The 72,089-nt window shown below is 39.1% G+C and overlaps 1 protein-coding gene and 1 long non-coding RNA gene across 2 annotated transcripts; one reads left to right on the forward strand and one right to left on the reverse strand.

The window, feature by feature from the left end:
- Nucleotides 1–7,567: 7,567 nt before the first annotated feature.
- Nucleotides 7,568–34,989, reverse strand: LOC140738299 (uncharacterized). The gene is made up of 4 exons (XR_012101348.1): nt 34,718–34,989; nt 32,474–32,582; nt 10,186–10,286; nt 7,568–7,771 (listed from the first exon to the last, which is right to left on the reverse strand). It is a non-coding gene; the product is annotated as an uncharacterized lncRNA (long non-coding RNA).
- An 850-nt stretch (nt 34,990–35,839) lies between these two features.
- tbx3a (T-box transcription factor 3a) lies at nt 35,840–44,249 on the forward strand. Its single transcript, XM_073065475.1, has 7 exons — nt 35,840–36,550; nt 37,694–37,961; nt 39,035–39,181; nt 40,659–40,735; nt 41,036–41,199; nt 41,733–42,394; nt 43,008–44,249. The coding sequence occupies exons 1-7, from the start codon at nt 36,159–36,161 to the stop codon at nt 43,467–43,469; spliced, it is 2,172 nt and encodes a 723-aa protein (XP_072921576.1). The 5' UTR covers nt 35,840–36,158; the 3' UTR covers nt 43,470–44,249.
- Nucleotides 44,250–72,089: the final 27,840 nt, after the last annotated feature.

Raw genomic sequence — 72,089 nt, forward strand, 5'->3', positions numbered from 1 at the left:
ATTCCACAGCAAATTATTAGAGACTCATCAGAGGCGGTGGAAGGAAGCAGTCACTGATTTTGGATCAAGCAAAAAGACCTCTCCTGGGTTCCAAACTGACATCAAGAGAGTGGGAGGACACAATGGGGGATGACTTTGGTACACCAGAAGTCATCGTCGAGCCCTCTGGAGATGTAGTGGGCTAAGATGAAACAGCGAGGAAGGAGGGTGCCCACCTGAAAACCCCTGCGTGTCAACCCTGTGCCACTCCCAACATCAAGGCAGCCTCGAACAAGTGCTCACGGCCCATTTGCACGAGGGATGTTAACATCTTATCCTGTGTTTTATTTTATTTTATTTGTTTTGTAGCTGCCTGTAAGGAGACAAATCTCAAGGTTATATTAGTATACGTACTTCAACATTAAATGTACTTTGAACTTTGAAAACTTAATTACTCATGAAAACTGGACACCGAGATACTGTATTGAACTCTTTTACTTTTATTTACAAATATTGATAATGAAGATTGGTGACTTTAATAGAAATTCTTCCGAATCTACAAACTTAACATACCAGGTCCCATCTGCAGGTGGGATTACAAATTTTCTCTCTGACGGAGGCAGTATGTGAAATAAGGCAAGCACATCTCTGCTCCCCGCTCAGTCAGCACGGGTGCACCACAGGGGAATGCTCTCTCCGCTCTCCCAATTTTTCTTTCTACACACCAATGACTGCATCTCAGGGATTCATCAGTTAAACCAATTAAGTTTGCAGACAACGCCACTGCCACTTATCACCAGAAGCGCCGAATTCAAGACCCACCAGAAAGTAAACAAGCTAGTGTTCTGGTGCAATCATAACAACTTGGAGCCGAATGCCCTCAGAACCTTGGAGATGCATATCAACTTCAGGAGAAATATGTCTCTTCTCCATCCACTCATCACCAACAACTCTACCGTCAGCACCATTTCAATATTCAGGTTCCTGGGCATCACTATTTCACAGGACCCCGTGTGGGAGAAATGTATCTCCCTCATTAACAAAAAGGCTCATTAGAGGATGAACTTCTTGCAGCAGTTGGTAAAATTCCATTTTCCCCAGAGCATACTGGTGCATTTCTACACTGCTATCACAGACAGCACCCTCACGTCAGTCATGACTGTGTGGCTTGACGCAGCATCTTTTCACACTATACGAAAACCACAGTGAACTGTCTGGCCAGCAGAAAAGAGAATGGCCTGCAGTCTGCCATCGCTTCAGGACTTGTATGTGAGCTGGAAATGTTATTGCAGACCCTATCCACCATGCAAGCTGGCTTTTCCCGAAGCTCCCCTCTGGAAACCACTACAGGTCTATTAAAGCAAAAACTTCATGCTATCTTAAAAGCTTTTTGCCACCAAGCAGGTAATCTGATCGACCATTCCCAGTAGCTACCCCCATCTATCTATTACTCTCATCACCTCTCTGCACTAGAAACCACTTTTTTATATAATGCTGTTTACATTGTAAATACATGCTGGTATTTAAGCATTTATACACATTTTTTCCATAACTGTACATTAATCTCTAACTTCATTTTTATATAATTCTTTATTCTTCATATTACATATAAATGTATATGACAAATAACATTGATCCATGATCCTTGATCTTTGATCCAGGATATGCTCTCTACTCACTACCACCATCAATGAAGAGATACAGGAGCCTGAAGATGCACACTCAATGTTTGTCCTCTGCCATCAGATTACTGAACAGTCCATAAATTGTGCTCTCTTTTTACTATTATTTTTATATACTCTTACTGTAATTTACAGTAATTTTTATGTATTGTCCTGTACTGCTGCCACAAAACAACAAATTCCATGACATATGTCAATGATAATAAAACAGTTTCTATGCTGATTCTGCTGATAACTTTTCTTCATGAGCAATAGAGTAGATTCTCCTGTTGTGTTCCAATCAACAATTCTAGCCTAAATGGTCCCGCAATTTGCACCTTCTTGGTAAAGTGTTGCATCCCATGTTTTCACTCACAAGAATTTACGCATTTACACAAGAGGGAAAATTGAGCAGAAACTCCAAACTGATGTCAGCCAAAACCAGGGAATGAACAAGCGATCCATGAAAAATATGACTAGAGAAAAGCCCATCTGCTCCTTATATTTATATCCTTAGTCCCACAGAGACTTTTGTAACATTATTATGATCTGTTTTCAGTCCTACTGCCAAACATTATTTTGTATTCATAAAACTGAACACTTCAGCTAAAGGCTTTAGAGAAAACATCAGAATGTCAAGTCAGATGAGAGTCTTGGCAATTTAATTAATATTGACATTTACGCTTAAGCATTTTGTTGCATTTAACTGCTGAAGCATGTATTTCAATTTTACTTTCTCCCAGAAGACCACACAAAGTTAATTCTGGTTTAGGAATTTTCACCATTGTGTTAAGTGTTACATTAACTTTCTTAATTTTTATTAGAAAATATTTATGATTTTTTTCTCCTTCTAAAAATAAATTTCTAAAGTTGAAGTTTGTCATGCTGCAGTTTCAAAAATATTGAAATAATAGAAAAAGTGAAATTAAATTATAATTACTACAACTAGTAGAAATTTCAAGATAAATTATAGATTTAGCATTTAATACAATAGCCATATGCAGTATTAAACACAAAAGACTAAAAGATGAATTGAGTTATCAATTGTAATGATGCACAAGACAAAAAACTTAATGGCCCACATGTTAATGTGGAACAGAGACAAATTCCTTAATTTACTTCCTGCATACTTTTCATATGCCGCTCAGTCGACGGAACGGTGGAGTTATTGTGGCATGGCTCTGAGTATAATCTGATTTATGCATCACTGCAAATTAAAACATCGAAGAAAGCTTCTATTCTGATGAACTAATTGCCGATATGGAACATTAACTCTGTTACATTCTCCACAGACCCTAACCCTAACCCTCACTCTAATGCAAACCTGTTCAGGATTTCCAGCATACCTGGTTTTCATTTCAGATTTACAGCATCTGGAATTTTTTTTTTGCTTGTTTGTTTTTAACAAAGTTTATATATTTGGTACTAAGAATATCATCTTAAAAGAAATGCATTTGTGGAGCATGGACGTCACTTGTAAAGCTAACATTACTTTCCAGTCATTGTGCAGCTTTCTTTAACTGGTAGAATCCATGCAGTAATGGTGCTACTGTAATGGTGTTGGGTAGAGATTTCTAGGAATCTGATTCAGTGTTGATAGAATAGCAATGTATTTTTAAAATTGGATAGTGTTTAACTTGCACCCAGGCTTGGAAGTGTTGGGGGACCTATGCACCTACCATTTTTCTTCTTCTAAGAGCTTGAGCGGTTGCCAAACATTGGACAAATTGCTGCATTCGACTTGAAGTCGACTGTACTTCCTAAGAAGGTTGGCATCATTCAATGTCTGTAGTGAGATGCTGAAGATGTTCTATAGGTCAGTTGTGGAGAGCGCCCTCTTCTTTGTGGTGGCGTGTTGGGGAGGAAGCATTAAGAAGAGGGACGCCTCACGTCTTAATAAGCTGGTAAGGAAGGCGGGCTCTGTCGTGGGCAAAGTACTGGAGAGTTTAACATTGGTAGCTGAGCGAAGGGCGCTGAGTAGGCTACGGTCAATTATGGATAACTCTGAACATCCTCTACATAGCACCATCCAGAGACAGAGAAGCAGTTTCAGCGACAGGTTACTATCGATACAATGCTCCTCAGACAGGATGAAGAGGTCAATACTCCCCAATGCCATTAGGCTTTACAATTCTACCGCCAGGACTTAAGAACTTTTTTTTAAAAGCTATTATTAATGCTTTTTGAGATAGTGATTTAGATGCATATCATATTTTTTACTGAGTTAAGTATTGTATGTAATTAGTTTTGCTACAACAAGTGTATGGGACATTGGAAAAAAAGTTGAATTTCCCCATGGGGATGAATAAAGTATCTATCTATCTATCTATCTATCTATCTATCTATCTATCTATCTATCTATCATTGAGTCACATTGTTGCGCGTGACAGCCATTGGGGTGGAGCACAAATAGTTAAGGAGGTAAACAGGTGTCAAATAAAAGGACTGTTCTATACAAAATAGGTTAAGTAATAAATTCAAGAGATTCAAGATTGTTTGAAGTCTTTTCCTGTACACAGGTGGAAGGAGAACAAAATACTTGTTACTCCGTATCTAATGCAGAACTAAAAAAGCACTAAAGATAAAGAACACAATAATATTACTAAAAAAATGCAATAAATATAAATACATGATAGTTTATATACATAAATTGATTGTATGGCCATAAAGTGATGCTAGGCTGTACGTAAGCTGGCTGATGGGAATAATAAAGTAGTGGTGGAGTTAATGATTGGAGATGTTGATCAGTCTTACTGCATGGGAAAAGTAACTGTTTTTGAGTCTGATGGTCCTGGTGTGGATGCTACGTAGCCTCCTCCCTGATGGGAGTGGGAGAAACAGTTCATCAGGATGTTACTGGCCCTTTTCTGGCACCTTTCAGTACATATGTCCTTGAAATGGTGACAAATAGTAGCAATCATCAAGGTTATCCCCAAACACACTGTTCTTCTGCTCTAAGTGGAAAGAATTTGGAGGTCATGAAGCAAATACCTTACCTCAGAATAACTAGCTTTAAGGTTATACTTTGAACTTTGAAATCTTACGGCTGAAGAATTATTCTGGTTAGCTATACTAAGACTTCTCAGATATTGACAATGAGAAATTTCATGATGTGAAGTCTGGTTATCTCCCAGTAATGGGAGATGGCTGTTCTTCCCCATTGCTGGTAGTCATTTTGTGACAAGTGTATCATATGAATATTAACCAAAAACTGGTCCATGCAGGCATGAGCTGCTGCATTGTTTGTGCAGATCCAGTGAGATGTAAGCAGGGCACAATCCTGAAGAAAGATCCTGCTTCTGATTTTATGATGGAAGTAAGTTCAAAAATATTCCTGCAGGTTTGAGATAAATTGCCTCCAACAATCAGAACCACTTCCTTCTGCTAATTATTATTCCAGACAACGAAGCATTTTCCATTTACTTTAATTTTACTAGAGTTCCATGATGCTATACATACACACTTAGCTCAGCTCTGGAGTTCAGTTCTTCTATTCATGTTTGGTCCAGAACTGTAATGATGTCTGGGGCTGATTATGCTTAGTAAATCCCAAACTGTACATCAGTGAGCAGTTTATTGATGAGTAAGTATTGCCATAATGCAGCTGTCAATGACACACTCCATCATTCCGCTGAAGGATTAAGAACAGACTGATGTTTACCCGTCAACGTCTGATCCTTGATACTTGATTCTGAGTTCCACCAGCAGCATTTTCTTCAAACCCCATTGATGTTCTTTTTCACATCATGTCATCTAGAATATGTAATTCTGACAATATGTTAGCAATGTTGGCCTGCAAAATTTCTATGTAATTAGGAAGCATTTTGTTACACTACTTTTTAGTCCATTACAAGGAGATGACAGAATTCTGGACGTATGCATGCGCAAAATTATCAGTCAAAAAGCAGATGCTACAATTCTGGAATGAAAATAATTCAGATGTTGTCCCATCATCAGAACTGGAACAGATTTTCAAGAGAAGGATCTACTCCTAAGATATCAATTTGTTCTTTCTTGTCTAATGTTTAGTGTCTCCATCATTTCAGACTTTGGTATGTCTTCTATAATAACAATTATTTCAGAAAAAATACACTATAGAGATTGTTTTATTTCAAGCCAGTACAAAAGAACAGCATCTCCTGCTCTGCGAAATGTTTTTGCAGAGCTTGAAACCCAGAAGACTTACATTGCATCAGCCATTCAACTAGAAAGAAGACTTGGTTAAAAAGGAATCACTATCTGTCAACACACACAAAATGCTGGTGGAACGCAGCAGGCCAGGCAGCATCTGTAGGAAGAAGTACAGTCGACATTTTGGGCCGAGACCCTTCGTCAGGACTAACTGAAAGAAAAGATAGTAAGGGATTTGAAGGTGGGAGGGGGAGATCCGAAATGATAGGAGAAGACCAGAGGGGGTGGGGTGAAGCTGAGAGCTGGAAAGTTGATTGGCAAAAGGGACACACAGCTGGAGAAGGGAAAGGATTATGGGACAGGAGAAAGAAAGGCGGAGGGGAGCACCAGAGGGAGATGGATTGCAGGCAAGTAGAGAGACAGAAAGAGAAAAAAGAGAGAGAAAAGAAAAAAAAGGAAAAAAAAACAAACAAACAAATAAATAAATAAGGGATGGGGTAAGAAGGGAAGGGGGGCATTAATGGCAGTTAGAGAAATCAATGTTCATGCCATCAGGTTGGAGGTTACCCAGACAGAATATAAGGTGTTGTTCTATCTGGCACTATCTGGCAATATTTTAACAGTGCATTGCAATCACTCCAGTTTAATAGCACATTTGTAAATGTATAAATAAATATTATACCTATAAGAACCCCTTTAAGGCTGTGAACACCTACACAACTAATTTTCTTACGGGAAGTCAACATGGACTGTTGAGCCAAAGGGCCTGTTTCCAGGCTCTGTGACTCTGAATTTCAAGCTGATTAACCTCTGGAATAAACTCTATAGTAAACCAGGCTCTAAGTCTTTAACAAATTCTTTCTTCTAATCAAACAGCACTGTTTCGCTTCCTTCTCTGTAACTCCAGGAATAATTATATTTAGTGGTTGCTCAAAAATATTATTTCTTAAGCTTCACTTCTACATAGCAAACAAGAAGCAAAAATTGACTGGAAAATAGACCATATTTTATTGGTCATGTTGTTTTATTGGTCAGTACTGGAGAAAGGTACTGGTAGATATGAAGCAGCTTCTTTATTTGACAAAACAAGGTACACCAGACATCATATGGAGGTGCTTTCAGTCGAAAGGTCTGGCTGGCCCAATGTGAGGTTCGATATTTTATGTGCTAAACATCAAAGGACAATTCATATTTACAGTGTATCTACATTGCTTTCTTTGAAACTACACGTGAACTTCATATCACCCAATTCACACCCATACCACACACATCCAAATGAATTTTAATCAGCATTGTCTGGTCTAGGATTCATGGCTTTTAGGGAACCATTGTTCAGAGCTGCACTCCAAATTAAATCCACAATTTATACTCAGATCCAAAGACTGGTGGCTAAAGTTATTTGCTAAATATAAATGCGCTAAATCCATAAATCACTCTAACAGGTCCAGACAACATTTGTGATGTTATAAGATTTCAAATCAATGATATTTCATCAAAACATTCTGATGAAAGATCACAATATTCATCTTTAATTTTGTTTCACTCTCCATGCATGTAGCCAGAGCAGTTGAAGATTTCAAGTTTTCTGTTTATGTTTATGATGTAGTATTCACAGAACTTTGCTTTTGTATTATAATTTTGCTGTGGTCTGTGATATTTCAGGTCAGGGCAAAAACCATACTTATTACAAGTGTATTAAATAATGCATTGTATGTTTGGCTGCGAACACAAACCTCAACAAAAGTTTACCATGCTCATGTCATATAAAGAGTCAATCATATTTAAGTTCTCTGTGATATATTATTTAACACTTAATATTTATTTTTGAAACAAGCTCATTTTACAAATGATTCATGATATATAGCAATAACTAGTAATAACAGACATTGACATTTAATAACTGGTCGAAATACATTGTATTACAATGTTCTTATTGCTCCAGGTACATCTTTCATGGCAGTACTTCAAGTTCCACTTTTGTAATCAAAGTCATAATGTTCCTAAAAAGACAAACTTATGATGAGTGCAAATTGCAAAATAATTCTCAACACTCAAACTGTTGACCTTACAAACAGATCGTAACCCAGAAATTGTGATTTTGAGTTTTCTTTGAGAATGAGTTAGTGATAGAATAGTAGTTAAGTTACAGGACGTGCATCCAGACGCTGGGACTATTGATCCAGGAAGAAGCGTTTGAATACCACCTGCACACTGGGGAATTTAAATTCAAGTCATTAAACCTAAAAACAAGATAGTTTTGTGAATCTAAGGGGAGAAGTAAGAGTATTCTGCAAACCATCTGGTTCATTAAGTTCCTTCAAAGGATGAAATCAACACATTTTGATGTTGACACCTTTGTAAATATTAGAGAATAGTGTTATCCAGTCTAGCACCAAATTACTAAATATAAGATGTATGCCTTATGAGCTGAAGTTTACAAATATATTAATAACTTGCAACAAACAGCCTGCTGGAGGAACTCTGTGGGTCACCTTTGACCCTTCAGTTAAATTCGAAGAAACTTGGAGACCATTTATTCAAAACATTCATATGATGTAACTTGACCTTTTCCTTGTTATTATCCTTAAATATTTGGATAGAGGAGATAAATTACTGACATTATTGATTGTATCCATTGTAATATAATAGCCCAGCTTTGTTTAGTTTTGTTTAGTTAATTTTTGATTTCGAATTTGGGTTTTTTAATATGTTTTTTTCTATCATGTTAAATACATCAAGAGTTTGGGAGGCTTAGTACATTTGTGTTATCTATAGTTTATACTCGTACATACTGTTTACCAACTATGTATTCCCAATCTCTCTGGATTACTATTGTTATGCCTATGTATTGGAAAATTAATAAAAAGATTTAAAAGAGAACAGGCTGTGGTACTGAAACTTTAATTTGCTTAAAATTATGAACTGAAGTTTGCAAATATGTTAATAACTTGCAACAAACTGCTTGCTAGAGGAACTCTGCGGGTCAAGCCGCATCTTTGGGAGGAGAGGAACTGTTAATGTCTTGGGCCAAAAACCTTTCATCGGGACCTAGTAGACTCCATCTACTACCACCCACTGCCTTCTGATTCCACACAGCCAAGTTTCCCTCGAACCCACGCCTCCTCAGCTTTCAGCCTACCACAGGAAACCTTGTCAAATGCCTTAGTGAAATCCATATACACCACAGCTCTACTTTTGTCAGTCCATTTTGTCACTTCCTGATATATAATTACAGTTGATTATGTCGTTGGTCTACTGTTTTAAGTTGGCAAATATATATGTTCTTTATAAAGGAGACGTAATTCAAGCTGAGATATTAATTCTGCTCTATTTTTTAAAACTTTTACTCTCTATATATGAAGCATAGCTAGAACTACCACAAGCCAAAAGTAAGTCATAACATTTCATGAAAACACTCATGAAATATTAGAAAATAAAAGGAAGAAAGCAATGATTTGTAAACACATAAAATGAAGAGGATAAGGATTTACTTGCATTCAGAAACTGGGGCATTTACCATGATCACTAAGAAGCAAATTTCCCTCACTGCAAGCATGAATTTTAGTTTTGCCTCTGTACTCAGATGCACATACTACCTCTATGATAGTTCAATTTAGATTGTACACGCATGAAGTTGGATATACATATAATTACTGAAGTAATACAGATTTAATAATCCATCTGTTGCAGTAGTAATACATAACAAGGCAAGCGTTTACAATTACTTCTTGGACTGATTCATTGAAATATTCCTCTTGGCTTTGTGAGCAGTAGGTGCACAGCTTTGCTTGGCATAGGACTGGTGTGATATTAATCAGATTATTTTCTCAGATTTTGGAAAAAAATCCTTATGCATTTAAACAACTCAGATCTTGCAAAATACAATGGACTATGTGGCATTCCCAATAGCTAACCTATTAAAATAAGGTTTACCCTGCAAAGATTTAGGTAGTCACTGCAGCAGAGTAAATACCTCCTGATCCTAGCACATGCAGGCCATTTATACTAATTCAAATGCCATGTCACCTTTTCAGCTTATTTAAAATGACAGTTCTTTGGATTGCTCCTGCTTGATACTGGGAATAAATATTTAAGCTTCACACTGTTCCTATTTTTTTCAGCCAAGTTCCATACAACAAACTCTAGTAGTGCATGTGGGGTCAATTTGTTTAAAACTGCATTAAAATTTGCTATGTTACACTGATGATTTGTTTAACTTATAGTGAAAATTAGGAACCTTAAATAGTCTTTACTTTATACCAGCATACACATATTTCTACTTCTATCATAAACATAAATTTTCACTTTCTAGCTTCAGCAGATAGAATGATATTTCATGCTGTTAATTTATTTTTAAAGACATTGGACATGCCAATGTACAACTATTCTATCCCACTTTCTATTTTCCTCTTACTTTTCATGTTTGTTCATGCTTCTCCATACAGTTCTCATACATTTTCTGCCTGTTATTTCCACATTCCTGTTTCTGACTTTCTCCACCTTTTTTTCCTGTTTCTGTAAAACAGAGGAGACAATCCTTTGTAACGAGTATAAAATCATATAACTGTGATCCAGTTAAGAGTCACAAAGGCACTAGTGACATGTTCGGTGAAGTCCTTTTTGTAATGAAATCTTCACATAAATCTTAAGGTGGTGCATTACTTAGTTGCTTTCTACAGTATTGACGGGGGGGGGGGGGGGGGCATCAAGTGAAATATCCCTGAGGCTGTACTGTGTGAAACTAATGTCCTGCAGCATCTGTGGTTGAGCTATGCATCTATATACAGTTTCACTACAACCAATATTTCAATGCTTGGCATTTCTCCATCATTTGTCAAACTGTAGATTTGTTATCTGCTTGCTGCTACCAACACTATTATTTTTTGTTTATGTTTTCCATTTCTAAGACATACCAACATATTTAAATTAGTTCCCAGGAGCACTAAGTTCTGCTTTCCGTTCAAGGCATTCCGCTGCCTCTATTATTGTGTGTAGCACAGCAGCATAAATATAACGTTGCTGTGATTTGACAATGGCAAATAAAAGATAGTCTTCCATAAAAGGGATATTGTCTCTCAAAAATATACTTCACTAAACATGTGGGGGGTCAAGAAGGAAGGAAATTGATTTTTTCTAAACTGAAAAAGTAATGGTGTGCTGCTGGATTAAATTAACTTAACGAACATCATTAGAAAATAAGGTATGTCAAAATTTGCTCAAGGAAAATAAATGAAATCAATTTAATGTTGAGTACCAGTTTTTACCTCAACTACCATCAGGCACTGTTAAGTTTTGTGTAACTGCTTGGGACACCATTACTTATCATGTTTTGGGGATTAAGCTACCTGCACCTCAGAAATATTTATTCACCATCTAACATAAGCTCAAATGTTCATACCATTGCTGTTTGTTTCAAGAATTTGATTTATTTTTACCTTGCATTAATATTCTGAAGAAAATAGCTTATGTTAATTTGGCAAACTGTATAGTTACTTTAATGTATAATTTCTGTAATTGTGATTATCTTTTTAATTACATCATAATTATTTTCATGAACAAAGTTTTTCCCCACAAATTTTATTAATTCAAAAGTCATTTTGATATTTTGAATTGAGTACAGGCAAATTGTAATGGCCAATCCCTGGTCAGTGACACACAAAAAAAGGCACAAATTACACGTAGGCAGTACATTCCAGAGGAAGAATGTAGTGTTTATGTTTTAGGTTTGGAAACGTTTTGCTTGTGTATTTGCTTAATCAGAAGGCTTTGATTAAACCAACTCATACCAGGCATGTAGTATCATGTGCTATTAATTCTGATTAAACGATTATTGTTCGTGATTTCTTTGTGAGATTCGTGAACTGTTAATTGGTTCTGACCTGAAAGGTTATCGTCCCTTGAATATACAGTGCTCACACAAGCCTGTATTTGGACTCCAGCCAGAGAGAAGTATATAGTTATAGATTCGGTACATGTCCTCACTGTTCGTTTATTATAGGATTTTTTTTAGATGTGCGAGTCCGAGTTGATTATATAGCCTTAGGAAGTCTGGTAATGTGTTTCAACTGATTCAGTCTGGAAAGAGCATGAAATCTTAGAGTTGATATCCAATTGTCAGGAACGGTAGGTGCCTTTAAATTCTACAGCGTTGGCTGATATAAATGGTCTGCCAAAACAGGTAACGCTATGAAAACTAGAGTTTGGAGTGACAGGTCCTTATGGACCCGGTAACACAGGTTTGAACAGCATTATGTTGTGCGATGAGATGCTACCTCAGGAAATGTTCAAATACCCAACAAAAGTAATCTTGTCGGTGCACTTGGGAAACCAGAATTTACGATCAGCACACATTTCTAAACCTTGACTGAGATCGCATAGGCTGGGTTCAGGCCAAATTAGGTTGCAGTATTTCATTAATAGATTCGCGTCAGAGACCAAAAGTCTAGTTTGTGTTGCCGGCGGCATTAATAACACTGGTACCTGAAACTGGGCAAAGATGTGAAGCTGACCGTACGGGGATGCGGAATCGGCGTTCTACAGAAGTTCAATTTAATAAATAAAAGCCGTGCTGCAGGAATTAGATACGGAAGGTATAGCCGAATGGTGGATTCTAAAGAATGGATTGGAGTAAGGTAGATATAGCGGGGTTTAGAAATGAGTTCCTAACTGAGGGTAATCTGGCGGCTAAAAGTATGTTAATCCTTCAACGATAGCGTAGTCTGAGCAACAAGAGGTAGTGAGTGGGTTAGAGCAGAGTTTATAGAGTAGGCAGCCTAATATAAGGTGTTTTCTTTTACAATTAATGCCTTCGTTCACAAATAACCACCGCCGCATTAAAACGACTTTTGATATTGTTTTCTATTGATTCAACAAAGCCGTAATTTCTTAATTTCATCCTTTGTAGATTGGTATTAAAATTCGATTTAAAGCAGGACAGCCACACCTGTTCAGGAAATTGATCCTTTTAACGCGATATCTGTGGTCAGTATAAATTGCAAATGCGTTGCACCGCGATTAAACAGGGGAGCTTCAGATGCTTATCCTGTTTTAAAATAAATACCTGAAGTCTGACGCGTTACCTTCAGACCGGCCTGGTGCCCATCTCCAGCCCAGGGGGAGAAAGAGTGGATTTTCAGTTTGAGTGACCTTATTGAAAGTTTATTGATGACACTTAAATGAGCTCCAAAAGTCTGCATTTTTTTAAACTGTCAGACCCGGGTACAGATATGCTCACGATCAAAGGCTGAACTCTGTCGTGTAAATTTATAGCAGTCGGGAGGAACAATACCCGACATTATCCCCGAGGAAATGTGTGTCGGAGGGAGAAAAGGGGCGTCAGAAAACTATTTCTTGCTTGAAGAATATTATTTTATCAAATTACCCACCCCCCCAACACACACACAAAAAAAGTCAGAGGACAAAAACATCTTTGCTAACGACGAAATGTGTCAAACCCGAATTAAACTCTGCTGGACCAGAACAAAAAGACCTCTTTTACGAATCGGACGGAATGTATTTCTATTTAATACAGGAGGGTGAATCATTACCACAGATAAGAGCCAATGAAAAGTTATATTAAAGTAGGCAGTGGCTTATGCTCACGAGTGGCAGTGTGCACTGAACGACCCTGTAATAATGACAGCGCGACAATGACGCAAAATAATATTTACAAAGGTACGGATTATAAATTAAATGTGCAAATCATCCATTCATTTGCACCCGCAGCCCGATACTTGATAAAGTTGATAGCCATCAGCTAACAAAACCGTTTTTATTAACTTTAGCAGTTCCAGTATCAAGATTGGCTTAAAAATACTCCTAAATCACTATAAAATAAAATCTATTCCAAACACCGTCGCGGAAAGCTCCAATTTATTCCTGCACCCCCCCCCCCGCTGAATTTATTAATATTTTCTGCCAATAAAAACTTCCCCTTCTTTTCCCTCTCCGTTTCAGGTTCACCGAAGAAGATGAGGTGAAGCAAAATTTACCCAGCAGTATCCATGAAACAGCAAGCAGCTTGCAGACCTCGGAAACAGAATACCAGGGTTTATGATTTCAAATCAAACAAGTAAATAAATAACGCAAATCAAGTGCGGGACCTAACAAGTTGCAGAGGCTCCATTAGGTCACAGGTTGGAAGAATGGTGTATTTAACAGGCCAGTAATGAGGCCTTCCCTTGCTATTGAGTAAATTGCCACTCAAAACAGAACTACGGCCTTTCTCTTTCAGATACCGGACGGCCCACTGTAAAATTGGGGTTGTTATCCATTCGATCCCAGTCATTTGTTTCCATTTAACCACGAGTGTTATTCACCTCCTCCTCAGTGGTTTAGTTTGTTTCTAAACTATCTTGGAAGGATGGCGGTACGTTTTCTGGGTTTCAAATGAACGCGATCACGCTTTAATTTTGCACAAAATTCGCCTTATCTTTCCTTTACAACCACTCAGTTATTGCGGAGATTGTGAAAATGGAAGACATTTTTAAGTCAATTTTCCAATATATTGACATTCGGTAAAGTTAAAGTACTTATTGGTTAAGACTTTCCTGGTGTTCTTGTTTTCCAGTGAGATGGCGTCTTGAAATTATTTAGGAAAGTTGAAATAAAGTGTACTTCAAACAAACAAGAAAATTCGAGTTCCACAGTGTCTGCCGTTTGACATTTCTTTAGTAATGCTATACCATGGCATAAACCATGCGTCGCAGGACGTGTGACAGACGTTCCTCTCCACATTCGTTCGCAGGCACGGGTTGTCAGAATCAGATTGAGAGTAGCAGTCAAGGAATTCGCCCCTTGATAGAGACCTGACCTAAACGCAAGTGTGTGAGATCAAGGCAATATCGCTGGGGCAAATGTCCCCTCTTGTCCTCTACCCGGCATCTCTTGTATTGACAGCTGAAGCACTTCCTCCCTACGTTGAAAAACTTGGCAGGGTTGGGAGAATGAGGAGGCAGTTGCAGATTCGAGAGAAACAAAGAACAATGGTGTGCTGACATACAACCGGTCACTTCCAACATTTCCAAATAACTTTTATATAGTGTATTTAAAAAAAAACTCTCTGCGTTCAGGGTGAAAGGCCCCAGGGCACCAATCTGACCAGCGGAGTGTGCTGGCCAATATTTATCCCTTCAAAGAGTACAGCCTGCCTTGTCATGGTTACATGGGAGTTTGCTGAATGGAAAATGGCTAACGTGTTTCTCATAGTTGCAATGCTGAACGCTGCTTATTTGACAACAGAACCCTTTGAAACAACGTATACCTGTGAAAGGCGTATCTCAACAGTAATCTAATACCGTATAAACCAAAATTGTTAATTATTCCACTTTAAGATATTGACAATAGGCTCGAAAATATTACTCATTATCTCGTTTACTCTCTTTCCTTCTTATATCCACCTTCCGCCATGTGGCATTATTCGAAGCACCACTGAAATCTGGCCAACGCCAAACCTCGTGGCCCGACTATAAGCAAGTAAGAAAGCGACTATAATCGCCTCAGCACGGTCCAAACCGTGTCTGCGGCCAATTAAATAAAGTTTAGCCCCAGCGATGATGGAGGGCAATACAAATGAACTATTGCAATTCTTAATTGCACCCGCTAGATGTTGCTCCTCGTTCCTGGCTGATGAGGGCAGGACAGGGCAACAAGACTCACAGTTCAACTATATCGAACTGTCGGGTATAAACATCGTGAAAGCAGAATCCGAGCGCAATTAAGGCATAACAAAATATTTTATGGCATGCAGAAAAAAATAAAAATACAAAGAGGCCGAAAGAAACTGACAAGGAATATCAGAGATTATAGTTACAATATAAAATACAAGGACTTATTTGGATTACTTAGCTTAAAAAAAAGTATAGAATTTGGAAGTAGGTGGTGTGAATGCGTTGCTAAGATCGGGAAAATAAAGTAATTGGGGCGTGGTAGGTAAGAACAGTGCCCTTCAGCGAAAGAACCCGAGGAACTGTAACATTTATCCACAATAAAAAGTCGCAAAACACAAATATGAAGGGAAATAAAATATTCATCGATCTTACTTTATCATATTCTAAACAAATTAACTGTAATATATTTAGAGGTTTTACAAACAAAATTCACTCCATATTTTCCAATTATAGAAGTCATTGCCGCACGAGAAACTACTTGCTTTATAAAGCAATGCATATTTTGCCAAATAATAATCTATCTATATTTAGGAACTTTAAGAGAGATATGAAAACTTACGTAATGATGAAGAGTCTGTTTCGAATCTTACTATTCGATACAATGATCAACTCTGGATTTTGTTGTAACTAAATCCATTCGACACAACTTGCTACAGAAAAGTGAAAATACTGGGACGATTTATGCTAAAGGGAACTATTTCAGTATTGTTTACCGATATGACCTCGTAGCATTTACTTAAACAATTGAAGTTCTTGCTAGTTTTGCTGGAACGTCTTAATAAATTACATGACATACTAGTAACCACTGGGAAATGGGTACATCCACTTATATATCGTTTTTACTGTATCAATTTACAACATCTGTAGTCTCTCACAATATTTTTGAATATATCTCTCATTCTAAATTCGCCTCCTACGGTACTATGCAGATTTATATATCTGGCTCCTTTGTATAACATGCACTCCGCAACTCATTTGCAACAACTGCAAATATCAGTCACCTGTCGTACAAATTTGAAAAAAAAGTCCAGTCAAGGATTTAATAACACGATTAATTAGTTTTGTTGGAAGTTTATTTTCTTCCCAAATAAATGTGTGGGTTGATTAAACTTACCAACCAAACGGTCTAACATGACTGCCGATTGCGCAATATCGGAATTCAAGAATTCTTTACTTTATTGCGCAAGCTAAAATATGATAATTCCTGCCCGCATTCTTGAGTAAATGTTGGTGAATTTGATTCAGGTTTAAGAAAGACTAGTCTAATATGTTCAATCACACCACAGACTAACGACTTCAGATGTGTTTTGAGGCTGACAATTTTCCCCAGGATATATAGAAAACGATGAGTTTATCCAGAAGCAGGGGCGCATGACAAACTTGCTTACAGCACTTCCCAGGTGCGCCCATTAAAACCTGCCGTTTCTAGTCCCTTATTTCGCCTCTGTGTTTCTTGTCATTTCTAAAGATTTATAAAATTCACACCACGTTACGCATTCTAGGGCATTGCTTTGTATCAGACGTTCAGACTGACGAATCTGAGATATAGGCAAAATTTCAAGTTCAAAGATAAGTACAGAAAAACGTGCTTTATCCCTTGCTCGTTTGAACAAACAGCTGCAGTGAGTGATGTGCTTCACGGAGAGAAAAGAATAACATTATCGAAGTATTTTTGTACCCTTCGCGAGACATTTTTATTTCTTATTAAAACAATCCCGAAGAGAAAACGTGGAAACTTTTGCGTGTTTAGGCAAGACTCCCATATACCCGGGTAAACTAATAACCCAACCCCCTTCTCCCAAGTATCAAATTCAACTCCTGACGCTAATGTTACTCCAGAAAGTGAACTTTTGGACCCACTTCACATACATACACCCAAAATATTTAATTTTTCGCGCTTAGTGATCTTTTACTTGCTCGTTAGGGTAAACATACTACAGAGTTGCTTTCAGAAGTGCTTTTCGGGAAAATGTAAATCGCCCCCCCTTTAACAAATATGAGTTTAGAGGTCATGTGAGACAATTACTTTTGAAGTTGCTTTGTGTGTAGATCCCGGGAAAACCTTCCTGGAAAATATTCCTCTTTCCGGCAAAGCAATGTAGCACAATTAGCAATTAAAATTTGCTAGAAATTTCGGGAAAAGGAATACCATGCCAATGCATATTTTCATATGCTACACATAATACCAATGGAACCCTGTCCCTTTAACTGGTCAGCCTTCACTTGCATGACAAGATAAGCACGTGCTAACACTTCACGTCAAGATTTCTATATTAATTTCTATAATCGGCAGCAGTAAATCAATAGTCCAAGACAATTTAATTGCTATATTAAGACATAATTCATTGTATGATGGGAACTAGATTCTGTCATTAACTTTGTATGACTACAGGAAAGCAATAATTGTTGGAACTGTATGCGAAGTTCAAGCTGCAAGGAAGGGTTTTCTTGGTGTGTTAATATTTTAAAACTAATTGTTGAGATTTTAGGTTACAGCAGTCCGAAATGCAATCTTCGACAGGAAATAGCACATGTACGAAGATCCAAATGGGAACGGCTTCCCAATGACATGATTGCGCCTCGTGCTGTAACAAGCTAAGGAACGGAGGCCTTATCATCTCTTACGTCACGACTTACTACAGTATTAAAAAATAGCCATTCGCAGAGGTGCTCCTTGTAACAAAATCATCCAATACCATATCACAAAGCGACTCCCTAGTGTAGTGACTGTGAACAAGGCGATTTGTTTAAGGAGTAGACAGCATCGTGTTACACGGCAATATTCATCAGTCATATTACCAAAGCATGACATAGACAGGGGGACCTGACGTGGCACGGAAGAACGTGGGAGGACAGAAGAAAGGTATTGCATGTCTCGGAAACTCCAACAGTTGCTGTGTTGACTACAACTCATTCGATATGCGAATGTGTGACCTCTGTTTCACATCCCGGGTGTGGACGATCAAACAAGCCTGACGTGACCTGAGTCCACGTTTTCCGCACTCTTCCAATGTTACCCTTACTCTTGAACACAAAACTGCTTGGGGCAATTGGGTTAATATGAACAGACGACGGTCTTGGCGCACGGCAGCCAACTTTCTGCTTTACTGCGTCCAGCTTAAAAAGTTAAAAAGGATGATAGATCTTGGAGTGATAGAAACAAGGTTGCCAAAGCAAATTCGAAAAAGCCGCGCGTGTCTATGATAGTTCACAGAAACGCCATTCAAAACAAATTACATCTCAGAGGTGAAAAACGAGCGTGATCTCGAAAATATGCAAAATTGATTTTGGGGTATCGGTGCTCTAATATACGCGCCTATTAAACCATGCAGTCTTACTGACTGGATGGCATAATTAATTTAATAGTTTGGCTCAGTGAAATAAAATAGATGTAAGCCAATAACTCAACGCAATCAGGCCATCTTTCTGGACAGGAATAGATAGGAAAGTGTGTGTGTGTGTGTGTGGGGGGGGGGGGGGGGGATCGTCCTTCGGTTTTGTGGCTCTCGTCCGCGATGCCTAGAAGGTCATTAATCCAAGTCAGAGGGTCTCATTTTTTATGCGACATCGCCAGTTGTTAGAGAAACAAATCATAAAATTGCGACTCGGAGATCAATTTGCAGGAACGCATATAAACTTTTCCTAAGCGGGTTTGCTAGACGGGCAACGTAATCAACAACTGGTCAAGATATCGGTGATGTAACGTGATCCGGCCTTGCACTGGTCACCCTCGGAATGCTTGCATGAAAAGACAGCGAATGCCAAAGTCAAATCCCTGAGCGCAAAACCCATGGCAAGCACGTTTCCATCTTTCAACCGTGCTTATTGCAATAATAATATCTAATTCGGCCGTTCTTGAATTACACCCAACGACGGCATCTAATAGCTTGAACAAAAATTGTGGTGTCATGAAGTTTAACCAATCTGGGGTGAATGTGTAACCTCTTAATAAAATACAGCTTACATTCTCAATGGGTAGTATTTTATATTGGATTGAGGAATATATGGCTGCTTCTGTGACTGCGAATGTAATGTTACTGTGGCCCCAAGACCAGTGATAATAAAATCTATGGAGTCAGTTTGCCAGTTAATAATTTGATTGGACAGTATATTAGTTCGGAGCCAGGAAATGCTGCATATAGACATGTTCACTACGTTCAAACTGATCAAAACTACTTCTTCCTCCGTGTCTCTGTTTATCCCTCTGTCTGACACCCTGTCTCCGTCTGCCCCACTCTCTTTATCTCCATGTCTTATAAGTGGGAAGGGGGGGGGGGGGCAACAGCGGGAGAGTCCCAAAGGTCAGTCAAATTATATTTTCTCCACTGAGACCATTAAATCTGTGTATGGTTTAATAATGATTTGAACGTTAGCCGAGCCCTTAAGTGGCAGTTCGAATATTCGATTACTTGAACGAAGCATCTAAAATACCACAGCTTGCATCAGGGTCACTAGGAGGGTATTTTTTACTTATATTATTTTACATATTTGACACCTTTCTGCGTAAAGTTATTTTCTCATGAAACCTTTACAAGCTTGGCGTGATATTTTTTCTCCTCCACCCTCCCCCCTCAAAAATCCCCGCCTCACAACTAACTGCACGTTAAGGTTGAAGTAACTATTTCCATGAATTTGATAGAAATTCGTGAAGTGAGATTTGTAAATTCAGTCGGCTCCAACATGGCCACGAGCCTCCGTGGTATCCAGGGCATCTTCACTGAGCGACGATGCCTCAAAAAGGCGGCGTCCGTCATTAAGGATCCCCATCACCCAGGACATGCCTTGTTCTCATTGCTACCATCAGGAAGGAGGTACAGAAGCCGTTCAACGATTCGGAACAGCTTCTCCCCCCCCCCCCCCCCCCCCCCCCCGCCATCCGATTTCTGAATGGACATTGAACACTACGTCACTGCGTTTTTTATTTGTTTTGCACTACTTTTTAAATTTAGCTATTTAAATGTATGCTTACTGTAATCACTATTTTTCTATTATTATGCATTGCATTGTACTGCAGCCGCAAATACAACAAGTTTCACGACTTATGCCGGTGATATTAAACCTGATTCTGATTCTTCTGTTCCATCTAGTTTGAATGTGTAATATGCCAGTTAGGAGTTATGATTTTCATGTTTTTTTCCAGTAACTTGTTACTGAGAGATTCCTGGCTGCGGCCTTGAATACAAGAAATTAGGCCTGAAATTGCAAAATGTTAAAGTAAACATGGCGAGACAGGCGATAGCAATGTGTCCCAAAAGCCAACTGCGAATTACAGCGCAGGTCACTGCCACCAATGCACTGCGGGGCACACCGGGACCAAAGCCAACTGCTACTTACATTGCATGCCAAAGCTGTGCATTTTATATCAATTCACGATATGATGCTAAGTGTGGTATCCACGCCGTGATTTTGCTAAGTTTTAGTTGGAAGCAATGGGACTTAACTCTGCAAATCTCAGAGTTGCGCCTTCGTATTCAGGGGCTTCCCTCAAGATTCCTCGAAACTGTGGTAGACCACGTGCGTTGGAGAGGCTTGTCTCCGAATAGGGATAATCTAACACGGTTTTATTGCTGGCCAAATCCACTTCAAATCAAATTTCGCTTTTCTGCTGGACCAGAATCAGCTCTCACGTTCAGGAAAGAACTTCACGGCCTCTTGTTTTTCATTCAGTCGCATTTCGTAAAGTATTTTTACTCTTGAAAGTTTTAGATCCTGTCATAATTTACCAATATTTATTTGCATCCGACGCTGGTCGTGACGTTGATTGTTGTCATCTGTATAGATGAAAAGCTATAGTTGTGACCGCCGCTCGCAGGCTCTCCCGAAGCAGTGTCCAATATGCACATTTAGCCAGTAAACTCCAAACTGGCGTACAAAACAATGGTTATTGCACTTAAATTGTTAAGTACTTTCAAAACTGGAAGCCCTAAATACAAACAAAAACTCATTTATTAATTAAAATTTGAGTTTTCTCACATGCTTCCCTCAGATTTTGGTGAATGTTTAAACTTTAGTGAAAACTAGATAACCGTTGTATTTTCGTGTTAAAAAAAAAAGCGCCACGAAACAGATGTATAAAGGCTTAATAATGCCAATATTTTGAAAATGTTTGTCCATGCTTCAAATTTCAAAGGCTTACCTCAACAATTCCACTCACAATTATTCATTTCTTGCGTTTCTTTATACATTTGAGTTTATTTATGAACAAAAATAGAACTGCGGCCCTAGCTCTTGGTTTTCAAGTAATGGATTGAAATCATTATGCTAGCTAATAAGTCTTTGATTAAACGGTGGGACTTTAATTTGTTCTGTTGGAATTGCCTTATCAGGTTCCAAACTGCCGAAGCTTGTGTCCTGGTTGATCCCTCCCACATGTCAAAGTCACTTATCTAGTGGGACAGTGTGAAGCGTGTGTTAACTTGTATATGCACTTCTCTTATCTTCGCGACAAGTGTCTCTCTTCAGCTCCCCGCGGTGGAGAAGGGGGAAAGATGTGGGGTTGGCGTTGGGAGGCGGGATAGTGGAAGTAAGGTGCGGGGATAGTGGAAGTAAGGTGCGGGGTGCGTTTGATTGGACTCTCTAGCGGCGGGCTCGGCTGCTACAAGTAGTAGCTCAAAAGTTGTGATTTAGTGTAATAACACAATGGAATTGTCCACTTCAGTAAAAAAGATTGTCGATATAAAATTCCGAGTAACCCTAAATCAACTATTGTGCTATCGCTTCTCAAACCCCATTTATGATCCTTGAATACTAAATAGAAAATCATAGTAAATACTTACGGCATAAAGATAGTGTCCTAATGTTATTTTGGAGTCAAATAATTGAGCAAAAGGCATAACTTGACGTAAAAATGTTAACTAATGGCGCTTGCAAGGGATTTGGGTAGTTTCACATGAAAGAAACATGATTTAAATAGAGCTGCAAAAGTACTCATTCCATTTCAGCAAGGACCTAAACAAGGGAAGAAGTATTTCTAAATTATCTGAAGAAAATTCAGCCAATCGTTTTTGATGGTTATCCACACGCGAATTACAGTAATTTATTGAAAGTATATTCACGAATTGCGAGCGCAGCCAGCCGAAACAGCTTCAGGCAAACTAGGCAACTTCTGCATATTTGTTGTGCAGATATGCATATTTATATCTGGTATAATTTAGCCCAAGAACTACATTTGAATGTTACTTTAGTCGCGGCTGTAATCTTCTCTGTAAGAGGGGAACTGCATCAAAAAGTCATTTAGGAAATTGGGCATGTACTTGTATTTTTGTGTTTTTTTTTTAAACGCAGTGTGCAAAATGACAAATGATATTGAAAGAGCTGGCCAGTTACATAACTCCTGCGATCAAAGAATAAAGTAGCAGATTAGTAATAGACTGCATAACTTTGAAGAAGCCATGAATGTGACATCTTCCCGTGTGTGTGTGTGTGTGTGTGTGTGTGTGTGTGTGTGTGTGTGTGTGTGTGTGTGTGTGTGTGTGTGTGTGCGCGCGCGCGCGTGCGCGTGTATGTGTGCGCGCGCGCGCGTAGATCTTGATTGCGAGGACGAAGCAATTGAATCCATTATTTTTAGAGGAGTTTATAGAACTGCAACGGCAGTTTTCCCCTTTAAAGACCTCCCTTAATGCATTTTCATTAAGAATTCCAGAAATCCAAAGTTTAGAAGTCAGCAATGGCGCTAAAGTATTGATACCAATTAATTGCCGCTGCAGCTGACTGCGAGTTGAAAAAAAATCATCCCCTTGAAACCAAAGCAACATCCAGAAAGATTTGAGTTTCCTTGGATCGGTTAACAACAGTAGAAAATTGTTATTGGATTTTTTCTTAACTCTATTACATATACGTTTGTAGCACTTTGCTTAAAATTCCACAAGTTTGAAAACTGGGGATACTCGTTTTTATTTGCCAAGGTTTGTAAACATACGAGGATTGAGTAACAACCTAAACCTCTCCCATCAATATTTTGCCTTTTTTAATACACTCAATCTTGGCAGAAGAGTGATCTCTATTATTTATTTCAGACGTCCATGGTTGCTGAGTTTACAAGCACATTCTATCGTCATGGTGAGATCGATAGTTATTCAATCGATATGTAATATACAGAAAATATTTCCTCTCTTTTGAAACAAAATTCATATTTCAACCAGAGCCAAACTAAACGCTGAGAGTTATGCTTTCTATTGGAGAGACACAAATAAGAAATAAAACCATCGAAATTGCCGGTCAAAATGTCTATAAATTATAGAGAACAACATTTTTCCTCCGGTGGTTTATCTAAATCTTTTACTGTACTTCTTATAGGCATGTTTGGTATCATGGGTATTTGTCACAAAAATATATCTGTCTGGCTAGTTTTGTAGAAGTAGCCTTTCTCCCCCCTCGCGCTGTCGAGAGAGAGAGGGAGGGAGGGGGGAGAGAGAGAGAGAGAGAGAGGAGAGAGAGAGAGAGAGAGAGAGAGAGAGAGAGAGAGAGGAGAGAGAGAGAGAGAGAGAGAGAGAGAGAGAGAGAGAGAGAGAGAGAGAGAGAGAGAGAGACTTGCTGATTATTCAACAGGCGAAATTTAGAATTGGCATCACCAATTATTAATAAGCATTTCTGAATTCGTATCACTGTTCACGTCTATAAGGGCATACTTTCTAAAATACAGTTTAAGTTGAAATTGTCATTAACAAATAAATATAATGAAAACCATAATTGAACCAATGATTTTGTCCGTTAAAATACGTGTTTGTTTTTTACCGAATTATCTTTAAAAACTAATTATTTTTAATTTATTGGGCTACCACAACAATAGCTTCTGTTATGTTTAAGATGGACTGAACTTAATAATAAAGCAATAAAATCGTTTGAGCATAAATATAAATTATAACGAAAGAACAGGTGGATCCACAAGAGACATTACAAGAAAAGTAGCCTTCCCAAGTACTGCAGGGCATAAATTTTCATTGCTGCAAAACAACAGAACAGCTTTCTTTAGTGATCGCGTTAGTTTGATTCGAGTGTGAAAGGCGGTAGAAAATCCTTGGAAATGAGTTGCGGGGAGCATATTTTTCAAATGATCGGTTCAAATATTTATGAGATAGAATGAGGTTACCTGATTAATTGGAAAAAACAACCATTTAGTTTATGGAAAAGCAAACTGTCTTCGAATTTGAGTGAGTACATTGGTAAATATTTGAAGGGACAGATTGTTAGATAAATATAAGGCGTTTTATGAGATTAAGGCTACAATGGCTGGTCAAAAGAATATTTGTTAAAGACTATATGGTACAATGTCGTGTGGTGTTTTCTTGAATTTCTTAAATGACGGGTGACAGTAGCACATTAGTTTTTTCTGGCCCCTCGTGCGCTTACTGATCCGGAACGGTTTGATCTAGCCTAATAGAACCATTAGGCTACCTGTGTGTGAATATGGTGGCTGAGTGGCCTGTCTCCACTTTGACCAATATGATGAATGTTTTCACCAGCCTCGCGGGATGGTAATAGCCCTTGCGAAATAGGAATGTATACACCGCGCACAACAGACGCGACCCCTTAGATCTGTAGTTGAACAGGATTCCATTGGCGTCTGCTTAATATCTGTCACCGAACTGTCCAATTGGGTTGAGCTTTAGGTGATTTTGTACGGGTTATTTGTTTGAGTCAGCTTTAACATAGATCACTATTGATGCTGTGGAGACAAACTCCCTCTTACTAGTAATAATGGTTTAGCTACATCCCTTTAGTAATCTTGATCCATGCCAAAATAACACAACAACAATTATAACACGCATTTAAACATAAACATTTGTCTATCTTTCGCTGCTGTAGTTTCTGGTGATAAACCGATACGCGTGTCGTTAGGCTGTTTTGATCATCTCGTCCATTTAAACTTACAAAGTAAGGCTGATGAGTCCCAGACAGACTGGCACCAGTGGTCATCTCTGTAGGCAATAGCTCTGTCAATTTAAGCCATAGGACAGGTGTAAATCTCGCTGACATTCCACATTTCCACCCTATGTCTTTACCTGAAGCCAATCTCATTTATTACTGGTAGCACAACGACTACATTTTTAACACGTTGATCACGTGGAAGACCCCGAACAGTGATAATGAAGCTGTTTCCCATGTATTAAAGGCAAAATTTTAGAGTGTTGCCCGCCCAAACGTAAATTGCCCAACAAGTCACGCTTTAAACCTGGAATGACATATTAATGACCACTAGTAAAACTCATTGTATTCCTCCTTGCAAATGTAACGCTGGTTACACTTTTGCTACTTTTCTATATAGGCCCTGAATCTATTAAGCCAAGTAAAAGAGAAACTATACTCCGGACTCCGGCTTTCCAGGTCGCAAGTGTTAAGGAATAATGGTCTTTCGGGGCTACCATCCAACAGGTCAATAATGTCTTGTTTTTAACTGGGCACCCATTTTACAAATAAAAGGGATTAGTGTATTCACTGATTTCTGTTGCATTTCATTTGATTGTTTACACAGTTGAGTTCCGACTTGATGACAGAAGTAGAATCTAAGAAAGTAGCTTCAAACGTCATAATTTTCCAAAAGAAACGATGTTTTAATTTCTTTCTTTTGCTTCTTCCACATTTGAGATAGTTCAGTATTAGGGCACAGTTAGGTATAGGAAATGATCATAATAAATGCTGGAGACTAAGCTATTTTACCAAAGACACCTTTCATTTATCTAAGGGTGTTCCTTAATATTTACAATTCTCGTTATTACAGACTCTCTGTTAGATGACTATTGTTATTATCTTATGTAAAGGTTGGATATTATGTACATAACTTCCCGTGGGTTATTACTTGTACCTTACTAATTTCTAGATTACATATTCATTAATTTAAGGTTTAACCCGTGTGAATCATGCTCCCGACTTAGCGTCCATTTGGGTGACCGGGTATTTCCCTCTTCCCTGCTTCCAACTCTGTCCCGATCCACCCAATGCCCAACCCTTCCTCCAGTGCCTGCTGTACTTACATATTACCACCCTCTCCAAACACTCCCACCCATTTCGTGGGCACATATGCACGGGTGGAATTGGCCCTCCCACGTGCATTTATCTGAAACTTCTCACACCATAAACACACGTTGTGATGAAGCCTCAGAGCTTTTCCAGTGCTGCATTACCAAGTCTAATTACAACTCCGACAGAAACATTGTACATCTCTGGGAGGGGGGGGGGGGCGCAAAACGTCCCTAACTTCGCTAAAAGTCCGCCATATAAAATCGTCCAGAATATCTTCTGGAGCTCCAGGCATAGGTAGTTGGCTAATTACGGGAAATACAACATCTCTACTGCACTGGAACTGCAATAATACTTTAATAAGTTTGATTCGCGCTGAAAGAAAACCATAACTACGAGTGCAGCGCGGTGGAGTGCCGATGCTGATTATGTATCCTTCTCAAAGATGTGCTCAGACATGAGATAATGAGCGCCGTGATCGCCCAGATCCCTTTACCTTTTCCCAGGATTGAAGCTGTCGCCAGTGTACAAAACGACAGTGTAACAGTGCACCACGCTACTCACATTCAATTTGTCCTGTACAAAAGCTGATCTCTAAATCCGCACTAACAAAGCGGTACTCGGAGACAAATCATATAATGTTCAATTTTATTCATTTTCTACTAATTAACTGGAATCCCACCTTCCCTCATATAGTCTCCAATTAATTTGCAATGTATGTCAGAGGTCGTTAGACTTCCAGTAAACCTTTGTGAAGATTTTGTCTTTCTCTATATATTGATCTTATTAAGGCATTTCTTCTTCGCGCTACAAGCTGTAAAGAGTTTTTTTTAAAAACTGGCTTGGTCCTTAACTTGAAGCGTTGATAATAGGATTCGTGTCTGGGCTCAAAGTTTAAAGCAATGTCGTGGTTATTTGTTGGGTAGGTCAAAATACAACGCTGCAAAGTAATTTGCCATTTGGATAATATCCGGTCCAGGCAAGCAATTTACATTTGAAGTAAATCTAATTAACACTAAGATAATTTAGATATGATCACGCAAGTATAAAGTATAACCGATGTTACATGTGCCTTATGAACCACGATACTAATGCATTTAATTAGCATAAAGGTACAGTCGAACACACGCTTTTAAGTCAGCTCCGTCTTGAATATCGTATATTCTTCTAATTAACAAGGGGCCGGTAGCTAATCTGCCTGCACTGTATCTGGGAGGAATGAAACTACAGAATTTGCTTCAGAAGGCAATTTCACGCTTGCTACAATTATAGAAATGCGCAGCTGGGAAAAATGAGGAAATATGTTTTTTTTAACCCGTTCACCAATCAAGTCAGTGTAAGGTTATAAAATGAATTTTCCGGAGTACACATAGACGACCTTTGAATGGATTGAGGCTAACCTGATGAAACCGACATCATGGAGACGATTCTATCCGTTCTGCTTGTTATGCTTAAGAACAGATCCACACGAAAAAAGCTAAGCACGTCAGCAGTAAAGAAGTGCAGTGTATCACTCAGCGGGCAGAACCTAATAGCCGTATTCAAGACCTGACTTTGAAGCTGCTGCCGGACAGAATTCCAAACTTGAAAACAATAGAAGGATTAATTATAATGCTATAATTTCAGGTGTTGTGGCCGCCAGCCTCCACTTTAAACATTTCAATCGAAACGGTTAGAAACATAATTAATCAGGTTGATTGACGCTCATATACCTTCAGCGCAACTAAATAGCTCCATGGAAATTATTGTCACACTGGCGAAAGACGAACCTACAACAGAGAAAGTGAACTTCGGGTGAACTTTTTGGTATAAAACGAGTCCTTGCTTTAAGGTGAAATACGTACGTAAAGCTTTGCTTGACACCAATACTGCACATAGGACAGTAGCTAGATGAGTGGGCTGATTTATGTTTTCTAACGATTGACAATTGATTATAAAGGAACTTAAAAACTTTTAAAGACTTTTTAAAAAAATCATTAAGTTGTTCGCCATTTCGCTGATTAGGATTTCTTTTTACAGAAATAGCACGTATGGTTGTTTAATGGAAGAATTAAATCTACCTCTCGCCTGTCAAATCCAGGGTTGGAAAAACAGGAAACCTAAGGACAGCGCCATCAAGCGATAGATGGCTGTTATTTCTCAGGGGAGCAATTTGGCCTACAGTGGCTAGAAAGTTACCACAGCACGTTTTTAACACTGTTATTTGCAGCAGGAGACCTAAATCAGCAGCATCCCCCCCCCCCCACTTATCCAAGCGTATTTCTGTTTTTTTTAACCCTTTTTACCAAGAGTTTACACGAAAATCTGTTGACATTATTTAAAACAAATAGGTAGAAATATTTGAAATACGACATTTTAGGATATCCCGGTTAATTTTACAATCTTTGCAACCAAAAAAAACTTTCCTTAATATTTTAAGGGTGTGTTTTGTTCTCACTGGCTGCAACAATTTCGATGGTGCATACCTGATTCGAGGTACTTTTCAACAATACATCTCGACCTTGTACACTTAAGAAGCTTGCAGTTCTATATGTCACACATCTAAACGACCCATATTTACACCTGCGGAGTGATGATGGACCTAAGTGCATTGCAATTATGTGAACTGTAAATCTTTTCCGTATGCTTAAAAAAATCCCGAGGATCATCTGTGTTTAATAAATTCTAACAACAGGCCCTGGTGCAAAAACTGTGGCAGGCACCAATCTGCTTATTCTACACAAGTTGCGCAAAGAAAGGCATTTATTGCCTGTGCTGCAAAGGGAAGCAAAGTGAGAATCGACCCATATTCCGAATCTGTTTTGTGGTGTAACGATCGGAATTGGCAATCCCGCATACCTCTCAGAAATAGGACCATTCTTCCGGGTTTCACAAAGTTTTCCATCTTTGATTGGGGTTAGTTCAGTCGTAACTTAATCAGCAAACTCGCCCCTCCCCCACCTTTCCTCCAATGCATTCTACATTCATAGAGATGCTTAAATAGATCTCTACTGAAGTTAGCACCACCTTTAAATACATTCAGCGCGAAAGCTAATTTGTTCTAGGAATTAGTGGCTAATGGTCACTAAAAGTATGTCACCGATTCCTTCACCTGCCTACACGAAGCAACCTTTTGCTTACTTTTGTTTTGTGAATGCGTGGTCGTCCTTCATCTCAAGTTTCCTATATATCACATTCGCGCTTTTTTAAGGTAAATGTTTCCAATACTACGTGAATTGCCACCTTATTTACGATCTGTCATTCTGCGGGACGCGCATTGTGAGGATTCAAATCATTCTAATGGTATATTTCAATTCGGTTTGTGGTAACTGACAAACAGTATTTACATCAGCAGCTGATAATGCTATGATGCACTTTACTCATGGTCCGTGCAGGAGCTGCGATATACTTGGAGCATCTGTACTTATGATGTGAACAGAGATATGCCGTGTCAAAAGGTAAACAATCAGCAATGAATTGTACTGGTTCTGACTGGTTTCACTGATTTTCCTAGAATTCTTTTCATCTTTACTACCATCAGCTGGTATTATTGAAGCTGGCCAACAGAGGCTTAATGTTGCCTGGCAAAATCGTCCAAATCCAAGCAAATATCTATCAGGTGCATAGAAAAATTATACCAAACAGCCAGGTATCACCTTTGGTTACAGCCGTTTACAACACACATTAAGGTCTCTTGATATATTCTTAAACCTCTGCGCAAAATAGTTTAACTTACTTCAGAATTGATCAAACATTACCAAACTATTCTTTATTAAACAACCTACATGAATGTTGAACAATATTATGTGCCTTTCTGAAAATGTATGTTATTTCCCTACCTACTACTATGACTTAAAGGCACTATAATTGTCTCACATAATTCACATTTAAATGCTTATTTCTAATGAAAGGAATGATCAAAATATTCACATGGGAAAATCACTGGTTTATCTGACCATTCAAATGTGCTGAGGCAAGAAACCAAAGACTGGGTAATGTTTATCTAAACAAATAAAACACAGCCAGTGGTATTAGACATAATTCAATTATTTAGACTTTTTAAATGATTAGAGACAAGAGAAAATCCATATTTATCCAATCTCACTTAACTCAGCTGTTCTGAAATAATTTATTCAGCATATTTTTTTACCTTCAAATAGTTTTGTGATACAAGCTGTATATTTTTAACCATTGTCCATATCATAAACACAGGAATTATTGTTAGTTGATCATAGACATGCAGAGGATTTAAGAGGAATGTGCCAGACATTCACTTCTTAAACAAAACATATCTTAAGGAATTTTTCTTAGTATGTTGTTTTTGTCATTGATTAATCATAGTTTAATTCCACCTCAGCTACACAAATGGGAATTGCATCAATTACAACAATGCCAAATGATATCACACTGGTGGCTGTAGTTTATTCCCTTATGGGTTAGACTACGGAGATGGCCTAACCATATAAAAACATTTCAAACAGACAGAAACTTAGAGGAAGAGACAGAGAAGACAGAAAGATAAACTTTTGGTTGTTTATACAGTATGATCCAACCAAATAAAGTTCAAAAACTGCCTTAAATATGGTCAAGTAAATACATGATTTCAATGTCATTGCCAAGTCTATACATTTCTTAAATAAATGTCACTCCATATGCAGAGATTCCTTTCTCAGAAGAATACCAGTGCTATGACAGTTTTATGACAGGTGTCAAAATACCATCAGTCTTGTGCAACCATTTAGGTGGTACATATAATCAAACCATTTCATCACTGGATAGGGATGCCCAGAAACATTGTAGTATCATTGCTCAACTTGGGGTTGATTTTTTTTTTCAAAATGATATGATATTTGCATTATTTATTGGAAAGTAAGACAGACTTCATTTCTTGAAGAATAGCATTAATACTGGAGGGGGCAATGGTTAATTCTGCAATAAGCATACATTATATTTGTATAAAAAGTTACACACAGATTCAAAACACTGAAAAGTTGAGCATGCCTCAGCAACTTTTCTTGAACTATATTTCCTTATGTTTAGGGTAAATAATATTTTTACAGTAGATATGTTACTAATTCTTCACCAATTAGAGTACAGATGACTAGTTTAATTTAGATGTCATACATAGTTGTTTATCTTCAGCCCCTCTTGCTTAAATATCATAATCTTGATTGATAGATCTGTCAAGGGACCATATGATTACTTGAACTTATTTAAGGTTGAAATAAAATAGTTTGGATTTTTTTTTCCAAGTTCAAGATCAACTGCACACACTATGGGTGTAGGGCTGTTTGCTTTTACTTAAACTCGAGTAGATCGGTTGCTTACATTTCCAGACATACAACAGACAGAAGGAGATTAACAATGCAGCACTCGCAGTGTTTAACTGCGGACGCTTTTGAGCAAACTTACAAAAAACATTGCAAGTGTCGTTTATGGAGTTTCACTGAAACAAGCTAAACTTTAAACGGCTTGGCAATTGGCAGAATGGAAATCAGAGGTGAAGTCCACAGAGTAATGTGCAGGTGAAAAGCGTTCCTATCGAAAAAAACTACCATTTCGTGAAGCGTTGTATTCGCTCTTTCCGGATATAAAATGAAGAAAGAGTTAGCTACTCTAAGAAGCGTGTAAATTATTGGTAAAAAAAAACACTGCAGCAACTCATAGTCACTTTACCAACACTTATTACGCTCTCTCGTTAAAGATGACTCTAGACATGCCCGTCAAAAAAAAATCCATTGATTCTTAAAGCCTGTAAAACATCTGCTTAAAATTTGCTTAGTTAAAAACAATCACCAATAATTGTTGTCAGGTCTAAACGACCAAATGTCTACAAGGTCATGTCTACTTCTGAGCTTCCCCGTGCAAGTAACTGTATACTGTACCGAAACACGTTATCATACAAGGTCTTTTTAATCCTCCCATCGCATCACGAAAATACTGCGAAGGATTACGTTATGAGTTAACTACTTAATATGTGCTTGTTTGAGTTCTGTCACCACTTACCTTCAAAAACCAATCTAAGAATTTCAGCACAAGCTGATTGGTGCGACAAACAAAAATACAAGATGATGGTAAAATTAGATAAATTTAAGTCACCTTGACGTTTAATGTAGTAGGTCTTGTCATACTGGATCTGCGAGAAACGCATCAGCAATAATGTTGCCGGCAGTTCTTAATGTATCAGCCCTTTCTTTGCACTGTGTTTCTGTAGCAAAAAGCACACAAAGAAAGCATTGATACAGTAGTCAGTTACCCAGAATAAGTTACGCACGGAAACTCCAATTAGTTTAATTTCCACAAGAAAAAATATTTTCGACTGACATCTCATCGCAATGTCCAAATCATTATTTGGTTTAGATGTAATTAGGACTGTTATGCTTAGATAAAAGGGCTTTAGTCATTAACCAAAGGCTACTTAGCTATTTTGCCAGAAACAAGTTCCAAAATGAAAATTGACAAACGGATGATCACACGTAACGTGCGGTAGTTTGAGAAAGGCTTAAAGCAGCTGGCGCCAACATTGGTCTAAAGCCCAAAAATAATGCAGCCTAGAACGAGACAACTTTTGACGATAGGTACGAAATTCGTGCTCTGCCACTAAATTAGGTGATCGATAATTTGAAGTGGCTGTAAGCTCTGTTTGGCTGTTTTGTGTGTATTTTTTAATGATGAACTCGAGCTGAAATCTACATGCCAGAAGTTCATGAACTTTATCATATATTTACAACGCTGGGAAGAAATCAGGAAGCAATTGCAGTATATTCATCAGAAAAGGACCCGAATTAGACAATTAGAGGGAGCGATATAGAAGCAGGGAAGCGATCACTTTCGCAATAAATGCAGCTTTTTGATAAGGGGAAGTAAATGGCAAGAGGTAGTGAGAAGGGCGGTGGAGTATGAAAAAGAAAACAGGATGAATGGACGAAAGACAAAAAGTTGCACCGTGGGTCTGCAACAATAAAGATGTTCAAAGATGAAGGCCAATTCCGAGTTGCAAGCAAACTGCCTTTTGTTATGCAAGATGGCAGATGCCGTTCCAATAACCTGTACAATAACTACTACCACTGTCTTTAGTAAAAAACAGACTATAACATGCATGCTTAAAATACTGTCCTTTCAATGGACAACCAGAAGAGAATTTCCACAATAGATGGTTATTGACAGTTGCCCCAATGTAGTATAAACACGTGTGCTGAGTGTATTTTTTGCTGCCCTGATATCCGTACATAGCGCATACACATATTGATTACATATATCTATCAAATAGGTAGAACATCCGTTTATTACGAACTTTGCAATTACTCAATAAGTAATTTCATTCGCGTGAATTCGCTCGTATTTTAATATTTGGACCACCTCCATACTATAGAGAATTCTAACACCTGCATTGATATAGGATTACAATAGCGGTTGGTTCATTACAACTGGTCGTCATCAGCATAACAAGCGTACCCCGCAGTGCAAATTTATTTAGTAACACGTTCGTTAAATTGGAATATCTCGCAAATGGGCTGAAAAATTTCGGAAGGAATAAGCATGTAATCGGCACTAGCTGGACCTCACACATGCTAACAGAATATTTACAAGAAACTTGCCAATGTAAACGTGACCGTTTTCTCAGATAAACAATAATCAACAAACCTCTGTATCATTTCGGGCTAAAGCTCTGTCTGCTTATAATATAGTTAATGAAGTGAGGTGTCTGGTTGCACAGCCCCTTCAGAGGGACTCGGTGCTGGCGTAAATGCTTTCAAAGCCATTTTAATTTTCACATCAGTGCACTTACTAGGTTTAAGGCTCTGACGGCTAACAAGTAGCTTGCGGTATTGGCGAATGTTTAACTAAGATGGCTAGCCATCAATTCCCTTTTGTTTGCTTGCAAATTAATCATCCTATACGTAGTTGGCGCCAGTGTAGATTTATCACACACAGGAGGGTGAATGAGTCGGGCGAGGAGAGACAAAGAGAGTTCGCACCTTCCTGCTTTTGATCCTAGATTAGTCCACCCTAACGCTTCATAATACGAGTCTCTAGGGTGCTTAGCCTGGGAGGTCACTCATAATTGGCGGAAGTTAGTGCAAACATTTTAAAACGCTACATTTTAACGCATATTTCATAAATATTTATAACTCCAACTAATTCATTTCCAACACAATATTAAAGAAATCGTTATTTTTTGTAAAGACTACATTTGAACACAATCCAGCTCTCCTATGAATACTGTTATAAGGAATGCTTAAAACGGTGGTTATAAGTTAAAGAAAACTAAGATCCGAGTAGGGTCTTCCTTTGTCAAGATGTCAAACAAAAATGTACACACATAGATTCAGGGGAACTCGCCTTGAAGAGAATCTGACGGGTTCCAAATCTCCACACAGGTCAGACAAGTGTTGTGCTTTAGGCAGCCGCGTCTTAAGGAAAGAGCCAAGGGCTCGTAACACAACAGGAGCAGAGAGAGAGAGTGAGAGAGAGAGGAGAGGAAGAGAATGAAAGAGGAGAGAGAGAGGAGAGGAAGAGAGAGAAAGAAAGAGAGAGAGGGAGGGAGGGGGGGGCGGAGAGAGGGAGAGAGAAACAAAAACCGGGAAGCAAATGAAACGTCGTTAGATCACTGGTTAAAACCGCGGAGGTTGGTGGTGGCTAGAGGAGCTTTTCCTCGCGATATACTCACAGATCAGGGAGGCGATATTTTGGTTTTTTTTAAAAAAATGAAAAGTGATACGCGACGGTAGTTACAACCCGACGTCAGCAGGCTGGCGCCAAGCGCCCTTAAACATGTGCGACCAAAATGCAATGTTACAAGAGCTAATCACTTTAGATGTTCCGCTCCTATCTCCGTGCATTTAGCCGATGTGATTGCTTTGCAGTTACAAATCTTTTTGCGCCAGCTCAGAGAGAGAGAGAGAGAGAGAGAGAGAGAAAGTGTCCTTAGTCTTTAAGCTGCAGCAGCCCATCAGGCGCCATGTCCTGATAATTAAATCAACTCGTTAAATGAGGCTTTTTGTTGTTGTTGTTGAAAGCTTGGCCAATAAATAAATACAATTATAGCACTGGGCACAACACGGCCTTGCCCGCTTTTGTTACAGCGCATTAAATGCAGCGCTCGCTCTTTGCGGCGCGGCCCGGGGAAGAGGAAGAAGGAACACGAAATCGCCATGAATAAAGATAAAAGGCAATTGGCCAGGTCTGGCATGTTAAGATGTTGGCGGCGACGGCGGCAGATTAGTGTGAAGGGAGAAGTGATGTTTCAGAGACAGCGCGTAACGGCAAGAATGGGGCGGTCTGGCGCAGACCCCGGCTTGCTTGTGGACAGACAGATGATTTCTTGCCGATTTCCTGGTAGTTGATGGTGGGTGAAGCCACCTGAGGCGGCCCTGTGTGCTCCCATTGGCTGTTGCCCATTCTACTCCCCCCTCCCCGTAATGATGTTGACATATTCACACGGCTGAAGTAGTGATGCTCGCTGTACGTTACAGTTTCCGACACCTTCTTTTTATAACTCATCTATCCCCGGCTTTAGTTGTCAAAACCACGCCTATGGAGCCATACAATTGGTCCGAAAGCGTCAAATAGCCAATCAACAGGGCTCAGCTATTCGCAACACGCACACATACACACACACACATACAGAAAGATCAGAGTTGACTGTTTGGGGAGATGCGTCTCGTCTCTGCCACCGCCAACCAGTCTTACTTTCTGTTAATGTGAAGAAAAGAAACAATAATATTATCAGTAATAATGCCATGCTTATAAAGTGGCCGTGCGACTGAGAACTGGGGAGTGAATGAATTTACCGATGAGAGAGCCAGTCATTCCGGGGACAAGTATGGCTTATCATCCGTTCTTACCTCACCGGGCACCGGACTTTTCCATGACTGCTGCGTTGGGACATCAGCCTCCGTTCTTCCCCGCGCTCGCCCTGCCGCCGAGCGGCGCGGCCTCACTAACACTCCCGGGCGCACTTAACAAGCCCATTGTGGATCAGCTTGTCGGCGCAGCTGAGGCTGGAATCGCTATATCGGCAATGGGCCACCAGCCTTCGCATCTGAGGCCTCTTAAGACTCTGGAGCCCGAGGAAGAAGTGGAAGACGACCCAAAAGTTATACTCGAAGCTAAAGATTTGTGGGATCAGTTTCACAAGCGTGGCACTGAAATGGTTATCACCAAATCGGGAAGGTAGAGCGCTTTTTATCCATCCAGGAGACGAATGCTAGCCTTTCTGACTGGAAAATCATACGATGTTTTTCTTATATTAAGTCGCGTTTAATTGTGGCACAAGATAATACATGTATCTTACTCCGTTGTAGGTTTTAAGCCCACAAGATTGATTTAATTGAGAAAAGTAGCCAGTGTCCTTAATGTGTAGTCTGACAAGAGGTTTTCTCACAGTTGGAAAAAAACGCTTCCTGAATAATGATCCGCTTTGGTGACACAGTTTGACTCGGCTGTTAGCTTCTCGCTATCTGGAGTCACTTATTCATTGGAGAAGTGTAGCAAGGGTGTCCATACCTTTTCAATACGTCTTTGTTTTTCTGAGATGCGACAATCTTAGATCGTCCGACTAAGAAGGAAATAACCTCTGCCAAATATTTAACTTTCGTAAATAGTAGCGAATTTAATTTAAATAGATTCTTCCTTGTGATGGGAAGGTCACATGTTGTCTGAAGGGAGCCTATTGAGGAATTTGACTTAGGAGTTTTATTTATCCATTCATTTGATCTGAGCAAACGCAGTATAGGAATAAGCAGCTGCATCCTAAATGGCATGCACCGGTTGCACGATCAACATCCCAAACTAATACGTAGGTTCCAAAAGAGGAATTGTAATTTATCTCTAGGGAAAGCGTATGGTAGATTGTTTCCACGACACCTGTGAGAGTAACATTTTAACTCACGCAGTTTTTTATGACACCAATTGGTGATTATAAAACCATAAATGTTACTTGTGGCCTTATACAGGTACCAGACATGCATATACTTTGGACAGAGTTCTTAATCTTTTTTTTTCTTCTTATATACTATATATTGAAAATTAAAGTGAAATATCTCCAGTTAAATCTTACTGCTTCGACAGCTTGGCATGCAAATTTAAAAAATATAAGTATTTCTAAATGTTTCACAAGACTTCCAAATATCTATTTTGCAGTATTGTTATACTTTATATAATAAAGTAACTCTACTGAGATTTGTTAAGCCAAATATTTCATAAAGATTGTCTGACAATCTAAACTCCAGCAACAAAATACATTGCTTGTGAAGTAGAGCATATAATAACTGACAATTTATTACTAAAGAAAGCCAATTTAACGATTTCTTACAGGAGAATGTTCCCGCCATTTAAAGTTAGGTGCACGGGACTGGATAAGAAAGCCAAGTATATTTTGTTAATGGATATTGTGGCGGCAGATGACTGTAGATACAAATTCCACAACTCACGCTGGATGGTAGCTGGAAAAGCTGACCCTGAAATGCCAAAGCGAATGTACATTCACCCAGATAGCCCAGCTACTGGTGAGCAATGGATGTCTAAAGTCGTCACTTTTCACAAGCTGAAGCTGACAAACAACATTTCCGATAAACATGGATTTGTAAGTTTCATATTTTATTATGAATTAATCTCATTAGATCGAGTAGTTAAAAAAATCGCATGAGTGGTATATTTATTTAGTAACCTGAGCTTGAAGTGATAAGCTAAAAATATTCAATTTTTACAAAGCGCACAAAAAGCCTGTCGGCATGAGGACTATGCCTGGTTTTGCTTTTGATATTTTTCGGCGTTTTATGATTGTTCTCTTAACCTGGGGTATTGTGTCGATCGGCCATTTTGGGTATCTGAGATTCAAAATATTTGACCATTAAGGGACACGTTTGACAATTTGTTTTATAGAACAGAAAAGTAACAAGACCTAGGTCAACTCTTTAAATTCTCTGATAAATAAATCTGGAAGTAATGGACAGTGTCTTACAAAGGAAATATGTTTTTAAATTGTTTTTTTTGCCAAATCTGTCATGAATTATGCCTTGTGCTTGCTGAAGGAGGAACAAGAAACCAGCCACTGTAATAACAATGACGATAGTTGGACCTCCGTAATCAACACATATAAAGTGACATTCACAACGCAATGCAGTGGATATGTCAACATTGCCTAGGCTTGTTTAAAAATCGCTATTTAAAAAAATTGTAGCATTGATTATTAAATTATCTTCTGGCTTTGTTAATTATGATGCGGATTATTTATACGTTTATGTTTATATATACCAATGCATATTAAAAAACAGATTATTTAAGTAAATCCGTTTGTGACTGACTGTATAGGTATATTCAAAAATATATAAATCAAATCGCATAATTTTTGTTAGCACTTAACTGCGGTGGGGACTGGAGGTTACCTCGCCGTCAGCTGTTTACGCAGATGGCCAGATCTACATTTCTGCTGAAATCTGTCTTTAACTCGTAAAAGAAATGACTGCCCATTAGTTTATGTTGTTGCTGAACAACATTAATAAGTGGTGTACATTTAAAGAGTAAAATGATATTATGCTAAAATTAGTAGCTGCAAACCAAGGGTCAGTCTGGCAGTAAGTACCCAGAGCACTGGGACAATGTGTAGAGCTGTGTTCGCTTTGAGAGAATTATAATTGTTTAATTCATTCTCCTCAGACTATTTTGAATTCCATGCACAAGTACCAACCTAGGTTTCACATTGTTCGTGCGAACGACATTTTGAAACTTCCTTACAGTACTTTTCGGACATACGTTTTCCCTGAGACAGAATTTATAGCCGTAACTGCATATCAAAATGATAAGGTGAGCAAAATATATGAAAGTTCGCAACTTGTTATAAATATAGTTTATTAGATTATATTGAATATGCACAGTAATTTAAGACATCACGTACAAAAGGATAGAAGGCCAAGTTTTTTTTTGCCTGTATAATTATTTAGTACGTTCTGGTCAGTAACGAGTTTTAGAACAGACGAAGTATTGCAATTACATTTAAACTATTGCTTGTTGAATATTCCACCTATTGCGGCGCACTTAGTTTCAGGTTTTGCAGTGTGGGTTAAATTATATGCCAGTAAACACTGCTCCTTCTGAATGTGTATGTGTGCATGTGTCGTTCAGCACTGCAAAGCAGTAGGGTTCAACAGAGTTCTAAACTGTTGTGAAATTGCAATAATTTAAAAAACAAGTGGCACATTTCGCGCCGTGTTTAGAAAGTGTGCGAATTGGGGTGAACCGCGTCGTCTGTAGGTCAGAGTTCCCTTTGCACAGGCATCAAGTCCATTACGATGATCAATAAATTTTAATTACTGCTGGTCATTTCGCACTAATAGTTTTGAAGAAACATCAGATTCTTGTGTTAGTATCTAAATCAACATTGCACTTCTAATTGATCATGCAATGTTTTTTGTTTTAAAAAAAGCTTCAAATAAGTGAATATTGCAATGACTTGACAATTTCGCATCGTTGATTAAGAGAGTTTCATTTCGGACTCTTAGTACATAAACAGATAACGAAAAGGTTATTAATTTGACACGAGCAAAGCTTAAAATCCATGCTTTGACTTTTTCAGTTTGTTTGCATACCGAGCCCATTATTAAAACGACTCTGATCGCAATCTCATTAAATTCTCTACCCCTTTCAAATGAAAATGACAAAGTTACTGTTGACTTTGTAGTCAAGGTGGGGGGGGGGGGGGGAGGCAAGTTGTGATGGTGACGCCAGGCCAACTTCACCCCTCTCCCTGATAAAGAGCGTGCTTATCTTGTACCAACTCACCCGGGATTATCATGAAAGGAGCATTTTTTATTTGAGGGCAGATATGTGATTTGTACCGAGGACCTTCGCATTTAATAGTTACAAATACTCCGCACTGAAAACCATGGAGCTAAGCTCGGATCACTGTACAAGAACCAACAATTAGGGCCATCTCTGTTTATACGGTGACTTCTTACCGTCCGTTAGTGTTCAGTGGATCTATCTCAAAGTCCAAACGTAGAATTAAAATGCAGATAAATGTAGCAACATAGCGCACTAAGGCAAAGTAGAGTAAATTATTGGTACAGCATTACCATTGGCATATAGAATGTGGCAAAAGGTTTAACTAAATTCAACATTTTAAGTTTAACATCTCGGTATTAATACTGTGTCTGGTCACTATTCTTCATTTGTAACTTTCCTGCGTAATGCTTTGAGCCTGTCAAGGTTTAATAAACATTGTTGGTACTATGTCGCATTTCCCAGCACAGGGAAGAATAAAACATGTTATTTTTACATATAGATAACCCAGTTGAAAATCGACAACAACCCATTTGCCAAAGGCTTCCGTGACACGGGGAATGGGAGGAGAGAGAAAAGGTGAGTTTTGTTCAGTCTGGGTCTATTTCTCCCTCATTATATTCTTGATGTCTAATGTGGTGGCGTTACTTTTTTTTGGCGATACAGAGGATTATTACTTCTTTGCTTGTTATATTCTGAAACAGTCACGACGTTTGATGAAGTTTTTTTTTATAGATCATGAGAAGGAGTTATCTAATATACAGCATTGCCACGGACTTCAAAATAACTCTATTAATTCTAAAATGTTCGAGCTCTAGAACGAAACAGCAGCAGTTATTTGATGACTGAAATTGTTATTGTTTATTTGTTTTTAAAAAGGAAACAGTTGGCAATCCAGTCACTGCGAGTTTACGAAGAACAGCAGAAAGGCTCCAAAGAGAACGGGACATCGGATGATTCCTCCAACGAGCAGTCCACCTTCAAATGCTTCGCTCAGTCCGCATCTCCCGCTGTTTCCACTCCGGGGACTGCCAACTTAAAAGGTTATTATTTTGTTGGCTACACAAGGGGCCTGTTTGTTCTTTTTACAAGGCGCGACAGAGTTTGTGTTTTTTTCTCTCTCGCCCATTATTTGGGGACATGTGTGGATTAAAGATCCTAATCACCTCATGCCATAACTAAGTCCGGACACCATGCAGTTCAGACTTCTGACGTTTCCCTGGAATAGTGATACTTGGGTGAAACACCAATATTCCTTTTTGACTCAATGTAGGAATTTTTAAGAAACCTTCAGCAATTCATCCATGTATACATCAAATGAGTATTTAACATTACAAACAAAAATCAGGAATTCCGTTTTATTTAAACAAAGATGCAGAAATAAACGAGAAAATGTTGGATCTATCTCTCTGTGCCGAAATGCTATTGCAAATGGCATTGGTGTTTGCCCCAGCTTAACAAATGGGTAACTCCTGAAGTATGCAAGATGACTGTGGTGGACTTGTTAAGAAAAAGTGCCAGCACCATAGTTAAGTTGGTTAGTCTACATTATTTATTATTTTTCTCTGTTTTCCAGGCGCTCTGCAGAGTGATGGGGAAGAAAGCGATATAGATACTAAAGATGATCCCATTCATGGGGAGACAGATTCTGAGAAACTGTCCACGACCTCCGAACAGCGAAAAGATGAGCGCAGTGCTATCAAATCGCATCAACGCCCCTCGGACACTATGAGCAGAATTAGAGAACATGAAAGCGCTAGGACTGATAAGAGTTTGGCGGATTTGCAGCCGAGCCCGACAAACACTTCCTCCAGCACTATAGTGGTTAATGGCGAAGGATCGGAGATCAAAAGCCCAGTCAGGAACCATCAGAAAGGAGAGGAATCCGGTGCGTTGAGAAAAGAGGCTTTTTCACCCCTAACCGTGCATACGGACAGCATCTCGCACCTGAACCACGGACCTTTACAAAACTTCGCCTTTTCTCACAATTTATCTGGTCAGCACTTCTTTACCCCATTGGGCGCAGGACATCCCCTTCTCTTGCACCCTAGCCATTTTGCTATGGGTGGGGCCTTCCCAAATATGGCAGCAGGTATGGGCCACCTTCTGGCCTCCATGTCAGCCTCCGCGGGCGGGATCGGCAGCTTGGACCCCCTAGCTTCTTCACAGCAGGGATTACCTGGAGGATCCGCGGCCGCTCTACCCTATCATCTCCAGCAGCACGTTCTGGCCTCTCAGGTATGCCTATATCTTGCTTGTCTCTCTCTTAACTATGACGATTCTCTCTCTGCATGCTGAAATGGATTTAAAATTCATTTAGATAAGGAACTACTCGCTAGAAGTAAACTTACATGACAGATATAATATAATCTATTTAAGATAGCAGAGTCACGTAACAACAAAATAATGCAAGTGCATGATCTTTAAAAAAATAATTTACAAAGGCATTGGTACGGTTTCAATGCGCCCAGTGGCTTCATACTGTGATTTTTCTACCATTATTTGGAATATTCAGTTAGAACATCTCGCTTCAAACATATGCGCCCTAATGCTTGCTCTGTGCAGTCGGGGTACATCGCATTTTATATTCGTCAACAGAAATGATACCCTGACTGCGAGGAGAATATTGGTAAAGCCACGCACGGGGTAAACCTTCCCAAGGTGTGTCTTTACACCTCGGCTGCCAGCTTTTACGGTGTGCGGGATTTCGTCAATTAACGGCGCAGATCACTGCATGAAGTGTAATTGTCTTTCCGCTCTGGAAGGTCAGCTTATCAGTAAACGCGGGCTACATCTGATGCATTCAGTGTTAGCGGTAATTATAAACTACCTTTTCTTATTACATTGACAGGGTCTTGCGATGTCTCCTTTTGGTAGTCTTTTCCCTTATCCCTACACCTACATGGCGGCTGCGGCCGCTGCGTCCATGCCCGCTGGAGCTCCTACATCAGTTGCGTCGTCCATACATCGCCACCCGTTCCTCAGCGCCGTCCGTCCTCGCTTGAGGTATAGCCCTTACACCTTCCCCGTCCCCGGAATGGACAGCAGCAGTTTGCTGACTACCACCGTGCCATCAATGTCCACCCCAGGCGAGGCTAAAGTCAACAGCATGGCAACCAGTCCTGTGTCAGCGGGCCTCGACTCGGGCTCGGAGCTGAACAGCAGGTCCTCGACTCTCTCCTCGGGATCCGTCTCCCTGTCTCCGAAGCAGTGTTCAGAGAAAGAAACGTCCAGCGAGCTGCAGAACATCCAGCGTCTGGTCAGTGGACTGGAAACCAAACAGGATCGGTCGACCAGGAGCGGTTCCCCCTGATAGGACGGCGAGAGCCGAGAGCCAGCGAGGCTTTGCATGTCATACGCGTATTATCTGGTTTCTTTTTTAATGCTAGTGTAGAGCCTTGATCATATCGAGTTTCCCAGATTAGCAACAAAAAGTAGCCGAAAAGTGGAAGATGGGGATTTCCAGACACCATCCGTAGTTGGGTTGTAGATGTCAATCTGCTTTTCATATATATGCAATAACAGAAGGAAACGGAGACTATTATAAAGTATTTAAATAATTATTTGATAACGTGTAAATATACTGAAATTAGAATACACGAAATTATTCTTTAATTTATTGTTGTTGTACATACATCTGTATATAAGGCTCCAAGCCTTTATTCGCTAGTCATACCCATTTCAATTCAACTCCTTATTAATCAGAGTGCCGGCATTGTTACCACTATTTTACCTAGTAATGTACCTTCCTACATTAAAACAAAACCTTTGTAGAGTACAAGATGTGCCATTTTTAGCTTTTACCATTGTTTCAGTGTTAAAGTGCTACTGTCTTTACAGTTCGGAGTAACAAAAAAATGGGCTCACATGTTGCTTAAAAAGTAATGAGGACGCTGTTGGGGGGAGGGTGGGCTTCTTGGTGTGTCCAGACGAATAGAAATTTTATGCTTACAGCTTGAAAGTGCCGAGAGTTTAAAAAAAACTAAATGAAGGTATATTTTGTGTTATAAAATACTGAATTTTCTTGGTTTCCTTGTACTATTGGTTTCACTTTGAAGTTCTCATAAAATGTTTCAATAAATTTTTATCCAAGTCTCTTGTACTTGTTATTCCTATCAACTGCTCAGAGTAATCTGTAGAAGATGAGTTTGGTGGGGTGATTGTATTACTTGATAATTGGCTTTAAAAATGTTCACTTACTGTTAGGTGTGAAATTTCTTGCAAGCAGTTCTATCAATTTTCAAGGTATTGTCATGGGTCCTCCTACATTGTTATACCTGCCTTCTACACTGTGATGGATTTCTTTATTTACCTCACGTGCTGTCGATTATCTCTCCCTTTCCACTGTGTTACATGCCGCCCTGTATTCATCGTCCCACTGTATACTACTGACTCTTCAGTTCGTTACATCGTTCTTGATAATATGCGCTTTGTCTGCAATATCGTTACCTCTCTGTTCGTTAAACCCATTATCAATCCTAAATTTTCTCCCTTCCTACCACAGACCCAATCCCCCACTGCTTTGTGTATCTTCGTCATTGTATTTCCTAATTTATTTCTATAAAAGTTTCTTCCCTCTGTGATAAGTACACCCCATTCACACTGTGCCAGGTAACCTTTCCATTGTATCGTGAAAACTCAATTTTCTTCCAATTGTATTACTCACATGAAGCTGCCTTGATAAGCTTTCTCAATGAATTACACACACCATTCCCCAATTGTTAAACTTTCTCCCCCAACTGTAAAATTCATGGACTCAGTGATTCCCTAAAACCTCAACGAAACAAGTAGATGGCATTTCCATTCCCTTTTGCGGCAGCAATTCAATTATTATTCTTGCGCATCCGTGGACAAAAAGCGGTAGTTTTACTTGACAGAGTACTGAATTTTTCAAGTTAAAAGTGCAACACTGGTTTTAAAAATGCCACCCTCTCTGACATCACAATTCTAGAGCCGAGATCTGAGGTTAGAATTTGTAAGTGAACATGCTACATACATGTTCGCGAGTGTTTATTTTATGTCGTATAATAAAGTCAAATAGTCATATCTGTATTTTGGTTTTTGACTTAATAGAAGCACAAGACGCTTAAAAAATTCTCAGTACGACGTTTCTGAAAATAAATGCGTTTTTTAAAAATTTGTGGTCACATAAAGATACAAAATACAATGTCAGTTTCATTAAGCGAAGGGAAATCCCTAGAGCGAAAGGGCAGCCAGGTTGTGGACTACCATGATTGTTTTCTTAGTTATGACAATGTGCAACTCTCGCCAGAATAGTTTAATTTTAAATCCAATTACGGACAGTAACATGCGATTGTTTATGTAACCAGGTTAGCGAAAATCCATTTAGAAAATGTTTTTCAAGACGTCATCCCTTGAAAACTTATTAAATGGTTAGAAACCACTATGTTTAATAGAGAAGAGCTCCTTAAGCAGAAGATGACGTGGGAACAATGTCCACTGACCTGTTGATGATTGTGTTAATAAATAACTTTAGCGGCGCTCCTGTATCAGGGTAAACAATGCGCTAAGCTTGTTTTATCATTGCATATCATTCACCTGGCGCCTCTGCTGATTCAATGTGTGATTGCTGAAGGTAGGGATTTTTCCCTGGTCACTGAGCGCCACCTAGGGGTTAGCAGTCTGAAGAATCTCAGTGACCCGGGCAAAGTGTAAAGGTCACTTCATGGTCAGTCTACATACAGACTCGCCTGTCTAGATATGTAATTGAAAATCGTTTCATTAGGACTTAGGATATGATTTTCTTGGGGAGGGGGAGGGGAGGGTTTGACAGACTATGACGCGGAGCATAATCATTGCATTGTTCCCATACCAATATCTCAAAGTTGGCCAGATGTTTCGACGAAGATTATTCAAAAAATTCAATATAGTATATACGTATTCTTCATAGCACCAGTAGCTATATAAAATACAAACGAAGAAAAACGAATGAAAATATATTTCAATGTAATTGATTTAAGACATAACCGGAAGATTCAATATTCTTTGAGACTGCCTACATTTGAAAATCTTCGTGTCTGGAGAAGCTCAAATTAATGCGGTAGTGTGGTCTGATAGCTCAATATGCAGCCCCTGCACGTTACTGAGGAGGTATGCTATGAATCGAAACCATTTAATTTCCCGTAGGACCCTTTTTTATTTAATTATTGTGCGTCCGCCAAAGTATTGAATCATTATCCTTACGCTGTTGTTTTTCATTTACTAGTGATCGTATAATAGTAAACGCTGACAAAAAGTTTTAATTATTTGCCAAACTCTTCTTTATCTACCGAGATGCCTTCTGTTTCAAAATTTAAGTCATTCTGATCTGCATGTGGGCTTCTGCAGACTTGTCAGGTGAAGAATCCAATATATAGAAAACCTAAAAAAAATAAAACTACCTTGTAAAATAAAATTCAGCGTGCGAGATTGTCTGAATTAATCTTCGTGTAGGGAAAAGAATAGAATGGAAATTTGCCAAAAAGCAAATTAATTAAACCGTTACTGAAGAACAAATTTAAATAATACTACGTGATGTTCGGGAGACTACTAAGTAGGTAGTCGCGCCTACTAATAGAGTACATACGACGATAATGATCAATTTTGAGGACCACGCGTAGTTAATAAATGTCGATGTGATGTGTGTTCTCCTCAGCCTCATTCTATTACTCAGCCGGGTCAGAGCCGGCCGGCCGGCAGATTTACTGCAGCCGATGAAGCGTGAGGCGCCATCTATAGGGAGGTGTCAATTAGTTTGTTTCAGTCGGAGCGACAAGCCTTTCCTTTTGGCAACCGGTTCGCTTAACAGAAGCCTGACGCCGGGGTGTCCAGCCGCACTGACCCTTTCCACACCTCGAAACAATGGCAAGGGGCCAAGGCCGCATTGCTTCCAGGCTTGAAAGTCCCCTCAGCTCCAGACTCTGCTCACCCACTGAACATTGCCCAGGGGCACGGCTTCATTCAGGATAGTCGGAGCACAAATCGGTCTTCAAATTGGCTCTGGCTCGCGTCGAGGTCATAACAAAAGAGGTTGACCGAGCATTCTCAGTGCATTAGACTGGTGGAATGAACACGCGCATTCACTCCACACGGTGGAGCTCCAGAGTACTAGATGACTTCCATAACTGATCGGCAAAAGCAGTAACTATTTTGCGGAAAAGGAACGGGGATCCTGTACCGGGTCTGTCGCCTTGGGACCGCCTTAAAAAAAAATAAAACGGCTCGTCCCGCAGTTGGGGACATTATGAAAGGACGGCTGAACACAAAGCGTCCGGTAACAAATCTTTTACCATCGTCTTCCGTAGACGAATCTTTTATTTTGCGTTTTATCTCGTGTGAACAGTTGTGTTCAGATGCACAGATCGCTCGATAAATTTTAAGTTGGTCTCAAGTTTTGGTAGCACTTGAACAATATAATTATCTGATCCCACTTTCTTTCGTGGGATGTTAATATAAACATGATTGCGGGGAACAGCAGCAACTTATTGAAGGGCACGATACAAAAGAAGTGAATGACATTTTCTGATAGAGCAAATCGCTGCATAGTTATGGACCGTGACACACGGACAATATACAGTAACGTTTTGGTTTAGATAGTATACGTGCGCCTAAGTCACTGAACAGCTGTGGTACAGAGGGTGGAGTTTTCTGTGCACCTGATACCATCAACATGTTGGAGCAGCAACTGGGAATTGTCTCCAAATTGCAGACGAGTTTCCTCGTGGCTGCCCCAGATCAAACGTCAGCCCTGGCTAACGTGCAACAACTACTTCCATTCCTGCAGCGCTTTCACCACCGGGACGCGCCCCGAAATAATCCCCAGAAGTTTTTTAGCAAGCCAAGGGGAGCTTCACAGAATCAAATCATGATCGTTGAGGCGAATGACTGGTTAAACCGCTCTTACAGAAAATAAGACAAAGTCCAGAGATGAGGGGGAAAAAAAAGATAATGGAAACACGTAGTAAAGTGTGGAATGTATTTTAAAAAAAGGTAAATTTTCTGTTGAGGAGAGTGGCTGGAAAGGGAAGAGGAAGGAATTCACCTTAATGAAATAAAGGTGCGTGAGAGTGGGTACCGGCAGTAGGGGTTCAAGAATAATTAGAGGTTGTTATTCCTGATCTTTGGCATTATAAAGTAAGAATCGGGACCTAGAGGAGGACAAAGCTAGAGAGAATAATAGGGGTTTTCATCCTTGAGAAGGTAGAAAAACTGAGTAAGTTGAATATTCCACGTCTTAATGAAATAGATTTCACGACTAAATTACGAAAATGACAGTGATTTAATGTCAAGCTTTGTGAATTTAACTCAGTTTTTTTTAGTATGGGCACCGTTTCTCCCTCTCCTTAGTTAGTCCCCTCATCACTGACAATGGCTTATTCCCACTCAGATTTCGGGGGTTCTCTGGGGTGGTTGATGAAATTAATGTAGGAACTGGAGATTTGTTCCCCAGTAGGACAGCTGGTTGCCAACAGGGTGGGTAGTTTCTCGTTGGTTTAGTCCCCAATTTATGCGCGGTTTCTGTGTGCTACCAATGCATGGCCTATAAAGACCATACAACATAGGGGCAGAATTAGACCATTCGGGACATAAGAGCAGAATTAGGTTACTCCTCCCATTGAGTCTGCTCCACAAATTAATTATATTTCTTTGTGGGCCTCAGTGTGGTGAACATTGGCCAGAGAGAGGGTTTGCATCTCCTTCCAGTGAACAACGCCTACAAGAACAAGGCCAGCTGTCTCCCTCTGTTAGGTATTACTGACCCAGGTGTGACAGTAAATAAGCTTCTGCCGTGGAGGATATGGGTTTGTCTATCAGGTAATGTGAGCACAGCTGTTTATCTAAGATAAAATGCAAAATAAAATAATAGTTGTAATGATATTGATGACATTGGTTTTGGAGACTGTATACTCAGCTGTTATTTTATGGTGTGCACTATGTTGTTCTGTTGCCAAAGAACTGAAACGTGAAGTTGTCCACACATGGATGGAATGTATTGATGTACTATGAATTTCTGAATTTTTGTAGCATGAATATAATGTCCTATCTCTATTTGGACATAAAAGAGCCTTTCCAGTTTTAGTTAGTCTATTAATATATGACCATAAGATATAGGAGCAGAATTAGTCCATTTGGCTCATCAAGTCTGCTCCACCATTTCTTCATTGCTGATGAAGTGAAATTCAGTGAAGCCCAAACAAGAGGTAGAAGTTGAGATCTGGAAGAATTAAGAGTTATAACGCTTGCATCTTCCAAAAAGAGATTAAGCCAATTCTGCCGTGCCAAAATTTACATCAATGATATTATATTTCCTCCCATGCCTCACTGGCACACTGGGCGACAACCTTACCATTTCTGTAGCATTTGTCTGTTTTGTGAGACCGAGTGGCTAATTTGACACTCGACCCAGCATGGATGGAAAATATACAAAGAGCCAGCTGGACTAGGGCTACTGACTACCTCTGACTCATGTCCCTTTAAGAAGTCAGGGCCGATCATACGTGTCATGCCCCAACTGGCTTCTCAAGATTGGAGCAGCTATCGTCTCCCCCTTGACCAGGTTTACAGGTGACAGAGCAGATCATGACAAGAAACTCTTAACCGAGGGTGGAAAGGAATAGGGAAGTGTGTCAAGAAAGCAGTAGTGCTCTTCAGCTCCTCAAAAATATTGGGTATAGTGCTGACCCCACCACTTTATTCTCATCCCTGGTGATCATCACCCTCCTCTAGAATAAGGTACATCCAGGTTTCCTAAAGTTGTATTTTGCAATATCAGATTGACTAGAGATAATATGGTGTGGAGTAATAAAGCTATAACTTATTACATGTATGCAACAATAACTTTTGTGGGCATATGGTCAAGATGATGGATCACTGCTTCTGATGTATAAGAAAGAATACAGCATTTTAGCCACACTGAAATTGATTATCATTCAATACTGTCATAGAAGAAATTACTTTGGCATTTAAAAACAAAATTGGATAATACAATTCAACAAAAGCTCTAATTACATTTTATTATCATATGCATATATGTATACAGGAATCTGTTTTGTGTGTTTAAATATCAGATTAAAACAGCACTTTCCCACACGCCCAAAGAAAGCCTAAAGCAGATATGAGTGGAGTAAAGAGCCTTTTACACATGATATATGAAACATTGGGGAACTATTTATTTTTTCATAAAGTTTGGAGGAAAAATGCACAAGTACTGTAAATAAAACTTTCCTGAAAGCATTTGTACTAACTTACCATAATTCAATGGGTACACTTTCGAATATTTGCAGAAGTACGGTAACGTTGAGCATGGGGAATGTGCACCATTCAGAGAGAGAGGGAAGTTAGTGAATGCTTTAGATGTTTAAACAGCCATGGCCTTAAATTACACTGTGAGAAATTTAATATACCAACGCTGTATGACATGCAGTTGTTTGCTATTTTAATAAAACGCTAATCCGTTTAAGGTGAAGATGTTAAGTGGTTTGTTTAACATTACGTATTTGAACAGCATAATTTCAAGTGCTATCTGTTGAGCATTAAATCCATTCTTATACAAGTAGTTCATATTCTTCTATTTCACACAGCAGGTTTATTAGATAAAACAATATTTAATATAATGATAATATAAATATTTTAGATATCCAATTTTTAAAAAGACTTAAAATTTGACTTCTGTGCAGATTTTCAACTTGAACCTAAGGTAAAACTGCTCCTATAAATCAGATATCTCTATGGATTCTCCCTAATTTCTATTAAGATCAGTGGAATTGAAAAGTCAGTATATTGTTTAATAGTTCCAGTTTAGGATAGCAGATTTAAAATAAGCCCCACCATTTCCATCTCATCATTCATATGATCATAAAATTTGATCAAGTTTTTTTACATCACAGTTATTTGGTACTACTTTTAATTAAAACAAATTTTTTTTTAACTTAAACAATGAGAAAAATCCATTTGGTTTATGGGGATATATTTATTTTTAACTTTTTATTTAGAGATCCAGCACAGTAAAAGGCCCTCCTGGCCCAACGAGCCTGTGCTGCCCAATTAAACCCATGTGACAATTAGCCCATACATCTTTGGAATGTGGGAGAAAATCAGAGCACCCAGAAGAAACCCACACGTTCATGGGAAGAATGTACAATCTCCTTACTGACAGCAACGGGAGTTGAACCCAGATCGTTGATACTGTAATAGCGTTATGCTAACTGCTACGCTATTGTGCTGCTCCAAAGAACTAAATATAAATATTATCAGCTCAATATACTGCAAATCATTCACATAAGATTAGGTCTAATGTTCATTACATAGCACTTGAATTTATGCTGTGGAAATAATGATTTTAAAAAAATTAACGTGCTAACTCTAACTAGAATATTGCTCTGTAATCTAAAAAATAAATTATTTCACACATTAATATTCACTAAGATTAATTTCAAGGCCTTGCTTATTTAAAACACTAAAGCCCTTTCTAAATTATTTTTATTATAACCTTTTGCTGATAATTAGTAAGCAAGGATGCATTGGACGGATGAGAGAACATTCGTTGCATATGATCTTACAGTGAGGTGTTGTTAGTCTAAGACCAGCAGTTGCAGAATTGCTTCAGAGATTACTTATTCCCTTACAGTGAATCTGACATTTAGGAGTAGGGTCAGTATGCTGATAATGTTTAAAGATTTGGAGTGTCGATAGAAGATTCACTTAATCCTTTTAAAAATAAATTTATTTATTGCAAACATTTTAATTTAAAATTTTGAACACATATATTAAATATATTATATATTAAAGGTGTGTACAACTTCATGCATCCCAGACAACCATAATACACAAAGCTATTTCAGGTTTTGATTAAATGGTGCTTGTGGGAAGAGAAGAGTCCATGGAGATTTTTGGCTACATTATTTGCTGCAGGGGATTATTTAGCCTCTACAGGCCCAGTGAATTGCATTACACAGCTGCAGTATTCTAATGTGTCTATCACTATTTCATAGCATACCTCACTTTTCCACTTCAGCACTTAACCTTTATATAAACAAAACAGCTGTTACTGAAAATCAGGGAAAAACGTAACATTCTTCTCACCCTAATATCAGTGATAGGTCTGTAGCTCGACAAAGATCACTCATACTTACCCCATGGCAAAGGACACTGAAGGCAAGATTTATTATTTAAGGTGAGCCTGGAGATACCTCACACATAAAGAAAAACTTCTCTTTTTTTATGTTTGATCCATCAAACATCTTAAAATGCACAACACACCAAAAAACTGACAAACCTAAACCATGCCAAGTTTATGCTCCGCTCTAAACCTCTCCAATCTTCCCTTGTATGACATTATAGGGATCACATTTTTTCCTTCTTTCCAATGTATGCCTTTTCAACCATTGATGAGTGTAATCTTCTCATTCACACTCCTGAATGAATTCTTTAATTTCCAAACTGCTGCAGAAACTATTGGTGACCTCATTATGTGAATAACTTATTGATTTGCTATTGCTTTCATGAAAATTTACTTTTGCAAAAAAAATCATGACTTTGAAGAAAACTACTGGGTCCCCCATTTGACCTTCCTTTTCAAGAAGAGTCCTGACCATTCCTGATTGCTATAAACCACATTTTTTATATCATCCACTGTTTTTGCATACTTCTGTATTTTATCCATAATGTGGCAAGCAAAATCGTACAGTGAATTTCAGGTGTGGTTTAAATTAGGCTAGATACACGATTAGTATAAATGTACTCATTTTTTGAACCATAATTCTTCTAGTTTATGGTCTTTTCAGGCCATATCATTATTATTAATAATTTTTATATTTGAACTTCAAGATTTTGTTGCTCCTCTATATTTAAATACTATTTTTCTATGTATTATTTGGCCTCCTTATTTTTTCTAGTAAAAATATGTTATCTCATCCTTGCCTGTGCTACCACTCATTTCAAATTATAGCCTAACCCATAAATTTATTTATGTTTCTTGTACTTAGATACAGACCTGCAGAGTGTTTTCCGTTAGCATATCCTGTTTCCTAATTTTAACAACCCCGCTGATTTTTCTTTTTATTTTAAACCTTTAGTATTTGTGAGTGTCAGTGATCCTCCCACTGAACGTTGATAATCCATTTCCTGCCTTCTGTTAAGAGTTTGCCTTCACCTACTCTGCTTTCAGTCTTGAAGCCAATATCTGTTCCTTCTGTTACCCAACCCTGATGCGACACTCTCAATTTCATTAGTTTATGAAGACTTTTTTTCTGAAATTTCGATACATTACTTATATTGCGCTATTTTTGTCCACTCGTTATTCAAAGCACCATAAATCATTTACAAAGTCATATACATACATAACTTGAGTATACCAGTTTAACTTTAGAAATAGCAGGTAGGAATTTCACATTTGGGCCAGTAACTGCAATGATTTAATGGAGAAGCACGATAGGATGGTATTAAAAAGATACATCTATGGGTGAATTAATTAGTTTTGTTCCCCTATCCCCTCATTCACATGGTCACACAAACTACCATAGTTACAAATTATATAAAAATATTTGCAAATCTTTATAGTGTAATGGTGAGAAAGCTACATGGAAGATGATCGGGTTTTCATTTTCCTCCTACAAACAGGCCAATTCTTGCTTCTTGCAGGAAAAGTTATATTTTGTGATATTAACAACTTCATCAAATGCTAGTAATAAATTAAGGTGGCATTGCAACAATAATTTCCAAGCATACATTTCATAATGAGCAGTTTATCCTGTGTTTCTAGAGGAAGTAATTAACAGGGAAATTGCTTTGTACTTCATGTGCTTGTGAAGACATTAAAAACATAAAATATATCTCATTGTGCCTGGTCCAATATAATAATTTTTATTTATATACTGTTTTTAATGTGGGATACCAACCTATGTATTTTATAAAGCAAAACTATTAAGAATGAATGCTTGGTGAGTTAATAAAGTTGAAAGATCGATTTCGAGGTGGGTTTTAAGAGTGGAAATGAAAGTGCCAAAGAAACTTAGCAGAATAGTCCAGGATAAAAGCACGTGAAGGCACTCCCAACAACTGCAGCAGAAGAAGACAGATGAAAGGGAAGTAGGTTAGTCTTGCAGAAGGCCAGAATCAAAGAATAAAAGCAATTAAATTATCTGTTGTAATGAAATATTTGCTCTGTGAGTGACATGGCAGCATGACAGTTCAGATCATTTTACAGCACCAGTGATCGTGGGTTTAACTCCTGTTGCTGTCCGTAAGATGTTTGTATGTTCTCCCTATGATCACTAGTGTTTCCTCGAGCGCTGCGGTTTCCTCCCACATTCCAAAGACGCGTGGGTTAGTAAAATGTGGGCATGCTACGTTGGTGCCAGCAGATCTTCGGACTGTGTTGATCATCAAAGCAAATCAAGCATTATGCTCTATGTTTTGATGTACATGTGACAAATAAAACTAATCTAATCTAGAAGGATGACTCACATATTCTAATGCAGTTACAAGGATGATTTGCAAATTGGAGGCTCAAGCAGAGATAAAGTGAGATGAGAAATAATTTATTCATGGATAATTTTTGGAAGGTTATTTTTGTAACCGTGTCACTGCAAACTTGAGATCTGTGCAGTAGCACCGTTGGAATCAAGCCATAACCATCTACGTTAGTTCTCCACAGTGAGGGAGCTTGTAAAAATAATTTACGTTGTGCTACTTATGCAGTATAAACTCCTCATCTTCCCCTGTCTACAACTTTGGGCCATTGCAGGACTACCTTCCAGCTACACCCTTGCCAAGGCCTATGGAAATATTTGTGTGTGTTAATTCAGCAGCTTATCTTGCCATAAGTGGTAAAAAATTACATATTTCCAGCATTTTAATAGCAGATTATTTTTACAACTTAGTGGTTAGACTTTACTGTAAAATATGAGTTTTCTTATACTATGTGGTAACTTTGTCTATTGATTGAGATGCTGAATGATTTGCATGTCAGCCAGGACTTTCATCTAGGCATGCCCTTTTCTATCATAACAAGGATGATTTTGACTTGTTTCTGATATTTGGCCTTCATCTAATCAATGGCAAGGCCCAATGTTGCATTGACATTTTGTGAATTTGGACCATGAGTAGAGCAGTGGGCATTAGAATGAAGAAATGGGCTGCAATATACTGACTTTCAGCCACCAATTCTGTGGAGAACTGTTGGCTTGGTTTATCGAGCTCCTCCTTTCTGCATCGGCACTTTGCAACACAAAGGTCAAGAACAAACTGGATTTGACATCCCAGTCCACCGCTGACATAGTGCAGAGCACTATACTCCAGGCTGGATGCAGCTTGCTTCTGACCCCACTGCTTTATGCCTGGGCAGGTTACTGTATGTATCAGAAGCTTAATCTTTTCATTGATGTGCCTTACTTTGATTAAAAAGGTAAGTTTAGGTTGATGAGACTTAATGAATTACTTAATTATGTTTAGAGGACTGAAAGATGTTAGTAAGTAAATTTAGGTTTTCTTTACTTTTAAATGATTTTTATGCCTTTAAATTGTCATGATCAATGATATTTTAAAGTAAATCTAAGATCCTTTTGACAGCAGCAAACTTTCAGAAAATCATGTGTAGGGTGAAGTCTCTAACCACTGCTCAAACATTACCATTGTCCCACTTAATGGGATGGTTATGACAGCAAGGACACCCCAAGGCTGCACAAAGTACATCCAGCACAGGTACCAACCCAGAATGAGCATGATCTAATCAATTTGGTACACAGAGAACTGTGAAAGATAACATCACCATACTAAGGTGTAGCTCAGGCATTGACAGTTGCAAAATTAAGTGACAGGACTGCATGTACAGAACGACACAAGATGCGATAAATAAGGTTGTCAGCCCTCGGATGTATCTGCAGAGTATTATTAATAACAGAGTCCTGGATGACATTGGGAACTGAGCAATGCAACCACAAACAATAGGAAGGATCAAAATGTCAGGGATCAGACAGTGTCGATTAAATAAACCATTATTCTACTTGAGAGGTGAAATATGGGACCTAAGTCAACCAATCACCTAAGGCTCCTGTTTCCCTACTGCCCCTCCCATTGTACTGGCTATCTCCCTTTTGTCCCCTAATTCCCAATGCAGGGTCTTTTATCCAAACCATCACCAATTCCTTACCCCCTCTCCACCCCACCCACAGAGGCTGCTGAACAGTTGAGTTCCTCCAGTGGATTGTTTGTTGCTCCAGATTCCAGCATCCGGAGCATCTCTGTGACTCCAGAATGGGATCCTTTAGTTAGAATCAAAATGAGTGACTACTGAACTTCAGGTCACCAAATATTGGGAGGGAGATTATGGATGGGAGAATGTGTACAGCATACGTTTTACAACAAAGTACAAAAACTACAGAGGATTGATAATAATAGTTATTAATGATTCCAATTCAGCATATACATAAAGCTGAAGAAAGGCAAATCTTTAACCGGGAGTGAGTACTAATGAATTTTCTTGATAACAATTTGCCACCCCTATGTTGAAGAAAGAAGTATTGTTTCAAGTCTGTGGAATAAAGATTTCATTTTTTTTTATTGGAACATTTTTTGTTCAAAGCTCAAAGTAAATTTATTAAAGTACATATATAACTCCGAGATTCATTTTCTTGCAGGCATTCTCAATACATTCATAACAGAATAATAACCATAACAGAATCAAGTAAATGGCCACACCAACTTGGGCACTCAACCAGTGTATAAAAGACAACTGTGCAAATACAAACATTAATAATAATAATCATAATAAATAAATACACAATAAATATTGAGAACATGAGATGAAGAGTCCCTGAGAGTGAGTCCATAGGTTGTGGGAACATTTCAGTGATGGAGTAAGTGAAATTGAGTGAAGTTATCGCTTTTGGTTCCAAAGCCCGATGATTGAAGGGTAAGAACTGTTCCTGAACCATGAAGATGATGAGTGAAGATTACAAAATTGTTAGGGTTGGTATAGGTATGGAAGAGAACTCTATGCATAGGGGTAACTTTGTTGAGCTGAAGAGGAATCTTGGTAATGTTGGAAACAAAAGGAGGCTATTATTGGATACATATAGTTAATTAAATGTTTGTAATTCTCAATTTAGATATATTACCTAATGTGAATGGGATACGTTATGGAATTAAAGGTGGTAATTGCAAAGGGTGAGGTACAATTTTCATATTTTCTGAACGTCAATGGTTATGAAGGCAGTTTGTAAATGGTGTAAACTTTTCTTTAAAGTTAGGGGATGTGGGGTGGAGCTGTCGGTAACTGCAATGGCAAGCGTGAATACTTTAGAGATTAAAAAACCAATCATTTGGTAATGAGTAAAATATAGGATAATGAAGTTCATCATGTATTTGTGAAAAGCAAATAGTGTTTAATTTACTTGATCAAGAGACTTGATCAGATAAGGGTATAGACTAATGAGAACTCTGCAATTGATAATGTTTTGGCAGACTTTTGCACTGATACTAAATTAGGTGCCTGTGTGACTGAAAGCAAAATCAGTGGTAAATGACACTTCTGATCAAGTAGGTTTACAGAGAAGTTTTCCATCAGTTTTAAAAATCTGCATGACTGATGAACCTATAAATATCACATTATTTCAACATTTGATGACAATACAAAACCGGAAGTGTTTTCAACAATATGACAGATGATAATCAGCCTCAGAAGGAACTGAAAAACTGGTAAAATGGACAACGATGAGGACATTGAAAGCAAACACTAGAGTGTGAAGTGATAGATTTTAGGAAGAAACATGAGAGGTAATATGAAATAAGTTATAAACACAAGATAGTCTGTAGTTGGCTGGAAATCCAGAGTAACACACACAAAATGCTGGAAGAACTCAGCAGAACTCAGAAAATGAATAAACAGTTAGCATTCTATAGATGTGTAGAGAGTGTATTGACTGGCTGCATCACGGTCTGGTATGGAAATACCAATGCCTTTGAACAGAAAATCCTGCCAAAGGTACATCACAGGTAAAGCTCTCTCAACCACAGACCACATCTACAGGAAAGCAGCATCCATCATCAGAGATTGCCACCACCCAGGCCACGCTCTTTTCTTGCTGCTGCCATCAGGTAGAAGGTAAAAGAGCTCAGGACTCACAGCACCAGTTTGAAGAACAGTTACTACGCCACAACCATTAGGCTGTTGAACAAAAGGTTAACTACAGTCACTTGTCCACCCATTGAGATGTTTTCCCACAACCAATGAACTCACCTTAAAGACACTTTATCTCATTATCTCACGTTCTCATTATTTATTGCTATCTGTTTGTATTTGCATTTGTACATTGTTGTCTTCTGAACTCTTGTTGATCTTTCATTGATCCTGTTATAGTTACTATGCTATAGATTTGCTGAGTATGCCTGCAGGATAATGAATTTCAGGGTTAAAAAGAATGACATATATGTACTTTGATAATAAAATTTATTCTGAACTTTTGAACTTTGACCTTTCAGGCCAAGACCCCTTAAATCTCCTGATGAAGGGTCTTGGCCCGAAACGTCACCTAATTATTCATTTTAATAGATGCTGCCTGACCTGCTGAGTTTCTCCAGCATTTTGTATGAAATAAATAGTGTCATTTTATAGATGTACAGAAATAGAAGTAATTGGGTTAATCAAGATTTTGAAGGTGGGAGGTTAATTTGAAGAGGAGCTGGCATCACTGGCTTTAGTAACAGAATATAAAAGCTACAAATAATAATATGGACATTGATTAGACCATATAATCTATATTGTCTTTTATGAAGCAAGTGGTGGCCTTAATTCAAATTTACGTGCAATGTGACTAGGGAGTGGAATTGAAACTGCAAGGCAAAATCAGAGAGAATGGAATAATCCTTGGAAGAGATACAATTAAAAGTAGACTTGAAAGAGATGTACAAAATCATAAATGTTTAGAAGAAAAAAGAGAAAGATTGCTAGTGGCTCCAGAGAGTCAGTGACCAGAGAATATAGATTTAAGGGATATAGGGAAGCATTTCTTTACATAGTGAGCTTTTATGATCTGAGATGAATAATCTGAAATGTGTTGTGGGAGCAAATTCTATAGTACCATTAAAAATGATTAATAAATGAAAGTGTGTACAGTGCAGAAGGGTAGATCCTTTGTCTGGCACTAACAAAGGACATGCACAAGGGAAACAGGCCAAATGACCTTTTCTTATGCTATTTCTAATTATAATTCCAGTGCTCTGATCAGTCGGAATCTATACCCTGACATCGAAAATGCGATTGAAGAGAAGCACAGCCTTGTAGTGAATTTCCTCTGGGCTCTTCTTTCCCAATAATCCAAACAAATAATAGAGTTGGAGGTCTGGAATAATGCAAATAATTACTGCTGATGGAAGTTAACACAGCTAATTGTTTCAGCTGTATTGGGCATTGGTGCAATGCCCAATACATATTCATATTCTTTAAGGAGGTGTGTGAGCCTTTCAGAGAAAGTTTGACATGACTAGTTCCTGGAATGGGTAGGTTGCCTAATGCGGAAAGGATGAATAATTAGGCTTGTACCCACCTGTGATGGGAAGAGTGACATATCATTTGACTAAAACAAGATCATAGGGATGTAGGCAGGATGAATGTGAGGAAAATGTTTTACTGGTGTGGAAAAAAATTCTTGAACTAGTGACCATTATCTAAAAGTAAGAAACACACACAAAATGCTGGAGGAGCTCAGCAGGTCAGTCAGCATCTATGGAAAAGAGTAAACAGTTTAGGTTTCAAGCTGAAATCCTTCTTCAGGACTGAGAGGGAAGGGGGGAGATGCCTGAATTAAAAGGTGGAGAGGGGCAAAAGGCTAGCTAGAAGGTGATAGGTCAAGCTAGGTGGTTGGGAAAGGTCAAGGGCTGGAGAAGAAAGAATCTGTTAGGAGAGGAGGGAGAACAATAGGAGAAAGGGAAGGAGGTGTGGATCTAGGGGAGAAGTAATAGGCAGGTGAGAGGAAGTAAAAAGTCAGAGTGGAAAAAAGAAGGGAGATGGTAGTTTTATTCACCAGCTGGGCAAATTGATATTCATATCATCATGCTGGAGGGTACCCAGATGGAATATAAAGTGTTGCTTCTCCACCATGCCAAGCACCTTGGCACAAGAGGAGGCCATGGATTGACATGTTGGAATGGGAATGGGAACTGGAGTTAAAATGTTTGGCCACCATTTATTTCATATTGTTTCACTTTTCTTCCTAAAACGTATTGCTATACTTCTAGCATTTGTTTCTAATGTCTGCATCATTACCATCTTACCAGTTTGTCAGTCCCTTTGAGGCTGAGGGATGAAAAACTATTGCAGTAGATGAGAATGCAGAGTTGAGGTGATCATGAAGTTATTGAACGGTGGGACGGGCTTGAAGGCCAAGTTTTGATTTCTATTTCTATACTTGTGCTGCTTGGCATACCTGCACAAAATTCCCTTCTCTTGCATTAACTTACAGCACAAGCACATGGGTGTGTTCTCACTTATTTGCTCATCCGTTAAGTGAATGCTAGTTAACCACTGGTCATCCAATAATACTTTGGAGGCTCAGCACAAATAGCTTTGCATCACACTCAGACAGTCATGAGTTTAATTCACATCCACTTGCTTCTATTGGATTAATGTTTCCACTTCATGGTTGAATTCATTGTCAATCGACTGTGCAAGATAATGAAAGGAAGGGAGAATTGGATTTATGTTGTGTCTCTCTGGACCTTGGGTCATTCCAAAGTGCTTAAAGCCAATTAAATGCATTATTTAAGCATAGTCATCATTGTGGCATAGGAAGAACGGCCCTGAAAATTCTAATGTAATAATAAGCAAATGGCCTTTCTCTGAGCAACAGACACAAAATGCTGGAGGAATTCAGCAGGTCAGACATTATCTCTTACTTACTGTCCATTATGTCACTGATGTTCAGGGCAGCAATGAAGGTTGTTCATCTCTGGCAGTGTTCAGGGCTTCCATTGTCATGCCAGCAGCTTCTTGCTTTCACTACTGTAAGTCGGGCAAGTCCTGGGTGGAGATTCGGCAATATCATTGCACTCAGATGCAGAAGGACACTACCTTGCTGTTTCAGTAACAATCCTGTTCTACAGGCAGAGTTGTTAGCCCTGTGCTGAACCCCTGAACCTGGAGGACCGGTGGAGCACTCTCAGTCTGGCCTCTACCCTTTGACCTGTATGGCATGGGCGACCCTACCAAGAGCCAAAGCATAAAGCCTCGACTCCAGCCGACCTAGCTCTCCGGGTCATTGAGGCACGCAAGCCTCCAAACAATGACAAGTTTGTGTTCCTCTTGGAAGTGAGAGACATCATCTCTAGAGAGGAATAAAGAGCCGACATTTTGGGCCAGAGCTCTTCATCAGGACCTCTTTCTCATGTTAGTTGTGGGACATATAGTGTATAGGACAGCAAGAGAATGTTCCTTCTTTAAAGTTTTGTGGGTTTTTTTCACCTACGTTTGAGAGATGAGTGGATCTTGGATTATTGTCTCATCCGAATGGCTGCTCCTAGAGACCTGTGCAGTGTGGGCCAACAGGGGAAGGGTCCATCCCCAGTAATCGTTAAACACACTACCTGTGTACAGTTTGCTCTTGTACAGCTGCATCCCACCTCTCTTTCCGTCTTAAACAATTCACTTGAAATAGTTCTTCTGCTACTCTCCTGCCAGATGTCACCAGACCTGCTGAGTATTTCTGACATTTTGTATTTTAATTTCAGCAGAACGTATCTTACTGTTAATTGAACTAATTTCTTGTATTTAAGTGTTTTTAATAATTGTTGCACTTTTAAAAATTACTTGAAACCATTTTCAAATCAACTCTTGAAAGCTTTTCAGAGCAGTGAATGGTCAGAAGACATCAGGGTGTTGTGGGAGAAGCTCCACAGGGAATGCCCACTGAGACTCTACTCACGGCCTTTCCACTTTCCCAGTGAGGTGCCCAGTATAACAAGACCCACAGAGCTGGCAACAGTTAGTGTGGTCACAGGAATAAAATGGATAGGAGGCAGGATGCAGCTCATTTACGGATTTTCTGCGTAACTTCCGCCATCTCCAATGGGATCCCACCACCGAGGGCATCTTTCCCTCTCCCCACTTCCTGCTTTTGCAGGGATCGCTCCCTTCACGACTCCCTTGTCCACTCGTCCTTCCCCACTATTCACCCTCCTGGTACTTATCCTTGCGAGTAGAACAAGTGCCACACCTGCCCCTACACCTCCTCCCTCGTTACCATTCAGGGCCCCAAACTGTCCTTCCAGGTGAGGCAGCACTTCACCTGTTGGGGTCATGTGCTGTATCTGGTGCTCCCACTTTCGTCTCCTGTATGTTAGTGAGACCCGGCGTAGATTGGGAGACCACTTTGCCGAGGTATCTATGCTCTGATCACCAGAAAAAGTGGTATCCCCCTGTACCCACCCATTTCAATTCCACTTCCCAATCCCATTCCGACTTTCAGTCCATGGCTTCTTCTGCTGTCGCAATGAGGCCATACTCAGGTTGGTGGAGCAACGCCTTATATTCCTGATGGCATGAGCATGGATTTCTCGTACCTCTGGTAAGTGCTACCCCCCCCCCCACCTTTCACCATTCCTGTTTCCCTCTCTCACCTTATCTCCTTATCTGCCCATCACCTCCCTCTGGTGCTCCTCCCCATTCCCTTTCTTACATCATTATCATTCCTCTCCTATTAGATTCCCCAGTCTCCAGCCCTTTATCTCTTTCACCAATCAACGTCCCAGCTCTTTACTTTACCCCTCTCCCTCTCCCGGTGTCACCTAACCCCTACCATCTTGTACTTCTTTCTCCAGCCCTCCCCCCCATCTTTTACTCCAACTTCTCCCCTTCCTTTCCGGTCCTGAAGAAGGGTCTCAGCTCAAAAACGTCAACTGTTTACACTTTTCCATAGATGCTGCCTGACCTGCTGAGCTCCTCCTGCATTTTGTGTGTGTTGATTCAGCTCATTATTACAGTTGCTGTGGTGAAGTTTGGTGAAGAGAGTCCTTTCTACTCTCCCAAAATAAGGAAAAAAATCTTCATAAATGAGGATACTTAATCTAGTATATGAAATCATTTCAGCTGAGATTCTTGAATCTGTAACAGCAGTATTCAAGTGTAATAATGACTTATATTTACACGTAAATAGGAAAAAAATTGAAGTAAACAATTAGCTCGAGAATATAACTTTCAAAGGCTTTCAGAAAATGTATTTAAACTATTAATGAAGCTAAAAGTGAAAAGAATAATCTGGATGTAAAAGAATGATAAGAAAATAATTTTGAGGTTTTAAGTTAGGATTATTTCCATATTCTTAAAAGTTAATTCAACTTTTTTTGTGATACAATACAGAACTGTAAAATCATGATGCACTACTTAACAAAGTGAGGACTTTTATTCCTAGATCAATAAATTGGTTCTTATATTTACATGAACTACGCACAATAATTTGGTATCATGTTTGGACAATTGATTAAACGGTTTAAAAAAGCTATAAGTAAATATACAGTGAAATCCTTTTGCTGTTTTATTTTTCTTCAACCAAATTGAACAAGTAAATTAAATTTCTGTTTTTGCTATGCTGTTACCTTTAGACAATGTCTTGCTATAATAATGTATGGATAACTACTGGCAATGAGTCAGGGAGTTTCAGTGACGATAGTAGTTCATCAGTCTGCTTTCGCCTGTACAATCTTCTATGCGGTGGTGTGCTGGGGCAATGGCATCAACATGAGTGATGCCAACAGGCTCAGTAAACTGATTAGAAATGCTGGCTCTCTTATAGGAGTCAAACTGGACACACTGGAGGCTGTGGTAGAACAAAGGACCCAACGGAAAATCCTGGCAATGCTGGACAGTGTTTCTCACCCTCTGCCTGCCACTGTGGTTGACCAGAGGAGCAGTTTTATAATACACTTAGACAACTGTACTGCTCCAAAATGTCTTATATGAGGTCATTTTTACCTTCGGCCATTAGGCTCTATAATGAGTCAACTTATAGCTGGGGAAGTGATGACCCCCCTCCTGTTAGACTGTATCATAACTTATTCTTTATTCTTTCTACTTTTCTTCTAATATTTATATCTGCATGCTTGTAATGTTACTGTGACACTGTAATTTCCTTTGGGATCAATAAATTATCGATCTATCTATCTATCTACTCTACTGGTAAAATAGGCACTAACATTTGATAGAATGAGTAAGTTTGGGAGCCGGAACTTAAAATTCAATTTTATTTGAAAATTAGGTCTTAACAAAGATTATACAAAGCACAAACAAATCAGTGAAACCGAATCTGAATAGCTTCTTTTTTGATGTAAGTGGTTGAGTATTTATGTTCCCCTTCCCTGATTGCCATATACTTAGGCAATGCAAGTAACATTTTAGCTCACAATTCTTTCACCAACGGAAATAGTTTGCCTTCAACCCAGTGTGATTCAATTCTTGAGCATTTGTACCTTTGTGTCTCTGTTTCAACTCTTCATGCTGTTAATATTTACATTAATTTATTTGACAATGTTCTCCATTTTCAGGGGAACAACTCCAGACAGTCAGTGTATCCATAGCTAAAGAACCTCATTCCAGGGACTATTCTAGTACATTTTCTTGCCATGTTTAGTGAAGTTGCAATTGGGCACAATACTCCACTGTGATGAAGTTTTACTTTCAATATCATTTCCATATACAGTGGACTCTGGTTAATTGGGACACATACGGACCAGTACATCTTTGCCCAATTAACTGGCTGCCTAAATAGTTGCGTAACACCCTGGTTAAGATTTTTACTGCTATGCTCTAATAATTTCATTTTCGCAGTTCTCTAAGAGTAGTCTGTACTGCTCTCCTCTTGTTTGGGTCTGAGCTGAGAATAAGAAGCTTCGTTATTTCACTTAAGAATGTGGTGTCAGCCAATCAGGATGGTAGATTTGGGAGGAGGTTCTAGAGGATGCGGGCGGAGACATCTCTGTTGGTGGGAGCTGGAAGAAGAGGGGGAAAAAGATGGTTGAGGATGCCTTGCCTGCTCCACAAGGCGCTTTGTGCAAATGAATGGCCTCAGGAAGGAAGAACCAGTCCTTTCAGTGGAGACAGATTCGTTCAAGATGGACTTCAAGTGACTTTTGGAAGGTGGTATTGCTTTCATGCAGACTGAGGGTTCAGTGCGTGAGTGACAGACAAGTTTAAGATGAGCTCCAACATTTCATTTGACTGTTTAAGAGTAATGGGCCCTTTCTGTTTATTTTTCTTTCACTCATTTGAACTGTTGGCTTAACTTAACATTCTTAAATATACTTGTTTTTAGTGGTGTGCAGTGTACAATCTGCTATTTCTTGCCAGGGGCAGTAAATCACACAGCGTTCACACAAACCAGGGTTTGGGTGGGTGAGACATCCCAACCTCATGGATTTGGTGGGACCAAAGTTGTATACAGATATACGAAGCCAGAGAAAGGTGGGCTTATTGCTGCAGAATCCTGGGGCTAACAAGCCAGTTTTCCAGAGACGCCAATCATAAGGGGGTTTCAGTTAAAAAGACATTTATAAAAAACAAACTGTCATTTAACTGAGTAACAAGTTATGTATTTAAATGAAATGCAAAACAAATTAGAACATTAACAATATTACTACAGCACTATAAAACTGCATATTAGTTCCTAATAATTACTGATGGAAGAATTTGCGCTGCCGTGTTCTTTTGATTGACTGTAACTGAACAACATCAGCACGGACATCTAATGCAGGTAACGGACTGCCTTCGTGCAATGATTTTGATGATTGCATCCTGTAGGTTTTCACTTCCATTGTAGCACTCAAGATGGTTGTTGATGCCCTCAAATTCTTCATAGTTCATAAATTGTTGAAGTTATGAAATTGTTTCATTTTCACCTCTGACTATTTCTGGCATCTCCAAGAATCAATGGTTGAAACCACAGTGAGCAAAACAATTCTGAATTGTCTTACTGCTTATTCCTCACCATCAGTGACAAAAATCACTGCTTTTGGAACACAAACACATGCCACTAATGCTATTTAAAAACCGTTCACTCTAAGCATAGTGTAATATACAACGATCATACAAAGTGCATGTGACCGACACTAATTAGAAACTGTTCGGCAACAGTATCCTGCCCCAATTAAATGCATAGTGTCCCAAATAAACAAAGGGATTCCAGCTGTTTTTCAACTAGTTCTTGTTAATTGAGTTGTCCCAAATAAGTGGCTGCCCGATTAATCGCTGGCCCAATTATCCGGATCTACTATATTTCCCTCTATTCCTCAGTCTTCAAGACCCTGCATTTCCTATGATGTTTTAGCATTTCCTACTGTTTTAAAAAAATTATGCACAAATGCTGTTCAGAATTTCTCTCCATAAAACTCTATCACAAAACTTCCAAATTTTAATTTCTATATTTCTCCCATTTCACAAAGTGCTCAGAAACTGAACATCAATCATTATCTTCTTTAGTGTTTTCCATGCTTTGAAACTTTATATCATTTACCAATTTTTAAATTGTAGTCAAAAATGCTTAACCTTTTTTTGAACAATTCATTCACTACTCTTTAAAAAACTAAATATGACCTGTTTCCACCATTGTTTTGAATTGGCATTCCATGTCTTAACAGCTCTGTTGTGTAAAAACACAGGATATGCTGACTTCTCACTTCATTATTTTGGTGTAAATTTCAAATATACAGCATGCCATCAATCTACCAGCTCACAGATTAATGGAAAATTTTCCCTTTGCATCAGAACTCTACACAATAAAATATTCCCAGAGAGGGTGAATATTGTATATATACCAATGTTTACACATTTCAGAAGTGACTTAGGAAACTGAACGTAAGCCATGAGCAAACATGCATAATCCTCAGCCAGTAGCTAGTAGGAATTGTGTCTATTTGTACAGATTTGGCACATGCAGATTTATGGATCAGCTCTTCATTCATTTAAGCTGACTGTTTTCCTGTTGCAGGAAGCATACTGACAACCCAAAGGAAGGTCATGCAATGAATTGTTGCTAGAAACCAAATATTGATCAAGAATCACAAACAAGAGAAAATTTGCAGATGCTGGAAATCCAAGCAGCACACACAAAATGCCAGATGAACTCAGCTGGCCAGGCAGCATCTAGGAAAAGAGTACAGATTGACTTTTGGGGCTGAAACCCTTCGGCAGGACGGGAGAAAAAAAAGCGGAGGAGTAGTTTTAAGGGGAGTGGTGAGAGAGACACACACAAGGTGACAGGTGAAACCTGAAGGGATAAGGATGAAGTAAAGGGCTGGGAAGTTGATTGGTGAAAGAGACAGAAGGCCATGGAAGAAAGGAAAAGGAGGGAGGAGCACCAGAGGGAGCCAATGGGTGAGCAAGGAGATAAGGTGAGAGAGGGAAAAAGGGATGGAAAATGGTAAAGGAGGTGGGGTGGGGGGCATTACCAGGGGTTTGAGAAATCAATGGTCATGCCATCAAGTCAGAGGCTACCCAAATGGAATATAAAGTGTTGTTCCTCCAACCAAAGTGTGGCCTCATCACAACAGTGGAGGAGGCCAAGGATAGACATAGCAGAATGGGAATTGGAAGTGGAATTAAAATGGGTGGCCACTATGAGAACCCACTTTTTCTGGCGGACTGAGCATAGGTGCTCAGCGAAGCGGTCTCCCAATCTACATTGGGTCTCACCGATACACAGGAGGCCACACCACGAGCACCAAACACGGTAAATGACCTCAAAAGACTCACTGGTGAAGTGTCACCTCACCTGGAAGGACTGCTTAGGGGTGTTGCCTCTCCTGTTTAGGGCCCTGATCAAGAATCAGATCATTGAGATATTTGCCCCCAAGTTCTGCAATAATTATTAACAATAAGAGCTGCTATTGTAAAAATTCAGAGGTACAGTCAAAAATATCCCATTAAATAATATTTGATGTGGTCAAGCAAGGATCCTTCAGAAAATCTTGTTTTATTGATGACTTTCCTTTCAGTTCAGCAATAAAAAAATATAGGCTATTTGAAAAATCTCAGTGTTCAAAATCTTAAAATGAATTGAAATTGAACACATTATTTAGATACTGCAGAAAATATTTCTTTCCATTACACTTTTAATTTCTTTTGATTTCCTTTTATAATATTTGTAATCCAAAATAAAATGTACTTTCTTTTGTGGCTATCAAGCATTCAATGAACATTTAAGGCAGCGGTGTCAACTTCTGACTAATATTGTAGGGCAAAAAATGGTATGAGTTGGGAATTGTGGAGATGTGCAGTGCGCACAAAATTTTAGGATTCAGTTGAATTGCTCCATTCACCTGTGGGTGAAAAGTGTGATGCAAAATTTGGATGAACTGTAGCCTTTCTGGGGATGCTGCTTGGTTTCCAAGGGGAGAATTTTATTTTGCTCTAAAAGATAAATGTTAACCTCCTCCAAAGGGTAATAAAAGCATAACTGCCTCTTTCATCATCTGGATATCTTGTGAGGAACGTGCAGTAAAGGAATATGCTCCCATTTGTGGTCACCTTCTAAAATAAGTATCTCAAATGAAAATAATTGTTGGATAAATTTTAGATGGTGACAAGAGGGCGTACAGGAGTGAGATATATCAGCTGGTTGAGTGGTGCTCATAGTAACAACCTTGCACTCATGACCAATGAAATGATTTTGGACTTCAGAAAGGGTAAGAAAAGGGAACATACAGCAGTTCTTATAGAGGGATCAGAAGTGGAAGGAGTGAGCAATTTCAAGTTCCCGGGTGCCAGCATCTCTGGGGATCTATCCTGGGCTCAACATATTGATGCAGTTACAAGGACGGCACAAGAGCAGCTATCTTGCATTAGTAGTTTGATGAGATTTGGCATTTCACCAAAGACACCCACAAATTTCTACAGCTGTACAATGGAGAGCACTCTAACGGCCTACATTACCACCTGGTATAGGAAAGGTGGTGGTGGTGGTGGTGGTGGGAGGGGCGGTCACTGCAGAAATAAGCTACAGAAAGCTGTAAACTCAGTTAGCTCCATCATGGCCACTAGCCTTTCCAGCACTCAGGACATCTTCCACGAGTGATGCCTCAAAAATTCAGCATCCATCATTAAGAACCCCCCCCCCCCCCCCATCACCCAGGAGATGCCCTCTTCTCATTTCTCCCATCAGGGATGGGGTACAGGAACCTGAAGGCACACACTCAATAATTCAGAAACAACTACTTCCCCTCATCCAACAGATTTCTGAATGGACATTAAACCCATGAACAGTACCTCACTATATTTTTGCACTACTTATTTCATTAACTTATATATGCATGTACATAAAATAATATAACAACAAATGTCACGATATATGCCAGTGACATCAAACATGATTTTGATTCTGAAATGCTATGGTAAGTGGATCCTTTTTTTTTAAAAATGTTTCCATTGAAGGTAAAGAGCATGGATTTGATGGACTCTCTGCTGAGAAATGCATCTTCCCACAGCAGCTTTGCATTTAACACAGGGCCTGGGGCCACATTTGCAGTGAGTCACATGATCACCTCTTCACTTATGAGGAGTATTAGAGTGCTGCATAAAACACCATCTATTTCACTTTCAACCATCCCAATAGTCATATGACATGCCAATAATTGAACTAATGACTACTCATGTTGCTAAATTCTGACACGATAGATCCAAAATGATCTCAGGTAAAATCACAGTGATGGAACTGTGGGTCCAAAGTTACTTGTTCCCACCTATGCACACCATATGTTACTATTTTCTTCCAAATAACTATTTACTGATAGAAAAATTATTAATTATCATGACACAGAAGAGGACTATTTAGCCCAACCCATCTCTCAGAAGAACAGACCCATCACATCCATCCATCCATTCTCTCCAATTTCCCAATAGTCCCAACAATTTATTCTCCCAGAGTCCCATCAATATCATGTTTTAGAGCCTTTTTGCTACTAAGTGGTAATTTACTGTAGTTAACTAAACTACCAGCACACTTTTGGGGCTGAGAGAGAACCAGAGCAGCAGAGAAAATCTCTTCAACCACAAGGAGAAAATACAAGCTCCACATAAACAATACCCAGGCTCAGGGTTCAACCAGGACTCCAGAGCACTAATGCAGCAACTCCAAGTTGCTATGCCACCCCTGCATCTGATTTTCCAGTTCAGTTTTGCCTTAACAATGGTACGGCTAGCGTACAGATCATCTTTTATCAAATTATATTGTAGTCCTACTTTGGAAGTCTCTTGGTTACAAAGGAAATTGGTTCTTTCAGATTTTAAGCCAGTACCTTGCATCAACCTCGTCTGAGACCAATACAGTGAGATCCCAGCAACCACCAAGATTCAGACTCTGTAGACCCTCTACCCCAGGGGAACCCTGAAATGCAATTTTGATAGCAAACACGAGGAAATCTGCAGATGCTGGAAATTCAAACAACAACACACACAAAATGCTGGTGGAACACAGCAGGCCAGGCAGCATCTATAAGGAGAAGCACTGTCGACGTTTCGGGCCGAGACCCTTCATCAGGACATATTTTGGCAATTTTGGCAAATTTTGATGCTCAGTTTGGAGACTTCTTAAATTTAAATATATTGCAAAGATCATCTATCATCTGATACTTTTTAAAAGCTGATTTATACATTACATTATTCATATAAGTCCCTTTGAGGTGCCTTGGGTCAGTGATCTCGTGCAGCACAGCTTGTTGGATACCATTAAATATTCCCATTTCAGCCTGATACAGCTGAGAATCACAACTGCTTCCAAGGTCTGTATGGTTAATAAAGATGTCTTAATGCGATTGAATAAACTATCGCTGCTCAAAACTAAAGGAAATAATGCCGATTTCGGACGTACTTCTCGCCGGAAGAAACTACCTCATAGGAAATGTGGCTGTAGATCAGGAATACAGGTGCATTTAAGAAAACGGGGTTTTAGACTCCCAATACAGACTATCCTTCTGCCAAACTTACAGTCTCTAGTAAATAAAATCGTAGATCTCAGAGCTAGGGTACCGTATCAGAGGGTCATTAAGACTGCTTGTGTCTTTTGTTTCACATAATTCTGGTTAATCCATAATGTATTGGACACAGTAACTCAGATTGACAGGTTCACTATACAACATCAGGAAAGGACTATCGAGGCTCTCAAAAGCAGAAGTGGAGGTGTATGCCTCATGATCAACACCTCTTGGTGTACAAATGTATCAGTGTTGTCTCAATTCTGCTCACCAGACCTGGAATAACTCACAATTAAGTGCCATCCATTCTACCTGCCTCAGGCAATTTCTGTCCAATCAATAAGATACAGAAGCTGGGCCTCTGTACTCCCTCTGCAAATAGATCTTCAACTTCATAACCAGAAGACCACACTCTGTACAGATTAGTAATAGTATCTTCTTCTCACTGATGATCAACACTGGCATACCTTAGGAATGTGTGCTTTGCCCACTGCTCTACCCCCTGTATACCCATGACTGTGTGGCTAGGTATAGCTCAAATGACATCTATAAATTAGCTGATGATACAACCATTTACTGGTAGAATCTCTGAAGGAGATGAGAGGGTGTACAGGAGAGAGAGATATCTGCTGGATGAGTGGTGTCGCAGCAATAACCTTGCACTCAATGTCAGTAAGATGAAAGAGCTGATTGTGGTCTTCAGGAAGAGTAAGATGAGGGAACACAAACCAATCCTCACAGAGGGATCAGAAGTGGAGAGAGCGAGCAATTTCAAGTTCTTGAGTGTCAAGATCTCTGAGGATCTAACCTGGTCCCAACATACTGATGCAGCTAGAAAGAAGACAAGCCAGCAGCAATATTTCATTAGGATTTGAAGAGATTTGGTTTGTCAATTAAGACACGGAAACTTCTATAGATGTACTGTAGAGAGCATTCTGACTGGTCGCATAACTGCCTGGTTTGGGGGGACAGGGTACTGCAAATGACT

This window comes from Hemitrygon akajei, chromosome 14 (assembly GCF_048418815.1).
Source record: "Hemitrygon akajei chromosome 14, sHemAka1.3, whole genome shotgun sequence".
Taxonomy (NCBI): Eukaryota; Metazoa; Chordata; class Chondrichthyes; order Myliobatiformes; family Dasyatidae; genus Hemitrygon; species Hemitrygon akajei.

What these genes read in the sequence shown, in the direction of transcription:
- tbx3a (XM_073065475.1), top strand. Translation starts at nt 36,159, where the DNA reads ATGAATTTACCGATGAGAGAGCCAGTCATTCCGGGGACAAGTATGGCT. An exon ending in CTGCATATCAAAATGATAAG is followed by an intron (nt 39,182 to 40,658) that starts GTGAGCAAAATA and finishes TTTTACATATAG; the next exon opens with ATAACCCAGTTGAAAATCGA. An exon ending in AATGGGAGGAGAGAGAAAAG is followed by an intron (nt 40,736 to 41,035) that starts GTGAGTTTTGTT and finishes GTTTTTAAAAAG; the next exon opens with GAAACAGTTGGCAATCCAGT.